Source organism: Emys orbicularis, chromosome 1 (assembly GCF_028017835.1).
Source record: "Emys orbicularis isolate rEmyOrb1 chromosome 1, rEmyOrb1.hap1, whole genome shotgun sequence".
Taxonomy (NCBI): domain Eukaryota; kingdom Metazoa; phylum Chordata; order Testudines; family Emydidae; genus Emys; species Emys orbicularis.
In genome coordinates this window covers 364,580,903-364,651,046 of record NC_088683.1, presented here as the reverse complement: position 1 = coordinate 364,651,046, position 70,144 = coordinate 364,580,903, and the positions used below count along the sequence as shown (strand labels likewise).

At 52.8% G+C, this 70,144-nt stretch overlaps 5 protein-coding genes across 5 annotated transcripts; 3 read left to right on the top strand and 2 right to left on the bottom strand.

Annotated features, from left to right (window-relative positions):
- Positions 1 to 19,113: 19,113 nt before the first annotated feature.
- On the bottom strand, positions 19,114 to 20,073 carry LOC135873429 (olfactory receptor 52P1-like). Its single transcript, XM_065397923.1, has one exon. The coding sequence runs from the start codon at positions 20,071 to 20,073 to the stop codon at positions 19,114 to 19,116; it is 960 nt and encodes a 319-aa protein (XP_065253995.1).
- A 13,556-nt stretch (positions 20,074 to 33,629) lies between these two features.
- LOC135893035 (olfactory receptor 52K1-like) lies at positions 33,630 to 34,580 on the top strand. The gene has a single exon (XM_065420826.1). The coding sequence runs from the start codon at positions 33,630 to 33,632 to the stop codon at positions 34,578 to 34,580; it is 951 nt and encodes a 316-aa protein (XP_065276898.1).
- Positions 34,581 to 41,355: 6,775 nt separating this feature from the next.
- LOC135892813 (olfactory receptor 52K1-like) lies at positions 41,356 to 42,318 on the top strand. Its single transcript, XM_065420612.1, has one exon. It carries the CDS (start codon positions 41,356 to 41,358, stop codon positions 42,316 to 42,318), a length of 963 nt encoding a protein of 320 aa, XP_065276684.1.
- Positions 42,319 to 49,588: 7,270 nt separating this feature from the next.
- LOC135887107 (olfactory receptor 52K1-like) lies at positions 49,589 to 50,551 on the bottom strand. Its single transcript, XM_065414895.1, has one exon. The coding sequence runs from the start codon at positions 50,549 to 50,551 to the stop codon at positions 49,589 to 49,591; it is 963 nt and encodes a 320-aa protein (XP_065270967.1).
- Positions 50,552 to 63,997: 13,446 nt separating this feature from the next.
- LOC135873427 (olfactory receptor 52P1-like) lies at positions 63,998 to 64,957 on the top strand. The gene has a single exon (XM_065397907.1). It carries the CDS (start codon positions 63,998 to 64,000, stop codon positions 64,955 to 64,957), a length of 960 nt encoding a protein of 319 aa, XP_065253979.1.
- Positions 64,958 to 70,144: the final 5,187 nt, after the last annotated feature.

Below are 70,144 nucleotides of genomic sequence, written 5' to 3'. Positions count from 1 at the left end.
ACTTTAAGGGAACTGCGTTGTTTGGATTTCTAAGTGACCAGTGAGGTACCAGAGAAGCTGTTTTGGGCTGGTTGGTAAATCTAAGGATTGGAATATCCACCAGCGTTTGGCTGCAGTTCACCCTGATTGAGTAACCTCAGCTGGCTCCCCCGGGCAGCACCGTCACACCCTCTAAGAGGGGGATGGAACCTGAGCCCCCCCCAGCCTGGGGGAGGGCTCTGCCGGCTGGGCTAGCAGTCATAGGGGTGTCACTGCTTCCTCCAGCTCTGCCACTTCCACGACTGACTCAGCCCCCCGAAGTTGCCCCGCTCCAGGCCAGGGGGCCAGTTCGTGGCTTGTTAGCCGAGCGAGGGGCCTCCATGGGATGCGGGGGGGGGTTAGCACCCAGCCCGCTGGTCAGCATCTCCCCCTGGCTGGCGTACGTGGCTCCCCACCAGGTGTGCTGGCTTTGTGGGTCCCCTTTCCCGGCGCCCGTCTCTCCCAGTCACTGTGCAGGGAGCCCAGGCGCCGAGCTCCGCTTCGTGGAGCCCAGGGATCGAGGGGACTGACAGCGCCACGTTGCATCGCTCTACCCCAAAGGCTTTGTGGGTCCAGCTGCAGGGACTTGCTCAGGATCGCCCAGGATGGACCTGTCTGAAGCAGGAATTGAACCCAGGCCTCCAGTGTCAGGCTTGTGCCGCATCACTAGGTCCCCCAGGCTCCCTTCCTTCCTAAGGGGGCTCCTATCTTATAAGCCTTGTTCCCATCTGTTAACAATACCCCTGAGGCCATCTCCCAATCACACCCAGCTCCTCTGCACACCCACGGCCGGCCGGGCAGCCGCCCCGCACCCACCCGTCCCGTCTTGTCCCAGGTTAGCCCCACTCCTGCGAGGCGCTGCATGTAGGGACACAGCTGTGCCCATAGGGAGCGCACCACAGGATCAGGGCCTAAGCCTGAGAGCTCTGTGGGGCAGGGGATGGCTTGTAGGCCACGTCTGCCCAGCACAGGGCACCCTGCTCCGGGATGGGGCTGATGGGCCTGAATGCAGTTCGAAGGATGCTAATTATAGCTCAGCTTCTGCTCATTTTGATTAGTTATCTCACAGCAGCACCCAGAGGCTGCAGATGAGATCAGAGCCCCTTTGTGCCAGGCGCTGCACAGACACGGCGTGAGAGACAGGCCCTGCCCCAGCTGGGATCAGAGCCCTGTTGTGCCGGGCGCTGCACAGACACGGCGTGAGAGACAGGCCCTGCCCCAGCTGGGATCAGAGCCCTGTTGTGCCAGGCGCTGCACAGACACGGCGTGAGAGACAGGCCCTGCCCCAGCTGGGATCAGAGCCCCCTTGTGCCGGGCGCTGCACAGACATGGCGCGAGAGACAGGCCCTGCCCCAGCTGGGATCAGAGCCCTGTTGTGCCAGGCGCTGCACAGATAGGGTTGCCGACGTTCTACTTGCACAAAACCAAACACCCTTGCCCTGCCCCCTGCCCTGCCCCTTCTCCGAGGCCCCGCCCCCTCTCACTCCATCCCCCCTCCCTCCGTCGCTCACTCTCCCCACCCTCACTCACTCACTCATTTTCACTGGGCTGGCTCTGGAGGTTGGCGTACGGGAGGGGGTGAGGGCTCTGGTAGGGAGTGCCGGCTCTGGGGTGGGGCCAGAAATGAGGAGTTCAGGGTGAGGCAGTGGGTTGGGGTGCCGGGGGTGAGGACTTCAGCTGGGGGTGCAGGCTCTGGGGTGAGGCTGGGCCTGATGGGTTTGTGGTGCAGGACGGGGCTCCAGGTTGGGGCTGAGGGGCTTGGGGGGTGTGAGGGGGTCAGGGCTGGGGCAGGGGTTGCGGCGAAGGAGGGGGTCGGGGTGCAGGATCTAGGCGGCACTTACTTCAGACAGCTCCCGAAAGCAGTGGCATGTTCCCCTTCGACTCCTACGCAGAGGCACGGCCAGAGGGCTCTGCGCGCTGCCCTGTCCGCAGACACTGCCCCACAGCTCCTATTGGCCAGAAACTGCGGTCAATGGGAGCTGTGAAGCTGGCTGGGGGTGGGGGCAGCGTGCGGAGCCTCCTGGCTGCCCCTATGCGTAGGAACCAGAAGGGAGACATACCGCTACTTCTGGGCGCCGTGCGAAGCCAGGGCAGGCAGGGAACCTGCCTTAGCCCCGCTGCGCTGCCAAGTGGACGTTTAACGGCCTGGTCAACGGTGCGGACCGGAGCCACCAGTGTCCCTGTCGAAAACTGGACACCTGGCAACAGTAGTGCCAGCCACTAGACCCTGCCTTCCCCCCTACTGCTGTGTCGGGCCCCAGATCACTCCTGCGGATTGCACACAAAATAGAGATTTATTAGCCAACCAACCCTAACTCTCGTCCAAGGCCCGGAGGCGGCTCTCCTCTTCGGAGGCGGCGCTGTTGAGTGACGGGGACAGCTTCCTCCGCCGGGCCTGCATCCTCTCCCGCAGGGCACACAAGTTCTCTCCGTGCAGCGCTGGCGTTCTGCCGTGTACCTGGCGAAGGTGGGCATGAGCATGATGCTGATGGAACCAGCACACGTGGCCTGCGCACTTGCCAGGACGTGACCCTGGCTGCGGACGCTCAGTTTCCACCCCAGCCTGGTGCCCACGGCGCTCCAGGTTAGACGCTCCGACTGTCCCGGATGTGTCCTCGGTGGCATTTCCTCTGTTGACTGATGGGGACAGCTTCACGCTCTTGGGGGACGGGGCGAGTTTCCGAGGGGGTGGCGGGGCTCCGCGTGGTGCAGCCACCGACCTCTCGACCTGTCCTCTCTTCCCCACTGATGCCCTGGAAGTGACACGTTCGAGGAAGCCCAGCATGATTCCCCTGAAGGTGGGGCCCTTCCCCTTGCAGGGGACGGACGGTGACTCGGCCCCTCTCCCTGGAGGAGCACGAGGCGACTGTTCAGCCCTGGGCGGTGCCTCAGTCAGCCCCAGGGCCTCTGTCTGCCTCACGTTGGTTCCAGCTGTCAGGAATCCCGGCTCTGCTGTGCCCGCGGGGCGGGCTCTTTCTCCCACGGCTTCCTGACGGGGCCCTCCCAGCCGGCTTTTCCGGCTCCTCCTCCGCTGCAGCCGGATGTTCATTTCCCGCCGGTGTTCCTGGGCAGCGGAGGAGCAAGATGCTCCCGTGCCAGCGAGGGCCCCTCGGGCGCTGGGCGAGAGGCTGCGTGAGCGCTTTCTCCCGCAGACCAGTCGGAGGCCCTGGACTCGCTGCCCCCCAGACACGACGGAGAGGAGGAAGGTGGTTCATCTTTCACCACGCTGGGAGCGCCCTGTCCCTGCCATCCGGGCTCGGCATGCAGAGGGCTTGGAGCTGCCGCGTCTCCTAGGAGAGTTGCTGACCCCCTTACACGGATACGCTGTGTCTGCCACACCGGAGAGCTGGTCCCCGGAGAGCGGGCGCCGTCCCGCCCCTCTAGCTTGCAGCACGGGCAGTCCAAGCATGTGCAATGGTCCATTTCCAGGTGGCCCACGATTTCCAGAGACAGAGGCTGCTTCCCCCCTGGGCCATAGCGGCTGCAGCTCCGGGCCATTCTCCTGAAGCTGGATTCCAGCTCCCGTGAGATCCTTTTCTCACTCCAAACGGCTGTCTCCACGGACGAGCTCCGGGAGCGCCTGCCGGTCCCCGCCAGCCGCGGAGCTCTTTCGCCATCGTGGGTCCTCCACTGCCCGGGACTTTCCTCAGAGCTCTGCTCTCTCTGCTGTGGGTGAGGCTCATGGGCCGCCGGGCGCAAGGCCAGTCTCTGGGACTCCTGGGCCTGGTGGGAAATTCCCAGCACCTTCTTCCCGGGAAAGTCCAGGGTGGATTTCAGCTCTGCCTTGTCCTCCGGGAAGCGGCGTGGGGAGCCGGGGGGCCCTTCCCCATCACTTGTCTGGGAGGTCTCCTGGCTTCTCCTGCTGCTGCTCCCCAGGGCGTGTTGGGGCACTGCTTCGCGGCAGCTGGCTTTGCCCTCCTTTACCCCCATTTCATGCCAGTGCTGGGACCGGTGGGTGAGGGGCTCCCCGGGGCCTGGCTGGAGCTCTCCCGATTGCCCCGTGGAGAGGGCTGTAGGACCTTGGCGGTGTGTATGGCAGACGTGGAGCAGGGGCTGGGTTTGGCCTCTGGGCTCTGCTCCTGGTGAGACAGGTGGCAGGAACAGCCGCAAGGACTCCTGGATCCTCTGGGGAAGCCCCCACCTCCGCTGCAGCGTCATCTTACGGAGGTGGCGCTCCAGGCGGCCTCTCGTGTCCCCGTCCATAAGCAAAGGCTGCTGCCCCAGGACGAGGACGTGCAGCTCGGCGCGCTGGCGGGCTGCAGTCGGCCCCGGCAGCGGGGGCTCCGGCACAAAGGCTCCAAGCGACCGTTGGATGAGTGCGGGGAAGCCCCATTCGTGCTGCAGCCTTTTCTTCCTGACGTGCAGCTCCAGGGCCTCTCTGGCCTCCGGGCCCAGGAACAGAGCCTCCCGCGCCCGGAACTCGACTTCAGCCTCACGGGGTGGAACCGGCGCACGGGGCGCCCTGGGAACCATCCTGCTGAGGGACTGGGTGTAGAGAGTGCCCAGGCCCCACAGGGCCGTGAGATGTTTGTGCTGCACATTCAGTTCTAGGTGGCAGACGTCCTCCGGGTGCACGAAGGGCAGCAGGGGGCTCCTGGCTTTCGGGGCCCTGTCCCCAGCAGGGATCAGCTTGGGGAGGGGCAGCCGGGACACGAGATGCAGCCTTTGCCAAGAGCGTCTCACTGCAGCGGGGATGGCCCCCAGCCGGGTCTCCACACATTTCTTTGCCACGTGGAGCTGCAGCCGCTCCTGAGCGTCACGTCCCAGGCTGAGCCGCGGGCGGGGAGCAGCGACCACTCTCCTGGCTTTCCCCACACCCCGCTCCAGGTGCACGGTGCTCTTGTGCCAGGGCAGGAGGAAAGGCCCCTCTGCATCCTTTTCCGCGGGGCCGTGGGGCTCAAGCTCCGCGCGCGCTGAGGCAGGTCGGAGCAACCGCACCGACTCCTGGATCCTCCTGGGCAGCCCCCAGCGCCGGTGCATGAGTCTCTTGCGGAGGCTGAGCTCCAGCTCTTGTCTGCTGCCCTCGCTGAGGAAGGACAGCTCGGCCTGGAGAACGGCCACGTCCCCGTCGGCCGGCAGAGGGGCCTTGGGCTGGCCGGGGCGGGGGGGAGCCGCCATCAGGCCCCGCATGGATTTCTGGACGATGAGAGGCAGCCCCCACTCGTGCTGCAGCCTCTTCTTCCTGACGTGCAGCTCCAGGGCCTCTCTGGCCTCCGGGCCCAGGAACAGAGCCTCCCGCGCCCGGAACTCGACTTCAGCCTCACGGGGTGGAACCGGCGCACGGGGCGCCCTGGGAACCATCCTGCTGAGGGACTGGGTGTAGAGAGTGCCCAGGCCCCACAGGGCCGTGAGATGTTTGTGCTGCACATTCAGCTCTAGGTGGCAGACGTCCTCCGGGTGCACGAAGGGCAGCAGGGGGCTCCTGGCTTTCGGGGCCCTGTCCCCAGCAGGGATCAGCTTGGGGAGGGGCAGCCGGGACACGAGATGCAGCCTTTGCCAAGAGCGTCTCACTGCAGCGGGGATGGCCCCCAGCCGGGTCTCCACACATTTCTTTGCCACGTGGAGCTGCAGCCGCTCCTGAGCGTCATGTCCCAGGCTGAGCCGCGGGCGGGGAGCAGCGACCACTCTCCCGGCTTTCCCCACGCCCCGCTCCAGGTGCACGGTGCTCTTGTGCCAGGGCAGCAGGAAAGGCCCCTCTGCATCCTTTTCTGTACGGCTGCGAGGCCCGAACTCCGCGGGGGCTGAGGCAGGTCGGAGCAGCCGCACCGACTCCTGGATCCTCCTGGGCAGCCCCCAGCGCCGGTGCATGAGTCTCTTGCGGAGGCTGAGCTCCAGCTCTCGTCTGCTGCCCTCGCTGAGGAAGGACAGCTCGGCCTGGAGAACAGCCACGTCCCCGTCGGCCGGCGGAGGGGCCTTGGGCTGGCCGGGGCGGGGGGGAGCCGCCATCAGGCCCCGCATGGATTTCTGGACGATGAGAGGCAGCCCCCACTCGTGCTGCAGCCTCTTCTTCCTGACGTGCAGCTCCAGCTCCTCCCGGGCTCCCGGTGGGAGGAAGGGCAGCTCCTGCTCCGTGAACTCGGTCCCAGCTGCGCGGGAGCTGGAGGGCGGCGGGGCGGGCGAGGGGCCTGCGTGGAACAGCTTGGCCAGGGACTGTCGGTAGAGCGTGGGCAGCCCCCACCTGAAGCTCAGGTGCTTGTGGAGAAGGTTGAGCTCCAGGTGATCTGAGGTCGCCTGCTCCAGGAAGAACAGCTCCCGGGGCCGCTGCTCCAGGGATCTCTGGCCCGGCGGAATCAGCCGGGGCAAGGGGAGCTTTCCCGCCTGGCGGGCGGCTTCCTGCGAGTGTTGGGCCCTGCAGGGGATCAGGCCCAGGCGGATCTCTATGTTTTTCCTGGCCACATGTCTCTCCAGCAGCTGGTGGCACGTGGCCCGGCTGAGCTGCTGGCTCCATGCAGTTCCCAGGGGCCCGGCTAAGGAGACAGCCACCGCTGCGGGGCCCACGGGTGCCCCCCTGGAGGGTGATTCCCTTGGAGCCCTTCTCGCTGACAGCCCCCTGAGAGGCCGGCTGGCCCTTCTGCCTCGCGTGTCTGGCTGTGTCCCCAGAGCTGCGGTCGTGGGGGGCATGAAGCCCCGCAGGGACTCTCGCACCCTCCTGGGGAGCCCCCACCTCCTCTCAGCCACCCTCCGCCGGATGTGGGCTTCCAGCTCCCTCTTGGTGGTCAGAGGGATGGGAGGGGCCCCGCTGCTGACACGGAGCTCCATGGCTGCCGGCCGGACTCTCCCCTTGGGCCTGGGGCGCGTGGGCGGGGGTGGCATGAAACACCTCAGCGATCGCCGCACCAGGCCTGGCAGGCCCCATTCGTGCTGCAGCCGCTTCCTCAGGACATGCCTCTCCAGCAGCTCCCGGCCCTCGGGGGCCACGAAGGGAGTCTCCAGGGGGCAGAACTCGATGGCCGTGCCCAGGGGCAGCAGCGGGGCGTGTGGCACGGGCGGGCAGGGCACCACCTTGGCCAGGGACTCCACGTACAGGGTGGGGAGAGCCCAGAAGTAGTGGATGTGCTTGTGCCTCACGTTGAGCTCCACGCTGCCCGCCTTGCGGCTGAGCAGGGGGCAGAGCCGGTGACGGGCCAGGGGGGCCTTGTGGCCTGGGGGGATCACTTTAGGCAGGAGCAGGTCTCTGCGCCCCAGGGTAGCCATTTTCTGAGAGCTCCTCAGCACGGCGGGCAGCGCACCCAGTCTGATTTCCAAGCCCTTCCTGGCAATGTGCCCCTGCAGCTCCCGGGTGTCTCTGCAGCGGCGCGAGCCGGGCGCGGATTCGGACGCTCTGGTGGGGCCCTGGGAGGCCTGGGCTGAGGCTCTAGCTCTGAGGCCGGGCGTCTGGGCTGCCCTCGTCACTGGGCCTGGCCCCTTTGGAGCCCATCTCCCGGATGGCCGGGGGCCGAGCCGGGGGTGTGGAGGTGTGGCTGGCATCAGCAGCCTCAAGGACTCCTGGATCCTTCTGGGCATCCCCCATCTCTTCAGATGCACCATCCTTTGCAGATGCCGCTCCAGCTCCGTCCTGGAGCCGACGCTCAGGAAGGGCAGGGCCTGCGGTATCATCCCCACGCTGCCTGCCCCCGAGGGTCTGCGTGCGGTGGGTTTCGGTGCTGGGGGCATGAAGATCTTCAAAGTGGTCTGCAGGGTGCAGGGCAGCCCCAGGGCGTGCTGCAGCCTCTTCACCTGGACGTGCCGCTCGAGACTCGCCCTGACGTCGCTCTGGAGGAAGGGGGTCTCTGCTTCGGCCAATTCGATCCTGCTGGGGACACGCAGGGATCCAGGACTGACCCGCACCGGGGGTCTCCCAGCCAGAGACGTCAGAGCTTTCCCCGCGGCCCTGGGTGCCGCGCTCTCTCGGTCTCGCTGCTCTTTGGCCTCCTGCCCTGACATCCTGGCCCCACCTGGGGACTTGGCCAGAAACGGCACCCAGTCGGGGCGATGCGCCTGCCTCTGGGGAGCGGCCTGGGGGCTCCTTGCTCTGCCTCTGCGCAGGAAACTCCCTCCCCAGCCACGTTCCCCTTGGCTTGGAGGGAAGGGCTCGTGCTGGGCAGGAGAGGGGCCGGGGTACTCCTCATGCCTGGGAAGAAATGTCTCGTGCTGGCTCGATCCAGTTCTCAGCTCCCAAGCGAGTAGGGGCGGCTCGTGCTGGAGAGACGAGGAGCTCTGAGCTAGCCCCGAGCTGTGCAGGAACGGCTCCTGCTGGCTCCGTGCGACGTTCTGCTCCGGCTCCCAGCTGACGCAGGACGGTGTGTAGTGGCCGGACAAGGAGGTGGGAGGGGGAGGTGACCCTGGCCCGGCAAGGACCCACGCGCGGGTCCTGTTGGCGTACGCCAGCTGCTCGGCTTCCCGGGCCGCCTCGTTGCACAGGGCGCAGTCTGCGTCGTCACACAGCAGCTGGCGGATGGAGCGGCGCCTGGCGGCTCGGCGAGCACGGCTGGGGGGTTCCCGACACAGCTGGTCACGCGGCTGCGTCACCCGCTGCTTCTTTGCACCTAAAACAGAACAGCAGAGAGGGCTTCTGAGGAGAGACGGGAACGTGGAGCTGCTGCGTGCCCCGGGCCAGGAGCCACGGAAGCTCCCTGAACGTAGCGGGGACCAAGGGCTCCCGAACCGTGACCCTGCCCACTCGTACCGCCCCAACCCCGAATCCCCGCTCCCACCCTGCTCCTAACCCTGAGGCCCTGCCCCTGTGCCACTGCTTCTCCAGGCGCCCCTGCCTCATGTGACCCATTCCCCACAAGGCCCTGCCCCCACGCCGCCACTTCACCCCAAGCCCCACTCCTCCGCCACTGCTTCCCTCCAAGACCCTGCCCCGCGCTTGCCCTTTCTTCTCTGCATGCCCTGCCAACTGTTCCTCGCCCTTACAGCCAGTCAAAAGTCAGAGGGCATGGCCCCCCCGGCCCCCTCATTCCAGTGCCCTGGCCCCAGGCCGCTCTGCGCTGCTGCTCCAGAACCTGGTATGCTGAGCTTGTGAGAGCATGGGGCCGATGAAACGCTCCGCCGGCACCACACCAGGCCCCTCTCAAACACTGCCAGTGCTGTGAACCCAGCCAGGGCATCGTGCCAGGGCTGTGAACTCGGCCAGGGCACTGTCCCAGTACCAGAAACCCAGACAGCGCATCGTCCTAGTGCAAATAACCCAGCCGGTGCCCCATCCTGCAGAAATGGATCTTGCCGGAGTGCGGGATCCCAGGAAAACTCTCTAGCAAATGCCAGGGCTGGCAGCACCTAGCAGCCTTGGTCTTGCAAGCCCTGGTACGATGCACACCCCTATCCAAGACAGAGCAGACGGGGTGAAATAAAGAGACAAGATCTGCTGGGCAGGGGGCAGTGCCTCCTGCTGGCAAAGCTGCCCTGTTCTGGAGGCTCCTGGGAAGGGCAGGGAGCCCCGAAGGACATGGGGACAACCAGCCGGGGGGACAGACAATCGGGGTTTGCCTCCAGACGACGGTTCATTAGCACCATGTCAGCTTATCCCAGCTCCAGTCAGCACCTTGGCTCCCGCTCTCATCCCCAGGGGCAGGCCAAGCCTGGGGGGCCTTGTGTGGGACCCCTGGGCCAGCGTGGAGGGCTTGGGAGAGACCCTGGGATTCTGAGCCCGGGAGCCGGCAGGGAGCGCGAGGCAGAGCCTTACCTTCTCCCTCGTCCTCCGTCCCCCTCCGCCGGAGCCTGCTGACCAGAAGAGCCTGCGGGACCCAAGGAAGTGGCAGAGTTACATGGTACCCAGACTGAGGCCATGAAGTGCCAGCCTCCCGCCCAGCCCAGCCCGGTGCCAAGGGTTCCCATGCTTCCCTCCACCTCCTGCACCTGGAGAACTCCAGGCTCCTTCGGCCACGCCCCGGGCTCCCCACCCGAGTGTAATTGGAACAATCCTAGATCCCCTCCTCCCCCCAGGACATCGGGGCATCGCCACACCTTGGGCCCTGGGTCTGACCCTTGCCGGGGGTGATTTCTGTCCCTGGTGTTCTGAGTGGAATGGGGACCAGGCCCTTGGGCTTCCCAATGTGCTCTGGTTTCCTCTTCTCTCCCCGTCTCCCCTGGTTCCCACCTGCGAGCCCAGTTCCCCAACTGATCTGGGATGGAGGCAGGACTCTGACTTCCCGATGCAGGATCCCCAACTGACCACACCCAACGGCTGTCCAAAGATCTGTCCCGGCTTCCCCCTTTCCCCCAGGGACCCAGGAAAGCTTGTGGCTTTGGGAGGGTTTGTTGGTCAGCTTCCCCGAGCGTAGGGAAATAACTGGCCAGAACCGGCTCAGTGCCGGGGTGCCAGGGAACCACGAGGGAGAGCCCTGGCATTTCTAGCACTAGCTGGTGGTCGAGGCAGTAAGGAACAACCCATGAATGGAGCCACGAGCTTGGTCTGTGGCCCTGTCTCTCTCTGCAGATGTGCCATGCCAGCCCAATGGGGCCTGGTCAGAACAGGGGGCCTCAGGCGCTCCCACCCACCCTCCCTTCCATGGAGCTGTGTCCAGGCAAGCTCTGCTGAGAGCGCAGGATGGCTGCAGGGGGACTGTGGGGGAGGGGGTCCTCCTACCATCCTGCTTCTCCAGGAGAAGCTGTGCTGGGTCGCCATGGCCACCCAGATGACCAGGACCAGAAGGACGCAGGTGTACAACACCCAGGAGCTGTCCCAGCAGGCACAGAACCAGCTCTGCGTGATCCCCATCCCCGTGCCAAACATGCTGGGGAGGACAGTCTGGACGTGCACTGGGGTGGAGATGCTGCACTCCCTGCTGTTGCTGCCACTGGATCTCTCCTGAGGGGCTTTGTTCCAATGAGCATCATAAAGGGCCAGGACCAGCTGGGTCCTGACATCACAAAGGGACTGCAGGCATCAGAGGTGGGCAAGATGCTCAACTCCCTGCAGCCCCTCCCCAGCACCCCATGTAGATACTTAGAGACTGTGACTGAGTCACCCCGTAATCTTCTCTTCGTTAAGCGAAAGAGATTGAGCTCCGTGAGTCTCTCACTAGTCTCTGTGGTGGGAAGAACATCTCAACAGCCCAACATTGTGGCATTTAATTTCAAAAAGGGGAACTATGCAAAAATGAGGGGGTTAGTTAAACAGAAATTAAAAGGTACAGTGACTAAAATGAAATCCCTGCAAGCTGCATGGGCGCTTTTTAAAGACACCATAATAGAGGCCCAACTTCAATGTACACCCCAAATTAAGAAACACAGTAAAAGAACTAAAAAAGAGCCACCGTGACTTAACAACCATGTAAAAGAAGCAGTGAGAATAAAAAGACTTCCTTTAAAAAGTGGAAGTCAAATCCTAGTGAGGTAAATAGAAAGGAGCATCAACATTGCCAAATTAAGTGTAAAAATGTAATAAGAAAAGCCAAAAAGGAATTTGAAGAACGGCTAGCCAAAAACTCAAAGGGTAATAACAAAATGTTTTTAAGTACATCAGAAGCAGGAAGCCTGCTAAACAACCAGTGGGATGGAGGCAGGACTCTGCCTGCCCGAGGCAGGATCCCCAACTGACCACACCCAACGGCTGTCCAACGATCTGTCCCGGCTTCCCCCTTTCCCCAAGGGACCCAGGAAAGCTTGTGGTTTTGGGAGGGTTTGTTGGTCAGCTTCCCCGAGCGTAGGGAAATAACTGGCCAGAACCGGCTCAGTGCCGGGGTGCCAGGGAACCATGAGGGAGAGCCCTGGCATTTCTAGCACTAGCTGGTGGTCGAGGCAGTAAGGAACAACCCATGAATGGAGCCACAAGCTCGGTCTGTGGCCCTGTCTCTCTCTGCGGATGTGCCATGTCAGCCCAACAGGGCCTGGTCAGAACAGGGGGCCTCGGGCGCTCCCACCCACCCTCCCTTCCATGGGGTGTGTCCAGGCAAGCTCTGCTGAGAGCGCAGGACGGCTGCAGGGGGATTGTGGGGGGATCCTCCTACCATCCTGCTTCTCCAGGAGAAGCTGTGCTGGGTCGCCATGGCCACCGAGATGACCAGGTCCAGAAGGACACAGGTGTACAACACCCAGGAGCTGTCCCAGCAGGCACAGAACCAGCTCTGCGTGATCCCCATCCCCGTGCCAAACATGCTGGGGAGGACGGTCTGGACGCGCACTGGGGTGGAGATGCTGCACTCCCTGCTGTTGCTGCCACTGGATCTCTCCTGAGGGGCTTTGTTCCAATGAGCATCATAAAGGGCCAGGACCAGCTGGGTCCTGACATCACAAAGGGACTGCAGGCATCAGAGGTGGGCAAGATGCTCAACTCCCTGCAGCCCCTCCCCAGCACCCCATGTAGATACTTAGAGACTGTGACTGAGTCACCCCGTAACCTTCTCTTCGTTAAGCGAAAGAGATTGAGCTCCGTGAGTCTCTCACTAGTCTCTGTGGTGGGAAGAACATCTCAACAGCCCAACACTGTGGCATTTAATTTCAAAAAGGGGAACTATGCAAAAATGAGGGGGTTAGTTAAACAGAAATTAAAAGGTACAGTGACTAAAATGAAATCCCTGCAAGCTGCAGGGCGCTTTTTAAAGACACCATAATAGAGGCCCAACTTCAATGTACACCCCAAATTAAGAAACACAGTAAAAGAACTAAAAAAAAGCCACCGTGGCTTAACAACCATGTAAAAGAAGCAGTGAGAATAAAAAGACTTCCTTTAAAAAGTGGAAGTCAAATCCTAGTGAGGTAAATAGAAAGGAGCATCAACACTGCCAAATTAAGTGTAAAAATGTAATAAGAAAAGCCAAAAAGGAGTTTGAAGAACGGCTAGCCAAAAACTCAAAGAGTAATTGTCACGGAGTATGGGGGACTCAGGGCCCTGCACCCCCGCCTTCCTGCGATCCACCATGACTCTCAGCCAGCCAGTAAAGCAGAAGGATTATTTAGACGACAGGAATACAGTCCAAGACAGGTCTTGCAGGCGCAGACAACAGGATACCCCTCAGTTAGGTCCCTCTTGGGGTCCCCGGGCACCCTAGCTCCCCTGGGAGGTCAGAGCCCTCTCTGCCTCCCAGCCATGGTCACTAGCTACCTCCGGAAACTCTGTCTTCAGCGACCCCTCCCACAGCCTTTGTTCAGTTTCCCGGGCAAAGGTGTCACCTGGCCCCAGCCCCCTCCTGGGTTTTCATGTTACATGCTCAGGTATTCTCCGTTGGTCAGTCTCCCATCCCCCAATGCAGACTATCCTAGCCACACTCCCCTGTCAGCATTCAAAGACCACATTAAGAACAGTCCCAGTTCGTCACAGTAATAACAAAATGTTTTTTAAGTACATCAGAAGCAGGAAGCCTGCTAAACAACCAGTGGGGCCCCTCCATGATCGAGATAGAAAAGGAGCGCTTAAAGACGATAAAGTTATAGCGGAGAAACTAAACAAATTCTTTGCTTCAGTCTTCACGGCTGAGGATGTTAGGGAGATTCCCAAACCTGAGCCAGCTTTTGTAGGTGACAAATCTGAGGAACTGTCACAGATTGAAGTGTCACTAGAGGAGGTTTTGGAATTAATTGATAAACTCAACATTAACAAGTCACCGGGACCTAATGGCATTCACCCAAGAGTTCTGAAAGAACTCAAATGTGAAGTTGCGGAACTATTAACTAAGGTTTGTAACCTGTCCTTTAAATCGGCTTCGGTACCCAATGACTGGAAGATAGCTAATGTTACGCCAATATTTAAAAAGGGCTCTACAGGTGATCCCGTCAATTACAGACCGGTAAGTCTAAAGTAGGTGTGACGAAGTGGGGGATTTTCTTGTTTGTTTTCTTGTTTTCGGTAGGGTTTCAATGGTTTGCATGCGGAGGGGGTGGGACTCAGTTTCCCTGGGTGTTACTGGTTTAACGAGGTGAGGGGAGAGGGAGTTTGTTGTTACAGAAGACTGGAGAGGGAATGTGGGACCCCAGCCAATGGCCTGGAGGATGGATACCCCAGCGACCGGACCCGGAGACCCAGCTCAGGAATCGCAGCCGGTTCTGGCCAGTGGGAGAACAATGGCCTGCAGAGTGAGGAGCCAGTGACCTAACCAGCCGGTTCCAGCCAGAGGACAGAAGCGAGGAGAGGAGGCCTCGGTTTATGACCCTGTTTACCTGGAGAAAAGACAATGGACAGAGGCCGGGCTTGGGGCCGGGGATCTCAGATGCCCAGCTGGGAAGCAGGGGGGCTCTGGGCTGGAGAGGGGGAGCAGGCAGAACCCACCTGGATGCAGAGAGACTGGGATGTGCTGGGCTGAGGGAGGCCAGGCCTGAGGCCCTGAGAGTTTCCTGTGCTGTGTTCAACTCTCAATAAATCCTCCTGTTTTATGCTGGCTGAGAGTCACTCTGGTCTAGAGAACAGGGTTGCATCAACCCCTTCGGGGGTGGAGGCCCCGGGGGTCCAGAACGAGTGGACTCCCTGAGGGGGCCCACGGCAGAGACAGACGTGCTAAGGCTCAGAGAGGTGCGGCTCCAGGAGGCGGAGGGGCCTGACCCCGAGAGAGAGTGGACCCACAAGAAGGGCTGTCGCACTGAAAGGGGCACCCCCCACGGACCGCACGGGGCCAAGAGTGGGCACAATCTGTGAGTCCGTGACAGTAGGTACCGGGCAAATTAGTCGAAATAATAGTAAAGAATAAAATTGTCAGACACATAGAAGAACATAAATTGTTGGGCAAAAGTCAACATGGTTTCTGTATAGGGAAATCATGTCTTACTAATCTATTAGAGTTCTTTGAAGAGGTCAACAAACATGTGGACAAGGGGGATCCAGTGGACATAGTGTACTTAGATTTCCAGAAAGCCTTTGACAAGGTCCCTCACCAAAGGTTCTTACGTAAATTAAGTTGTCATGGGATGAAAGGGAAGGTCCTTTCATGGATTGAGAACTGGTTAAAAGACAGGGAACAAAGGGTAGGAATTAATGGTAAATTCTCAGAATGGAGAGGGGTAACTAGTGGTGTTCTCCAAGGGTCAGTCCTAGGACCAATCCTATTCAACTTATTCATAAATGATCTGGAGAAAGGGGTAAAAAGTGAGGTGGCAAAGTTTGCAGATGATACTAAACTGCTCAAGATAGTTAAGACCAAAGCAGACTGTGAAGAACTTCAAAAAGATCTCACAAAACTAAGTGATTGGGCAACAAAATGGCAAAGGAAATTTAATGTGGATAAATGTAAAGTATTGGAAAATTGGAAAAAATAACCCCAACTATACATACAATATGATGGGGGCTAATTTAGCTACAACAAATCAGGAAAAAGATCTTGGAGTCATCGTGGATAGTTCTCTGAAGTTGTCCACGCAGTGTGCAGAGGCGGTCAAAAAAGGAAACAGGATGTTAGGAATCATTAAAAAGGGGATAGAGAATAAGACGGAGAATATATTATTGCCCTTATATAAATCAATGGTACACCCACATCTGGAATGCTGCGTACAGATGTGGTCTCCTCATCTCAAAAAAGATATACTGGCACTAGAAAAGGTTCAGAGAAGGGCGACTAAAATTATTAGGGGGTTGGAAAGGGTCCCATATGGGGAGAGATTAAAGAGGCTAGGACTTTTCAGCTTGGAAAAGAGGAGACTAAGGGGGGATATGATAGAGGTATATAAAATCATGAGTGATGTGGAGAAAGTAGATAAGGAAAAGTTATTTATTTCTTCCCATAATACAAAAACTAGGGGTCACCAAATGAAATTAATAAGCAGCAGGTTTAAAACAAATAAAAGGAAGTTCTTCTTCACACAGCGCACAGTCAACTTGTGGAACTCCTTACCTGAGGAGGTTGTGAAGGCTAGGACTATAACAGCGTTTAAAAAAGAACTGGATAAATTCATGGAGGTTAAGTCCATTAATGGCTATTAGCCAGGATGGGTAAGGAATGGTGTCCCTAGACTCTGTTTGTCAGAGATCACTTGATCATTACCTGTTAGGTTCACTCCCTCTGGGGCACCTGGCATTGGCCACTGTCGGTAGACAGGATACTGGGTTGGATGGACCTTTGGTCTGACCCAGTACGGCCGTTCTTATGTTCTTATGTTCTAGGCGGCAGGGTTTCTAACCTTTGAATCATTCTTGAGGCTTTTTTCTGACTTCTCTTTCATTGATAACATCCTTCTGGAATGGCGTTCACCAGCATAACCCCTTGGAGAATGGCATTAAATTGGAGTCACACCACAGTGAATCAGGCAGGTGCTGTGAGGCTCCGGATGGGACTGGTCCCCAGACCGGGTGTCCGTCTGTCAACATCCGCTGGCCACGGTCGGAAGACATGATACTGGGCTAGATGGACCTTTGGTCTGACCCAGTACGGCCGTTCTTATGTTCTTATGTGTCACCATCTTCCACCCTGGCACTGTTCAATTCAGAGACAGGGAGAGGAGAATGTTCAGAAGAAAATCTGATTAAGCCATTCTCTGCTCAGTATGACTAAGGATACCTCCATTTACTGTACACATTCACACAGCATTGCTCATGCTTGCATTTCATCAGGAGATTCACTATATTTAATGCAAAGCCTCAACTGCTGGAGTCACGTGATTATATGAGACTCTCAGTTTCCATGACAACAATAAGTAAGTTTCTGGCATTCATGGTTGTTGAGAAAAGAAAAAATGTGACCCAAGTGCATCCTAAAGACTGAAAACCCAGAAGGTGAATAAACAGAATCCAAATTTATTATTATTATTTTTACAAATCATGGTTTTGGAACCAATCTCTCGATTTTTGGGGGTCCTGACTCAAGATTTTTGCACTCTGGAGGTTCATAATACTGAAATTAAAACTGTTCTCTTTGCAACACATCTGTGACCTCTTGATAACCCTCTTATTTTTCATGTAGAGTTTAAATAAATAAAAGTAAACTGAGTTGTGGAGTTTTATTTTTGATAAATCTGGGAATTAAAGCAGCAGCCATTTCTGTATTATTATTAGAGCTGGTCCAGATTTTCCAAAGGAATATTTTTGCTGATTTTCTTTTTTCAAAACAAATACATTTGTACAACAAATTATTGATATTGTCAAAATTCTTCATTTCCCCCCCTAAAAATATGGTTGTATTTGATTTTATTTTCAAAAATTGTATCCAAAAATGTGTTGACATCTTTTCTTTCATGAACAATCATTTTGATTGTGTTTTTATAACAATTTTTTGGGAGAAAACACAAATGGACCAGTTAAAAAATGTTTGTTGGGGTGTGATTTTTTTTCAATCTCCCTCCCAAACAACACTTCCTTATCTACTTTCTTTACACCAGTCATGATTTTATAGACCTCAATCATATCTCCCCTTAGCCGTCTCTTTTCCAAGCTGAAAAGTCCCAGTCCTATTAATCTCTCTTCATATGGAAGCCATTCCATACCCCTAATCATTTTGGTTGCCCTTTTCTGAACCTTTTCCAAGTCCAAGATATCTTTTTTGAGATGGGGCGATCACATCTGCATGCAGTATTCAAGGTGTGGGTGTCCCCTGGATTTCTAGAGAGGCAACATGATATTTTCTGTCCTATTATCTATCCCTTTCTTAATGATTCCCAGCACTCTGTTTGCTTTTCTGACTGCCGCTGCACATTGAGTGGATGTTTTCAGAGAACTATCCACAATGACTCCAGGATCTCTTTGCACTCTTTGATCACATGCACTTCAGTAGCCCCTCCCTTCCGAGGACAACGTTGTGGTGGACTCTGCTTCCCTGTGACCCTGTGTGTGCTGTGATGTATAAAGATGGTCTGATGGTTAGGGGGCTAGGCTGGGAACTGGGGGATCTAGGTTCTGTCCTCAACTTGGGAGCTCATTTGTGATACAAGCTTGGCAGGTGGGGTGGGGTGATAGCCAAGAAAACCACATTTGGGCCTTAGGTTTATGGTCTGGAGTGGGGAAGGGAAGATGTCAGGAACCTGGCTGTGTCCTAACAAACTCCCCCAAGTAACAGCCAATCCGCTGGGACAGCCCTGCAGAATTCCCTGGATCTTTATGGGGCACGAGGCAGCTGATCCAGGGAGCCACGCCCCACTAGAAGGGGTTTGCTGATTGGACTCTTCTCCGACGAATAATTCCCAGAATCCTCTGACGGATCTGCTTGGTTTTCAAGCTGTCGATAATGAGGTTCAGGACGCGATGGGGGAGGAGGGCAACAGCAGGTAGGCATCGGCCAGGAGCGTGTGCGTGAGGTGGGACAGGTGCCTCCCAAACCTGTGTAGGACGGACAACCCAATGAGTGGGATGTAGATGGCGCAGCAGGTGTGAGAGATGCAGGTGCTGAATGCCTTGACGTGCTCTTCCCAGGAGGCAGTGCTCAGGACGGCCTTCAGGATCATGACACACGACGGGTGGATGGACAAGGAATCCAATTCCTTGGTCAGTACCATGGCAGTCAGACCGTACAAGCTGTTGACCTGTTTGTCCCCACGGGCCAAGCTCTGCACATCTGAATGCAGGCAGAATGAGTGGGCGAGCACATTGGCACCGCAGAAGGGGGCATTTCAGTGATGGTTTTTAGCCTTCCTCTCACAACACAGCCGAGTTAAGTTTTTCTGTAACTGCTCAAGTAAAGTCGCAAGCTATGGTGGAAAGATACAATATACATCCAGGGGGAAATTCTGCGCTAGAACACACACAGAGGTGCTAGTTGGAGTCAGCAGCAGCCACCCTTGGGCAGCCGTTCAAGGCTAACAGATAGGTAGATATGCAGATTGATGCTAGATGGTTGGAAGGAGGGATGGGTGGAGGAATGGAGGGATAGATTCATGTGTAGAACTTGGCCTCTGAGGTGGGAACAGTCTTGTACCAGGTGCTGTTGGGAAAAGGAGCATTGGTGATATTCAGTGTTAAAGATGAGGCAATGGTATGGTTAAAATAAGCAATGATCTGAACTTTCATCCCCCAGCTGAGGTCAGAATTAACTTCTGCTAAAAATAATTACTTGTGTTCATGGCGATTCTGTTCTTCCAGGTCTTGGCCAGGATTGTCAACCTAGCTGGAAGGAAGGAAGCACCAGAACTTTCATGAGAGAACATCTTCTTGTGGGATTTCCAGCCCGAGAGTCTCCAAGGTTCCTTTTAGATCAGAATCGGAAGCTCTGGGTGCCTCTCTGAACCTTCTGCGTCTCACAAATCACGGTTCAGCATCCGACACTAGTGGGGGTCAAAGCCCAGCCTGGATCTCTCTGGATAGAATGGCCTCAGCACCCGGCCCCTGATCTGCTTGGTCTTCATGCCGTATATGATGGGGTTCAGCATGGGCGGCACCAAGAGGTAGAGGTCTGCCAGCAGGATGTGGATGTGCGCAGGGATGTTCTGGCCCCAGCGCTGCGTGTAGAAGGAGAACAGCGCCGGGGTGTAGAAGACCAGGATGATGCACACGTGGAAGCCGCAGGTGCTGAAGGATTTCAGGCACGCGTCCCTGGAGGACAGGCTCAGGACGGCCCGGAGGATCAGGATGTAGGAGATGGCGATGAAGATGGAGTCTGAGCCCACCACAAAGGTCGCGGTCGTTATCCCGTAGACATAGTTGGGCGTGGTGTCCCCGCAGGCCAGCTTCACCACAGCCATGTGCTCGCAGTAGGAGTGGGAGATGACCCTGGGCCCACAGTAGGGCAGGCGAGTGACCATGCACGTCAAGGGGGTCAACTGACTGATGCCCCGCACAAAGACGGCCAACCCGATCTTGGCGATGACAGCATTGGTGAGCATGGCAGTGTAGCGCAATGGCTTGCAGATGGCGACGTAGCAGTCGAAGGCCATGGCCAGCAGCACCACCGACTCAATGGCAGAGAAGCTGTGGATGAAGAACATCTGGACCACGCAACACTCAAAGACGATTTCATAGGAGTGGAACCAGAAGATGCTCAGGATCTTGGGCACGGTGGAAGTGGTGAGCACTAGGTCAATGCCTGCGATCATGCAGAGGAAGTAGTACATGGGCAGGTGCAGGCTCGGCTCCGTCGTGATCACAAAGAAGAGGGTGAAGTTCCCCAGCAGGGCCACAACGTACATGGCACAGAACGGGAAGGCGATCCAGAAGTGGGTGGCCTCCAGCCCCGGAATGCCCATTAGGAGGAAGGTGGAGGGGTTGGAGTGATTGTAGCAGGACATGGCGCACGGATGGTTTCCAGGACCATTTCAGAGGCTGGAATTGAAACCACACGGCGGGTTAGTGTCGGCAATAAAAACGCTTTGTTGCTGCAGGTTGGTCCCCTCTGGACCCCAGCGCAGGCAGAATGCCCCTGTCTGCTTCTCCCCTATGGAGAATTGCAGCCACGTCACCCCGCCCTCCACCAGCTCCTGGGCCTCCCCAGCTTCATTCACCGCAGGATCCAGTTCAAAATGGCCGTCTTTTCTACATCTCTCCCGGGATTTGCTCAAGCTGCGCACATGGATCTTTTCTCTATGCTCTTCTCACTGCTGCTTCCCCTCAGAGCTGGACCACAGCTGTACCCCCAGTTCCAGTTTTGGGGACCTGAAACAACAACTAGCCCAATGTCTGAATGGCTTTCGTCGACAGCCCAGAAGGGTTTAAACGCAAGAGAAATGGAAGGTTCGGTAGAACCCTGAGATGGGGTCACAAATGGGGTCACCCCATGCCTTAGAAGGGTGTAAAGAGCATCTCCTTCTGTGGAGGGGCAGGTGATGGCTGAGCCTTGTGGGAGCACTGAATCAGCACTCTCCCCAGGCCTCATCCCTCACTTTCGGGGCAGCGTTAGTCAGTTGTGGGGCTGCCCCATGGAGGAGGTAGGATTGCGCGCACCCTGGGCTGTAGCAGCCATATGGACTTCCTATTTGTAGGGGCCTTTGGTCCTGCATTATGCCATGGAAACCTGCGTCACCTGGGAGTTAACTGAGGTCAGTGTGTGTAGATGACAACTGTAATAAGAACATAAGAACGGCCTTACTGGGTCAGACCAATGGTCCATCTAGCCCAGTATCCTGTCTTCCAACAGCGGCCAGTGCCAGGTGCTATAGAGGGAATGAACAAAACAGGGCAATTTTGAGTGATCCATCCCTTGAGTGTTGTCCAGTCCCAGCTTCTGGCAGTCAGAGCTACAGGGAGACCCAGAGCATGGGGTTGCATCCCTGAGCATCTTAGCTAATAGCCACTGACGGACCTATCCTCCATGGACTTATCTAATTCTTTTTTTTAAACCCAGTTAGACTGTTGGCCTTCACAACATCCCCTGCCAACATGTTCCACAGGTTGACTATGAGTTGGGTGAAGAAATACTGCCTTTTTTTTTAAACCCAGTTAGACTGTTGGCCTTCACAACATCCCCTGCCAACATGTTCCACAGGTTGACTATGAGTTGGGTGAAGAAATACTGCCTTTTGTTTGTTTTAATTTCATTGGGTGCCCCCTGGTTCTTGTGTCATATGAAGGGGTAAATAACACTCCTGATTCACTTTCTCCACACCAGTCCTGGTTTTATAGACCCCTATTATATCCCCCCTTTGCCATATCTTTTCTGGGCTGAACAGTCCCAGTCTTTTTAATCTCTCCTCATATGGAAGCTGTTCCATACCCCTCATCATTTTTGTTGCCCTTAAATATACTTTTTCCATTTTTAGTATATCTTTTTTGAGATGTGGCGACCAGAACTACACGCAGTATTCACGGTGCAGGCATACCATGGATTTATATAGAGGCAATATGATATTTTCTGTCTTATTATCTATCCCTTTCCTAATGGTTCCTAACATTCTATTCTAGCTTCTCCGCAGTGGCCTTCTCGTCCTTGAGTGCTCCTTTGGCACCTCAATCATCCAGTGGCCTCACTGATTGTTTGGCTTCCGATGTACTTCACACTTTTTTTGCTGTTAGTTTTGAGTCTTTGGCTAGTTGCTCTTTAGATTCGTTGCTGACCTGACTAATTATACTTTTACACTTGACTTTCCAGCATTTATGCTCCTTTCTATTTTCCTCAGTAGGCTTTGCCTTTCAATTTTAAAGGATGCCTTTTTGCCTCCAACAGCATCTTCTACTCTGTTTTTAAATAACTTCCATGCAGCTTGCAGGCATTTCATCTTTGTGACTATTCCTTTTAATTGAAGTTTAACAAGCTTCCTCATTTTTATGTAGCTCCTTTTTTGACGTTAAATGCTACTGTGGTGGTTTTCTTTGGTATTTCCCTCCCACAAGGATGTAAAATTTAATCACATTATGGTCGCTATTACTGAGCAGTTCAGTTGTATTCACCTCTTGGACCTGATCCTATGCGCCACTTAGGATTAAATCAAGAATTGCCTCTCCCCTTGTGGGTTCCAAGACTAGCTGCTCCAAGGAGCAGTCATTAATTGTGCCTAGAAATTTTATCCCTGCATCCCATCCTGAAATGACATGTACCCAGTCAATGGAGGGTGGGGTAGTAGAAATCCCCCATTATTATTGAGATTTCTGTATGTGTAGCCTCTCTATTCTCCTGGAGCATTTCACAATCCCCGTCACCAACCTGCTCAGGTGGTCGGTAGTATATTCCTACTGCTATACTCTTATTATTCAAACATGGAATTTCCATCCATAGAGATTCTGTGGTACAGTTTGATTCATTTAAAATTTTTACTATATTTGACTCTCTGCTTTCTTTCACACTCCACCAGCACAACCTGCTCTGTCATTCCAATATATTTTGTTCCCTAGTGTTACCGTGTGCCATTGATTATTATTCCACCAAATTCCTATGATGCCTATTCTAGCAATATCCTCATTTAATACCAGGCACTTAAGTTCACACCTAGTATTTAGACTTCTACCATTTGTATACCGGCACTTATAAAATCTGTCAATATTTATCTGTCTGCCTAATAAAGTTGCAATGATCGTAATACTTTAATAACTGCTCTTGTACAGTCCTTTTTAGGCATAAATCTCAAAATCTTTCACAAAGGAGGGGAAGTATTGTTCTCCTTAACTGTACAGGTGGGGAAACTGAGGCACAGAGCAGGGACTCAGTCAGCTACAGAATGGGAAATAGAACACAGGTCTCCGAATTCCCAGTCTACGGACTTGAACTCATTAAACAACGAGGGAAGCAAAGTCCTGCAGTGCTTAAGCGTCATATAGACTTTGTGCTCTAGGCCCAAGGATAAATCCTCTATCCCTAAAATGCTCTGAGAATTCCAGTCTCACAGGCCAAGAAACATTTCAAAGCTCGGTTACCAGGGTTCACTTTGTGTGGTTTGCAGTTTAAGGCAACCTATTTCAACGTCACTACTGGGGAAATGTTGTCCAGGTATTTTTCTCTCTGAGAGTTGATTGTAGAAAGAATGGAGCCCGCAGGGTAATAAACTAGGTGAGCTTTGAGTTCCTTGAGCCGCATCCGTAGCTGGTGTACGCAAGCACAGCTCCCCCTGACTGCAACAGGACAGTGCGTGTGCAGATGCCAGAGCTAGCTGGCTGGGACGGCCATGAACGTCCTTCATCCTGTATCCCTGTGTCTGCAAAACCACTTCATTTCTCTGCCTCTCTGTTCCTGGCATTACGTTATCCCTTGGGCAGCGCTGATACACCCACTGGTTCCTGGCATTGTACCACATCTTGCTGTGTATAATAAAGCACCTTCAGCTGCATGTTCCACACAAGATGGTGTGTACCCGGCGTGCTGTCCTAGAGCCAGTTTCTCCTTGTGTCCACTGCTTCACTCTCTCCTTACGAATGCACATCCCCCTCCCCCATGGGACTCCAGTCACAGCCCCTTCCCCGCACCCGCTGTATTAGACCCTCACAATTGGGAGAAGCAGTTCCTGCCCTTGGACAGCAGGAAGTTCAGAACTAGCCCATCCCTTTGGCCTGTTTGGGCTCACTCCCCACACAAGACTATCCCCTTGGCCTGGGCAGAAAATTCCTTCCCTAACTCTGCCTCTCTCCCGCCTGCCCCTTGTGCCTCAAAGGCAGGGAGTCTTATCTCTGGTGTCCTGTCGGTCATGTTTGCCCTTGTCATGTGCCCTGCAACTACAGCTCCCAGCTGTAAAGGGCCAGAGCCTTTCTGGCCTGCCCTGGGGCATGAACGCACGTCTGCCCAAGGCCCAGTGCTTTGCTATAGGTTCCCAAACATTTACACGGCATCTGAGACAGAGCCGTTGTTGGATGGGCTCTTCCACTCTCCTCCAGGATCGCATGGACCACGTCCCCGTCCCTGGCAAGCACATAATAGCCCTGTGGTAACTAGTTGCCTGCCGTTGCTTACATGGAAATGTAATAAGAAAAGATTTATGTATCATTAGCTACTGAGAGCCGGAACCAAAGAGAAGAGCCAGTAGCAGCGAGTCACCAGTCAGTGCCGCATGGACACAGCTTAGGAACGAGGCCTGTTGATAAACGTACGCAGTTTATGCGGTGTTGTCATAGCCGGATTGGTCCCAGGCTATTAGAGAGGTCAGGTGGGGGAGGGAATCTCTTTACTGGACCAACTTCCGTCGGTGAGAGAGAGACACAGAGCTCAGTGTGGCCCAGAACCTGGCCTCTCTCACCCACAGAAGTTGGTCCAATAAAAGAGATTCCCGCCCCCACCTTGTCTCTCTGCGCACAGTTTAGACAGGTTTGACTGTGGGTTCCAATAGCTCCCCACAGACAACTCTTTGCACCCGCACGTAGCTAACTGCATCTCATTCACTTTGTGTGCAAAATAATTGCAATTTTTTTTAAAACGCAAAACCGGTGGGAGATTTTAAAAAGTCCCCGGAAATGGAAACCCACTGGGTAATACATGAATTGCGGTAGAGCCCGGTGCAGATGAGGCTGCAGCATTCGATTCCCAGCCATTTACCTGGGGAAAGCTTCCCTGTATTGGTAAAAAACAGAACAGGAGCGGAGGGGCGGTAACTGTGAATTTTTAACCCTTTCCTCTCTAGTTCTTGTCTGCACCGTCTGTGCCGCCGATGTTGACCATTACTGATGGGCTGGAATGTGTCTCCTCCCTGGATGTGCTTAGTAGACGCAGAAGCAGGAGCTTAGCCATGGCAGATACATTCTGCAGCACAGCAAGTGTGTTCTCTCGGGGGCTCCCTGGTGTCTTTAGTAGCAGCGTTCTGTCTGGCTGTCCCTGCTGCTATCAGCAGTACTGCACCGGAGGGCCGGAGTTTGAAGAGAGCTTGGACCCAGTTTGTCAGGCGCTCTGCACCCAGGATTAGCCTGCATTTCCCCATGAAGCTCCCGGCATGGGAAGCAGCATGTACCCGGCACATTCAGCGGCACAGCTTGGGCATTCTGCCTGCACGTACATAGTCCCTCTGGCCACATGCGTGAGTACCGCTAATCTGCTTCCAGAGCTGGGGACAGTGAGACAAAGAAGCCGTGGGTCTGATCCTGCTTCCACTGAAGGCAGTGGCAAAACTCCCACTGACTTCCAAGGTGCAGGATTGGGCTGTTACTTACTAGCAAGTAACCTCAAAGCTAGCGAGAGTCCTGGTTAAAATTCCTACCTCCCAGTGCTACGCTCCATGCACTGCCCTGGGATCCAGCCGAGCTGTGAGAAAAGCTGGGCTCATTGATGGTATTTCTGGTTTGGGGAAAGCCGGAGTTGTCACACGCCCCATGCCCCTCATGTTATGGGGATCTTCCTACGTTTCACCCCAGTGAGAGGCCGATAATTACACCTCTACCCCGATATAACGCTGTCCTCGGGAGCCAAAAAATCTTACCACAGTATAGGTGAAACCGTGTGATATCGAACTTGCTTTGATCCGCCGGAGTGCGCAGCCCTGCCCCCCCGGAGCACTGTTTTACCGCGTTATATCCGAATTCGTGTTATATCGGGTCGTGTTATGTCGAGGTAGAGGTGTACTTTACTGCCGATCAATATTACAGCAGGAAGGCCGTGCTGCTGGTTGAAAAGAAATCAGAGACCATGGCTGCTGCTGCTGAAATTTATTTAAACCAGACCTTGCAGAGAAGTGAATTTATACAAAAAAGTCTGAGTCACCAAAGAGATGCAGACTGGACTGGTGTGATGCCAAAAGTAGTGCAAGTAAACACGGGAGAAAAGAGGATTACAAGGTGTTACCACACGTGTGTGTGTCTAAGGTTGTAGAAAAGAACATTTGAGGTTGTGTTCATTGAAGAATAATTTGCAATCACATCATTAAAGACTAAGAAATTCATACAAAGGGGGCAGAATTCAGGTTGCGTTATCGTTGGCATTTCTTGAATTCTGAGTACTTCCCATTCTCACAATGTCTTTTCCCCATGTTATTAAATAGTTCATTCATATAGAGCCAAATTCTGCTCAGTTACACTGCTGTAAATCCAGAGTAGCTCTGCGTTAATCAGTGGGACCATTTTATATTTACACCAGCGTGACTGAGAACAGGATTTAGCCCAAAGTTTTCCAGTGCATTTAAAAATGATGCATTAACAGAGCCCCTGATTAAATCCGTACTGCCCCAACTCACCTGGATCCGGCTGTATCTTCTTCACCTTCAGTGAATGCTACAGTCACACACAATCTGCGTGATTCTCCAGTCTGCCGGGACAATCCGCGTGGGGGTATTTATACCTCTTAAAGAATCCTCTTTACTCCCCCAGCTGGGAATTCAGAGCCTTTCTTCATCACAGGAAAATCTGCTATCAGGCGTAGGGAATAGCCACAAATAGTAACAGTAAATTAACCCATTCCTATTTTACAGGAGCTTAATAGCTACATCTCTGTTCAATAGTATGGGATTGATCTTCAAGAGAGGACGTGCTAGGGTATGTGTGTGTGTGTGTGCGCGTGCGTGTGCGTGTGTGTGTGTGCACGTGCCTAGTTTAATTGTGCAAATACCCCCTAAGGAATGTCTGCATGAGGGGATCTGCACAACTGAGGGCTGCATGTGCAAAAGTGTCTATGACGTTTGAAGACTTGTCCCTGCATGTTCAGGGCTCTGTTTAGGTTCGACTATGAAGTCATCAGTGCCCTGTCTGGTTAAGAGGGTGTTACCCAGGGGAATTCAGAACCCAAAGCCCTGGTGACTTAACTGCTTCACTCCAGGCGGGGTCAGGAATAAATCAGTGGGAACACAGCGCTTCTGGCTGATGAAAGATTGATACAAATAAACGTGCTTTATTTACAACGACAATTTATTAAAGCTCCCACAGACACTAGCGATAGGTTTAGAACATCCCATATCATTACCTAGAATCCGAGATGGCATCGAGTAGTTGACAGTAGGTCAGCGATGGCCGGTGGCTTCCCCACCGGGGAGCATGGTGTCAAGAAAAAATCTCTCAGGACAGCTTCCGAGAACTGCTCCAAAGTACACGCTATTATCTAGTCTTTTTTAACTCACTTTTACCAAACACACAACTCATAGGGGGTGCGTCATCACCTCTCCTAACTTCAATCAACTACTTATCAACAAACATTCCCAACAACCTTAGTAATAATACGCTTCTATATCAAAGGTGCCCAAACTCATGGGCTCTATCCACTTATTTTCTTTCAGTCTCAATTTGTTGATTCTTTTTGCCCCTCTTCCCATTCTGATTAGCAGAAATTCCAAGTCTGCAGCTAGTTTTCACCTTGCGTTCAGAAGCCCTGCCTGTTCAAATAAACACTTAACGATGTGGTGTTCTATTTCATTAATTCGTGATGGCTGAATGCACATAATATGGTTGTAATTACCTTGATCAACATGTGGTGTTACTACATCCATCCAATCCAGGGCAACAAGGGGGCAGAGTTAGGGTGGATGGATAAATAGCACCTTTCCTCTAAGGATCTCAAAGCACTTTATAAACTTCAGTGACAACACGCCTGTAATGTAAGTCAGTATAATCACCATTTTACAGGTGGGGAAACGAAGGCACAGAAAGGGTAAATGACTTTCCTGTGAGGACCTATAGTCTGGTCTCAATAGCTGGGATTAGAATCTGGCCCAGAAAGTCTTTGGGATTGCTGGAAACAGAGTCCACATCTCCTAACTCCCCTTGGTCTGCCTTAGCCACAAGAACGTCCTTCCCAGTTCCCCAAAAGGCATACTGGAGAGGAGTGAGAGGTTGCATTTATTCTGGGAACATGGGCCAAAGAACAGTGCACTGATTTTCCCCTGCTCAAATTGCTTACAAGTCGGCACTGGAGGCAGGACACTGATTAATGCATATACACATCAGCAGAGCACACTGTGCCACACTCAATCCAAAAAGGTCCCACAAATTGCTGGACCCCCCAGTGCCCTACATCAGGAGATCCATTCAGAGACGGGTTCCCAAAAGCTCAGAACTGCTTGTTCTGTGCGGTATGAGGAGATCATGGCCAGAGGTGGTTTGGCTGCAGCTGTTGGGTCCTTTCCATATTAGGAATCAAACGTGGGTCAGATATTCAGATGAAGTGTCATGCAGGAACGGGCCAGGGACCTGCGTGCAGTGAAGCACTGCCCTTTCCGTCTGGCTGTGAGGCTGCCCCAGCATGCAGGAAACAAAGGCCTCACAGGTCCTACAGAAAAACAAAGAGACATGGGAACTTCTGTTGAGCTCTCGCATGCGTGCCACTAACTGAAGGGGAGAACGAGAGACGTCTTCTGTGGGCAAGTCATTCCAACACTGTCCTCTGCAAGGTATCGTGAACCTTCCTCTGCAGCATCGGGTACTGGCCAGCGATGAGGGCAACACACTGGACTAGATGGATCTGGTCTGGTTCCTGCCTGCCATGTAAACCGCTGTGCTCTAGTGGCAGGAAAAGGGCATTTCTACTCGGGCCCACCTCTAGACCAGGGGAAAGCAGACAATTCTGCAACTCCGTTGCTGTCCCCTCTGTGGAATGGTGGATGGTGGGTGCAAGGCAGAGCTCTAGGGTTCCATTAGCCGCCTTCCACTCTACCCTCTGGAACACAGAGCCCGCTATCTCAGCTGGCACCTTGGTGACATTCCCAGCTGAGGACAAGCACAGTAGCCGTAGAGAGAAAGGCCCAGTGGTTAGGGCAGTAATTTAGGAGTCCGGCGTTCTAGTCTTCGCTCGGCCACAGGTGCCCTTGGGCAAGTCCCTCGGTCTCTCCGTTCCCAAGCTGTAAAATGGGAAGAATAGCCCTGCCCTATCTCGTTATCACAGCTGTGCAGTATCTACAGCAGCTCACGCTCAGCGTGACCGGGGCTGGGGGAAGCCTGGTACCTTGAGTGAATTCCAACTGGGATCCTTCCACTCCAGCAGCCTCCATTTCCCCCGGTAGGCGATGTGACAGCGGATGTGACAATCTCCTACACTTTCTGTGCTAATCAGGCGTGCTGTGTAGCTGGGGCCCAGTGACTGTCACAGTCAAACCGAGACACGGCTGCATTCCAGTGCTGGCTACGTATACACAGTCCAGGAGTGCAGGAATCTCTAGTGGAAATTCCTGTTGCAAATTTTCACCTCGTTCCAAGTGGCAGACTAAGATTTGTAACAGATCTACTGGTTCCTTCAGCTACGGATCCTCCAGTGGAAACCAAGGGAGACCAGTAAAAATCTACACAGACCAGAAGACATCAAGAGAGAGGAGGAGAAAGACCAGTTCAAGGATTCCTATGGAGTCTACTGGAATTTCCACTAGGGAGAAGAAATCCCCCAAATCTTGGTCCCAAGTTTAAAATCAACCAAGTCTTTTTGAAGGTTTTGAAAAGCCGAGGGAACTCCACCCCACTGAATTGCTTTTTGTTTTCACTGCACCTCATCCCTTCTGGGGTCTAGCTAGAAATGGAAATGGAAGAGCTGAAATCTCACAAGAATGGCTGCCTCGCCATATTGGCAGGTGGACTGCGGTCAGGAAGTGCCAGCACTGCCATGAAACTGCCTCTTCTTAGGGTACATCTACACCGCAAACCCCCCTCCCCCGGGGAGCAAGTCTTAGAGTCTGGGTGAACTTACTCGGGCTCACGGTACAGGGCTACAGATAGCAGTGTAGCCATTTCTGCTCGGGCTGGAACCGAGGCTCTGAAAACCGGTGAAGGGGGAAGGCCCGGAGCCCGGACTTCACCCTGAGCGGGAACATCTTCACTGCTCTTTTGTGTGCCGCAGCCTGAACCCCGCGAGCCGGAGTCAATTGACCTGGGCTCTGAGATGCTGCCATGGTTTGGGGTGTTTTTTCAGTGTAGACATATTTATAGTTAAGAGGATCCACTCATTACACTGAATGTCTCCCCATTGGTCTGCGTTGTTCACAGGGTTACTGAATGCCTCAGGGGAGTGTGGGGCTGAAATGAGGTGAGATTTCTTCTCCTTGGGAAGTTTACTGCACTCGGGAACTGAAACACCAACACAGATGGGAAACTCTGTAGGGCACCTTTTCCTTACACCTGTGTACAGCACCTGGCATAATGGGGCTCGGTTTCCAGGCTGAGGCCTCTAAGCACTATCCCAATGCAAATTAAAAATAATAACATAAGGCGGCCGGCTGCGGAGTAAATATCTGTGAGGCTGTATTGCCTTTTCGCACTCCTAAGGCCTCTCCCCAAGAGTGGCGTTCAGTAGCTAGCTTGTATTCGTAGTGACTGCGGACTGTTCGATATTCAACCAGAAAGCAGGTGAAGTTGACTTGTCTGGCCAGGGTGACCCTCTTGTGTAACCAGTGAAGGTACTCTGGGCACTAATGGACTCCCTGGGGTGGATACAGCCTCCTAAGGGAGGAGGTGGAGGGTTCATTGCTTAGGTTGTTTAAAACGAGACTGGGCCGAGCAGTGGGGAATGTACCGTAGTGATCAGTTCTGCAGTGGCTGAGGGATCATGGTCTAGGAGGGACCGAAAATGGCTTTTCTATCTCTCATTCCCATGACGCAGGAACAGTTTCTTTTCTCCCAAGTCTGACGAGAAAGAGTTAACTCTGTCTGCCAGCGATGGGTGGGAGGAGAAAGTGGAAGCAGACATTCCCAGCTGAACTGCGAGACCCCCCTGAGGGGAGGAGGCGAGTTCTTTCACCATGGCTATAAATCCACCAAAGGCAGGCAGCTGCTGGTGAGCGTGAGGGAGAGCGAGGCCCGAGGAAAGGAAGGGAGCACTGCAGGATTCTGGTGAGTTCGCCCACGGAATCCGATTCGTGTGGGCAAAGGAATTGTGCAGTTCTGTAGCCAGAGACGGGTCTGAAGCAGAACCTCAGATCCAAACACACCCACATTCTGGGCAAGTTCAAAACCTGATCCAAATTCTGCTGCTGTATATTTTAATTTCCTGTTTCATCTGCGGATTCGTACTGTGCCCCACCTGATCACACTTGGGTGCCTATCGCTAGGCAGCTATGGTCTATATTTAGAATGAATGATCTGGTTTTCACCTAAACAAGTGTTCTGGTTTTCAATGGGAGCTGATGGGTGTTCAGCACCTCCAAAAAATCAAGCTCTGTGCCCAAGCGTGGATGAAGGCAAATACTTTCAACAGCCAAGACTGAGGCTATGGTGCTGAGTGGCTCTTTAGACGTTTCACGGGCAGATGACCTCTCTTGACTTCAATGTTGGTCTTAGTTCCTTTCTGTTAAGGTGCCTGGATTCTGAAAGGGGTTGTGGAATGCAGTTTATGTGCAAGAGACTATGCGGATTACATTTGAGGCTTGCTTTTTTAAAAATCCTGGCCTTCCTTTCTGAAGGCATAATTTGCACCTGGAAATAGCTGCCCCCACAAATCAGATGTGTAGCGGCCTCAGTGCCCACACTCCTGTTGGCAGATCCTTGTGGGTGCAAACAAAGGCGGAAAGCCCTAAAAGCTAATGATGGGAGGGAGCCAGGAGCCACGTGTTAAAATTCCTCCACAAAATGATTGGGAAGTATAGGGGGATTTTGTACATTCTCTAGATATTGAGAATTATTGACCTTCAGATAGCACTCACAATGTGCAAGGCACTGTACCCACACAGACACACACTCTCTCTCTCACACACACACACACACACACACACACGCACACATGCACACACACACACAGATACTTTTCTTCATCAACAATAAGCCCTCTGTAACATACGGAGGGGGAGATAAAAGAATACAAACCAAAATATGGACCATTTTTTCCTATCATTATATGCATCTGTTATGTTAAATACATGCATATTAGCTCTACCCAATGGTCCATTGTTCCTTGGCTGAGTGGGTGTTGAGGATGGGTGTGAAGCAGGAATGGGAGCGGGCTGGTTCAGGGGGGCTGTTCTGTACTTCGGAGGCAGTGTGGGAGATGCAGATAGGTGGGTGGTCCGTCCCTGGCAGAGTGGAGGGGAGAGGGGACAACACAAGAAGAGAACTGAGTGGATCAGTAAGGAGGTGGAGCTGTGAAGGGCCTTGAGGATGAGGACAAGGAGCCTGTGGAGGGATTTCGTGCTTTGGGTGTGCGAGAAGAGGCATGTGGACCCGAGTGGAGGAGGTTGCCGGAACCAAGACTGGAGATGACAAGGGGCTGGAGATGGAGGAGAGTTTTTGTTGTGTAGATAGAAGGGTCGGATCTTAGGAACATGATGGAGAGTGACGTGACAGGACTTGGCCACGCCCTGCACACGCAGGTCAGAGGGGTCAAAGACGTCTGCCAGATTGTAGCCCTGAGTGACTGCGAGGCTGGAGGTGTTGTCAGCAGTGATAGAGATCGGGCAGAGGAGAGGGCTTGGCAACAAAGGCAATGAGTTCGCCCCCCTCCCCTGCCTACTCCCCAGCGTAAGAGAGGGGAGGCTGGAGTCAGGGGGCTTCCCTTGGAATTCAGTCCCTACTCAACCTTGGTCAGAAATACCCTAACCATGCTGCAAAGCCCATATCTACCGTCCCAACTTCTCACTTGGCCAAGTGTAGGAGTCATGGGGCGGTCGCTGTCTGAGGGAGGGAAGGGCTTTGCTAATTTCTAGACTATCTGCTTTCGGCTGATTTGCTTGATATGTTTTGTGGGCTGGGGCCAATCCGGGTTGATCTTGCACAAGTGCCTAACGCTCCAAAATAGCAAAATAGAATTTGAAATCTGAAAGCTGCAGATGAAAATGGAGTACGAAGTTCATTGTGTCTCCCCCAAGCACTCAGGTACCATGGTGATGGCACTGAAAGAAACGCTCATGATAACATAAAAGCTAATGCAAAGGCATGCAGAGAAAATTGGAAAGGGTTGGCGTCACAGATCTGATGTGTAGAGCCAACTCCAGATGTGACAGAAGTGGACACAGTGCCTGTTGAAATAATAGACTGGTAGATTTTTAAGGCAAGAAGGGTCCATTATGGCCATCTAGCCTGACCTCCTGCATATCACAGGCCAAAGAACCCACCCAGTGATTCCTGCATGCAGCCCAGTAACGTGCAGTTGAGCTAGAACATCTCTCTGAGAACATCCAATCTCTATTGAAAGACTCCGAGCCCTGGAGAACTTACTACAGCCACTGATGGTTCTCTTGAACTGGTTAATTCCAGCTTAGTTCCAGTAGCACAGTTGCATCTTATTCACAGTTTGCACTCCGAATTCTTCAACTTCCAGCCACTAGAACTTGTTACGCCTTTGCCTGCCAGATTCAAAAGCCCTCCGGTAGCTGATATCTTATCACTTTGTACTGACACCCCTGGATCCAGGCTTTCCTTAATTTGAGCTCCTCGATATTTACCACCCAACCAATGTTTCTATCAGCTCCAGACCTTGTCATCCATTCCCAAAGGAGTTGCACCCCATGAGCCAGAGTGGAGTGCGGCATCTCCTGTGTGTAGTGTCTGTTCACCCATCTCATATGTTTTATTGACAGGACAAACGTTGTTGTGAAACTTTCGGAGGATGCTCCTGCAGGGCAACCTGTCAGCTTCCAACGGCACAGGCTCTGATCCGTCCGTGTTCTTCCTGACGGGCATCCCGGGGCTGGAAGCTCTGCACCCCTGGATCTCCATCCCCTTCTGCTCAATGTTCACCGTGGCCCTTCTAGGAAACTGCACCCTCTTGTATGTTATCAAGACAGAGCCCTCCCTACACAAGCCCATGTTCTATTTCCTCGCCATGCTGGCCGTCATCGACCTGGTTTTATCCACAACCACTGTGCCAAAAATACTGAGCATCTTCTGGTTTAATTCCAGGGAGATCAGCTTTAATGGCTGCCTGGTGCAGATGTTTTTCCTTCACTCGTTCTGCACCCTGGAGTCTGGTCTGCTGCTGGCCATGGCCTTCGACAGGTACGTGGCCATCTGCAACCCCCTGAGGTACGCCACCATCCTGACCAATTCAGTGATAGCAAAGATCGGGCTGGCGGCTTTGGCCCGGGCTGTTCTGCTAGTGCTCCCTCTGCCCTTCCTCCTCAGGAGGCTGCCCTACTGCGGGTCCCACGTCATCTCCCATTGCTACTGTGAGCACATGGCCATGGTGAAGCTGGCCTGTGCTGACACCAGCTTCAGTAACATCTATGGGATCTTCATCGTGGGGCTGGATCTGATGTTCATCTCCCTATCGTATGTCAAGATCCTAAGGGCTGTCTTAAGACTGGCATTCAAGGAAGAGCAGCTCAAGGCTTTGGGAACCTGTGGCTCCCACCTTTGCGCCATCTTAGTAGTCTACACACCAGTGGTCCTCACCTCAACAATACACAGGTTCGGGCGCCATGTCGCCCCATACGTACACATCCTGCTGGCCAATTTTAACCTCCTCTTTCCTCACATGATGAACCCCATCGTGTACGGTGTGAAAACCAAACAGATTCGTGACCGGGTGCGTCTCCTGTTCCGAGGGAAAAGCTTCTAGGCTGAGCAGGAGGGGGCTGCTGAGCAATCAGGAAGCAGAGGATGCAGGAGAGGTTTTCTGAGTAGCTTAGACAGCATGTTTGTGAGGGCTTTGTGTACGTTGGGATGGGAACTCCACCTCCGACTCACAGGGAGCAATACACCATCCCCTACACAAGCTTAGGGCTGCTGGCCAGAAGGTGATCTTGGCCATGACCTTTTTCTCACTTGGCCCTGTGTGTGGAGTGTGAAGGAGTGTGAAGAGGAGTGTGAAAGCTCCTTGTACCTTCTCATGCTTTGCAGGAACATCTGGCCTTTATTACTGACTCACCCAGCCACAGCCACGGAGGTACATGCTGCAGGAACAAATGCTGTATCTGCCCCTGACGTTCCATCAGCTCTGAGATGCAGCAACACATCCTGGGCCATTTAGGCACCAGAATAAGTGCTGAGTGCTGGGCTCTTCTGTCCCAAACGTGCCACCATGGAAGCTGTTGGTGCCAACCTTTTCTATGGGAAATCTGGCCTTAGTTGTGGTGTCTGAACATTTGAGAGTCTGTCCCCAGTAGTTTAACCCTACCACACAGCAGCACAATGCACCAGGTCGAGAGAGGGGGGCGAGGAAAGGTGTATCTGCCTCAAAGAGCACTTCGAAACTCCCCAAATCCTTACCAGAGTGATCTCAGGCACAAAGTATTTAAAGTTCACTTTCTGATACTGACAATAAATTAATGAAACAGAGTATTGTGTGTGTGTGTGTGTTAATGAAATACTTGGGAAAAAGTCTTGCTCTATTTTGCTATCACCTTTGTTCCTGTTGTCTAATATATGCTGGATAGTATATAGATATATATCACATTCATAATATGTATTATCTGCACAATATATATACTAGTAGTACGCATTAACTACCAATAACATTAACTACAAATATTGTAGCAAAAGAACTAGATAAGTTCATGGAGGATAGCTTCATCAATGGCTATTAGCCAGGATAGGCAGGGATGCTGTCCCTAGCCTCTGTTTGCCAGAAGCTGGGAATGGGCGACAGGAGATGGATCACTTGATGATGACCTGTTCTGTTCATTCCCTCTGGGACACCTGGCATTGGCCACTGTCGGAAAACAGGATACTGGGCTAGCTGGACCTTTGGTCTGACCCACTATGGCCATTCTTATGTTCATAACAGTGATATAGCTGAAATAGCCTATACCATAATCCTGTTCATTCACTTAAGCTTAGTATCCCATAATACCTTGCATTTACTTATCTAAACATTTGGCACAAGCAGACATGAAACTTGTCAAAATGTGTAACTTGTAAAATCATATATAATAGCAGCTGAAATTTGTAACAGGGGGAGCGCACCGTCAGTGTAAGGTGAATGCCACATAGCCCCACGGGCCGACTTTTTGGAGACTGGTATCATATTGAACCTTGTTCCTGCGCCATATTAATCAACCTGCCTGACATTGGTTATTTGGGCTCTTGAGTATATTTCATAACAAAATAATGATCCAAAGTGTGGTCAAACGATGCAATTTATCAACAATTCCAGATAGTTTGAATCACCACCCATAGATATCACTGCAGAGATCCTATGGCCCATTTTCCCTGGAAAACTTCTGATTTCTGGCACCCTGTGGGGTAGCATAAAAAGAAATGGTCCCTCGGCCTCAACGACATAGCTCCTGCCTGAGGCCCTTTCCCCATAATGCCAGGGGGCATGGGTGGAGTTTGTAGGATTATGGGGGGCGCTGCCCCCAAACTGCACATGTTGCTAGTGGGGGGGCACAATTTAAAGGTTCAGCCCCCCCCCCAGCCGCAAGGCACCCGGTACTGCCATGTACACCTGGGAAGGGGACAGCGATGAGGAGTCCTGTGCCAGGAGCTGGCCCCAGACCCCCTGCTGGTGGGGTGGTGTCCGGCGATGGTCCCTGCCCAGGGCCAGAGGAGCCCAGCGTCCCTGGCGGGTGGCAGAGGGCAAAGCGGAGCTGCCGGGGGTGGGCGAGGAGAAGGGGCCGGCCCCGAGAGGAGGTGGTTGCCAGGTGCTTGCCAGGGACTGGGGCTGGGCAGTGACACTCTGTTTCCATCTGGACAATGCCATGATCTGGACCAACATAGGTAACATCCGGGCCCGGCACGAGTGTGTCCCTCTGCCCAGCACTGGTGGCCCCTGCGTCCTTCCCTCGTTCCCGGGCAGGGGGTGCCTGTGAGGTGCACCAGGTTACTGGGGGGTGCCTGCGGCAGGGCTGCCAGGTGATGACGGGATTGTTGCTGGGTGTCCGGTTTTTGACCAGAATGTCCGGTCGAAAAGGGAAACCGCCAGTATTCGGTTAGGGGGCAGGGCCTCAGAGGAAGAGGAGTGGGGCAGTCCCGGTCCTGCCCCGAGCTCCTGGAGTCTGGGTGGTTTCCAGCCATGGCTTCCAAGGCCCCCACCCCGTTTGTGGACACCTGCACGTTAGCCACACTATGGCCATGGTTAAATTCCACCCCCCAGTCCCCGCATCCCTATGGAAGACTTGAACAAACACCAGGGCAGGTGCCCGGCCTCACGGGATGAGCAGTGTCCCCACAGTGGGCCCAGCACTGCAACCCTGGGGTAGGCGTGGAATTTGTCCCTGAAGCGTGGCCCCATTGTCCTGGCTGGAGCTGCCCCCCAAATATTGACGTCAAACTATGCCTATGCAGGGGGCCCTTCTTCCTACACAAAGAGGAAGTGGTAGCAGCTGCAATTGTGTAGTGTTGCTGCTTATGTTCCACCCCAGAGCTGGCTGCATGTCTGCAATGGGTGAGTGGGTCTGTCTAGAATTAGGTTTGGGGGGTTGTTCTGGATAAAAGAGGCCATGTACATGTAAGATGTCATTATCCATCTCTTTCCCAAACCAGTTTTCATTTGTCTTCATAGTCAAGTCCAAGCAGAGCCCTAACACACAGGGTGAAGTCCTGCACACTGTGTACGCATTTATTCACCTGCCCAATTTAGGTATGTAAATCCCCTGGTGCACACATCGGTTGAGGGGATTTGCACACTTTTTGTGGATGAATACAATATGGCCTACACTTCCATGCACTCTGCTGAGGGTTTGGCCCACACTTTTTCATGTAGATGTCGATATGAACAGCCACCCAGGAGGAAAGACCTGGGTTATTCTACATTCCCCACTTGCTGTGACTCCCTAGGCTCCAAAACAAATGTGCCACTATAATGACTCAAGTCTCTCACCTCCCACCTGGGGAGTAAAGCCAGCAGGGGGTCATTAGGAGGTATAAATACTCTCACCCAGTTGATCCCGGCTGAGTGCAGAGTCCTGCAGTTTGTGTGTGACTTCAGCATGTGCTGAGAGGGAAGAAGACGCAGCCAGGGTTCAGGTGAGCTGGGGCAGTTTATATTAAAGCTAATCCAGGATCTTTCTAAATATGAGATTTTTAAAGTAAATGTAAAACTTGGGGCAAAATCTGCTGTCAGTCATCCTGGTGTAAAACTGGAATGATTCCGGATTTACCCCCGTATCAGTGAGAGCAGAGTGAGGTTGGTCATTTTGAAGGGAACTATTGAATTTAATCAAAAAACAAAGAGCCAAAAAAACGATGGTAAGAAACCATTGAATGTTCCAAAACATCAGGGATATTCGGTTTACACACACACAGCCATAGTTCTCGCCCCATGCACAATTGGATTGTGAGAGACTCTTTACTGTGTAACAAATTTATTTTGAGCTTATTTTGAGCTTATGCTGAAATAAATTTGTTAGTCTCTAAGGTGCCACAAGTACTCCTGTTCTTTTTGCAGATACAGACTAACACGGCTGCTACGCTGAAACCAGTCTTTACTGTGTGTCTGTGTTATCATGGGAGATTTCAGTCTGGGGGACATATGTTTTGGAAGAGAAAAGTAGTGATTAGGACAGGGCAGTCCTATAAAACGAGCTCAATCACTTGCCAAACTGGGCTCACTTGAACAACGTGCAGTTGATTACAACTAAATGCGAGGTCCTGCATTGAGGAATCAAGACCGTAGATCACACTTACAGGACGGGGGACTATGTTTTAGAAAGCACTGACTCAAATAAGAACTTGGAGTGATGATGTATAACGAACTGTACATGAGGTCCCAGTGCAGTGTGGTGATGGAGAGAACAAATGCCCTCCTTGAAAGTATAAGCAGGGAAATATCAAGTGGATATAGAGAGATGTGAGGCTTGGAGACACTGTTTCTACGTCCGGTGTCCACACTTCAAAAAGGTTGTTGACAGATTGAAAAGGGTTCAGAAAAGAGCTACAAGAATGATTTCAGAGCTGGAGAACGTGGCCAGAGACTGAACAAGCTCGATCTATTTAGTTTATCCGAGAGAAGGTTAAGAGGTGACTTGATCACAGTCTCTAAGTCCATAGAAGGGAAGAGATTTCTGACTGTAGAAGGTTCTTTAATCTAGCAGACAAAGGCAGAATGAGATCCAGTGGCTGGGAACTGAGACTAGACAAATTGAGACTAGAAACAAGGTGCACGTTCCTAGAGCAAGGCAAACTAACATTTGAAACAACTTAGCTAGGGATGTGGTTGGATCGCCTTCACCTGAAGTCTTTAAATCAAGACTTTACGCCTTTCTCAGCGATACGCTCTAACTCCAAGAGACGTTATGGGCTTGAGGCAGAACTCACCTGGTGAAATTCTGTGGCCTGTGTTATTCAGGAGGTCAGAGCAGGTGCTCAGAATGGTCCCTTCTTGCCTTAAAATCTATGACTCCATAATTATTTGATCACAATTTTTTCTCAGTTAATGAAATGATTAATAATTTTTCTACAACCTTTGATAAATATGGGCTGTAGCAGCTTGTAATATTATTCCCCTTTGTCAAAATGGTCTCTCCATCTCTGTTGATTTGGATTTTTATAGCATAAGATTTCTTCTCTCCATAGTCTGTTTTGACTACATGTGTGGGGCAGGGATAGCTCAGTGGTTTGAGCCTTGGCCTGCTAAATCCAGTGTTGTGAGCTCAATCGTTGAGGGGGCCATTTAGGGAACTGGGGTTAAAAAAAAACAAAAAACCAAACCATCTGGGGGTTTGTCCTCCTGAGGTCCCTTCCAACCCTGTGATTCTATGAATTTCATCTGTTATTTTGTTGCCCAGTCACGCAGTTTTGTGAGATCCCTTTGCAACTCTTCACAGTCTTCTTTGGAGTAATGTCTTGAGTAATTTTGTATCATCTGCAAATGTCACCACCTCACTGTTTACCCCCTTTTCCAGATCATTTATGACTATGTTGAACAGCACTGGTCTCAGTACAGATCCCTGGGGGACACCACTATTTACCTCTCTCCATTCTGAAAACTGACCATTCATTCCTACCTTTTATTTCCCCAGTTACTGACCCATGAGAGAACCTTCCCTCTTAGGCCATGACAACTTACTTTGCTTAAGAGCCTTTGGTGAGGAAACTTGTCAAAAGCTTTCTGAAAGTCCAAGTACACTATAGCCACTGGATCACCCTTGTCCACATTTGTTGACCGCCTCAAAGAATTCTACTAGATTGGTGAGGGATGATTTCCTTTTACAGAAGCCAGGTTGACTCTTCCCCAACAAATCTTGTTCATGTCCGGTAATTCTGTTCTTTACTATCGTTTTAACCAATTTGCCTGGTTCTGGAGTTAGGCTCACTGGGCTGTAATTACAAGGATCACCTCTGGAACCTTCTTTAAAAATTGGCATCACATTAGCTATCTGCCAGTCATCTGGTACAGAGGCTGATTTAAGTGATAGGTCACATACCACAGTTAGTAGTTCTGCAATTTGATATTTGAGTTCCTTCAGAATTCCTCGGTGAATCCCATCTGGTCCTGGTGACTTATTACTGTTTAATTTATCAGTTTGTTCCAAAATCTCTTCTTCTGACGCCTGGGACAGTTCCTCAGATTTGTCACCTAAAAAGAACAGCTCAGTTATCCCAGAAGTCGGTGGGGAGTTCTCCCCCTGACTTCAATGGGAGCGGGATCAGACTCATAGTCTTTTTGGATATGTCTACGCAGCGAGCAGCAGTCAGTCTCACAGATCGGGTCGACAGATGCAGGCTCGTGCTTCTCGGGGTACCGTGCTAAGAATAGCTGTGTAGATGTTGAGGCTCGGGCTCTGAAGCAGGTGGGCTGGAGCCCCAACTCGAGCTACAGCATCTACACAGCTTGTTTTAGCGAGGTGCCCCGAGTCTGTCGATCCGAGCTCTGAGACTTGCTACCGTGGGCTGACACTTCCTGTGTAGATGTACCCTTGGTCATCGCTGAGATCAAAATAGCACTACTCATGCATGTTCCACGACGTACTACGTACATCCTGGCTGAATATCCAGCGTGTGCTGCTGAATGTACCAGGTACATCTTCCTACATGCAGCTTAACATGCCAGGTATTTCTGAAAGCGTGTGCTGTGTGGCCATATATACTAGGTACTTATTTGTTAGTCTCTAAGGTGCCACAAGTACTCCTGTTCTTTTTGCAGATACAGAACACGGCTATTACTCTGAAACTAAATAATGTGCATCTCCTAGTAGCAAGGTACACCAGGTATGTTCATTACTCGAGACTTGTAATGACATTCTAAAAACTCTAAATGATTTTGCACAGAAAAATATAAGGGTTTGTGTGATTAGTGTTATTGCAACATGACTGATGAGCTCAACAAAAGGTCAGTCCACTTCTTCCAGAGCTGAGACTGGTCCCTAGTATGTATTTCATTTACAGGGTCTGTTCATTCCATGTGTTATGTTTTATTGAAAGGAAAGACATTGATGTGACACTTGCAAAAGATGCCACAACAAGACAACCTGTCAGGTTCCAACGGCACAGGCTCTGATCCATCAATGTTCTTCCTGACAGGCATCCCGGGGCTGGAAACTCTGCACCTCTGGATCTCCATCCCCTTCTGCTCAGTGTTCACCCTGATCCTTCTAGGAAACTGCGCCCTCTTGTATGTTATCAAGACAGACACCTCCTTACACAAGCCCATGTTCTATTTCCTCGCCATGCTGGCCGTCATCAACCTGGTTTTATCCATAACCACCGTGCCGAAAATACTGAGCATCTTCTGGTTTAATTCCAGGGAGATCAGCTTTAATGCCTGCCTGGTGCAGATGTTTTTCATTCACTCGATGTCCATGATGGAGTCTGCTGTGCTGCTGGCCATGGCCTTCGACAGATACGTGGCCATCTGCAACCCCCTGAGATATGCCACCATCCTGACCAATTCAATGATAGCAAAGATCGGGCTGGCGGCTTTGGCCCGGGCTGTTCTGTTCATGGTGCCTCTGCCCTTCCTCGTCAGGAGGCTGCCCTTCTGCCAGTCCCACGTCATCTCCCATTGCTCCTGCGATCACATGGCTGTGGCAAAGCTGGCCTGTGCCAGCACTACGATCAATAACATCTATGGGATCATCGTAGCTATCTTCATTGTGGGGCTGGATCTGCTGTTCATCGTCCTGTCATACGTCAAGATCCTGAATACCGTCTTAAGCCTGGCATCCAAGGAAGAGCAGCTCAAGGCTTTCGGCACCTGTGTTGCCCACCTTTGCGCCATCCTAGTGGTCTACATACCAGGGGTTCTCTCCTCAGTAATTCACAGATTCAGCAACCAAATTGCCCCGTACGTACATGTCCTGATGGGCACTTTCTACCTCCTCTTTCCTCCCATGATGAACCCCATCGTGTACGGTGTAAAAACTAAACAGATTCGTGACAGATTTCGTCTCCTGTTCCGAAGGAAAAACTTCTAGGCTGCACCTTGTGTGGAGTCTAGTGCTGGGAAACCCATCCGCAAGTTCCCCACCCCCTTTGTTGTTGAAGTCTGGAAGCTATTGGAACTGCTGTGCCCCCTAACTGTTCAGCTGGGTTGGCCTCTTACACTTCTCTGCTGATGACCCACAGCCAGCCCCTTGTACGAAACGTATCATAATTCCTTCACCATGGGAAATGTGGGGTGCTTTGGGATGCAGTATCACAATTGTGTCTACACAGGGGTTTTCCTGACATGGCTTATGTCTGTCAGAGGTGTGTATTTTTCACACTCCTGAGTGGAATAACTGTGCCAACAAACCTGTGTAGTGTAGACAACTATTCCAGTCAGGAGTGTGAAAAATATACACCCCTGACAGACATAGCCATGCCAGGAAAAACCTCTGTGTAGACACAACCATGGTGATGGAATTATGATACGTTTTGTACAAAGCATGCCTTGTGAGGTATCATTCTAGAAGTCTTGATCTGCTAAACAAAGATATCTCGCTGGCTCGTATGTTTGATCATGTTATGTGACGCTATGAAATCTTGTTATGTGAGTTACTAAAATGTGATGTGAGCCTGTAAACACCCAAAACCAGCCTTTCAGGTACAACAATGGAGTAGCCAGACAGAATCCCCTGCTTATACATTCAAGGAGGGCATTTGTCCTTTCCATCACCACACTGCACTGGGACCTCATGTACAGCTCGTTATACATTATCACTCCGAGTCCTTTTTGGAGTCAGTGCTTTCTAAAACAGAGCCCCCCATCCTGTAAGTATGATCTACGGACCTGGTTCCTCAATGCAGGACCTCACATTTAGTTGTAATCATCTGCAGGTTGTTCAAGTCAGCCCAGTTTGGCAAGTGATTGAGATCGTTTTATAGGACTGCCCTGTCCTAATCATTACTTGTCTCTCTGACAAAACATATGTTCCCCAGACTGAAATCTCCCATGATAACGCAGACACACAGTAAAGAGTCTCTCACAGTGAAATTGTACAAGGGGAGAGAAGTGTGGCTCTGTGTGTGTAACCCGAACATCCCGGATGTTTTGGAACACTCAGTGGAATCTTCCCATCGTTTTTTTGGCTCTTTGTTTTTTGATGGAATTAAATAGTTTCCTTCTGAATGACCAACTTCACTCTGCTCTCACTAATACGGGTGTAAATCCAGAATCATTCCAGGTTTACACCAGGGTGACTGACAGCAGTTTTGGCCCAAAGCTTTCCATTTGCTTTAAAAATCTCCTACTTAGAAAGATCCTGGATTAGCTTTAATATAAACTGCCCCAGCTCACCTGAACCCTGGCTGCGTCTTCTTCCCTCTCAGCACATGCTGAAGTCACACACAAACTGCAGGACTCTCCACTCGGCCAGGATCAACTCGGTGAGAGTATTTATACCTCCTAATGACCCCCTGCTGGCTTTACTCCCCAGGTGGGAGGTGAGAGACTTGGGTCATTGCAGTGGTATATTCGCTTTGGAGCCTAGAGAGTCACAGCAAGTGAGTGTTAGGGCTTTGCTTGGACTATGAAGACAAGTGAAGACAACTGAACACTGGTTTGGGAAAGAGATGGATAATGACATCTTACATATACGCGGCCTCTTTTATCCAGAAGAATCCCCCAAACCTCATTCTAGACCAGGGGTGTCCAACCTGTGGCTCCGGAGACACATGCGGCTCTTCAGAAGTTAATATGCGGCTCCTTGTACAGGCACCGACTCCGGGGCTGGAGCTACAGGCGCTAACTTTCCAATGTGCTGGGGGGTGCTCACTGCTCAACCCCTGGCTCTGCCACAGGCCCTGCCCCCACTCCACCCGTTCCGCTCCCTCCCCTGAGCCTGCCGTGTCCTCGTTCCTCCCCGCTCCCCTCCAGAGCCTCCTGCAGGCCAGGATACAGCTGATTGGGAGGTGCGGGGAGGGAGGGGGAGGCGCTGATCGGCGGGGCTGCCGGTGGCCGGGAGGCGCTGGGAGGAGGGGCGGGTAGCTGAAGGGGGGGCTGCTGACGTATTTCTGTGGCTCTTTGGCAACGTACATTGGTAAATTCTGGCTCCTTCTCAGGCTCAGGTTGGCCACCCCTGTTCTAGACAGACCCACTCACCCATTGCAGACATGCAGCCAGCTCTGGGGTGGAACATAAGCAGCAACACTACACAATTGCAGCTGCTACCACTTCCTCTTTGTGTAGGAAGAAGGGCCTCCCTGCATAGGCATAGTTTGACTTCAATATTTGGGGGCAGCTCCAGCCAGGACAAGGGGGCCACCGTTGGGGGACAAATTCTGCCCCTACCCCAGGCTTGCAGTGCTGGGCCCGTTGTGGGGTTGTTGCTGTCCCGTGGTGCCAGGCACCTGCCCTGGTGTCTGTTCAGGTCTTGCATAGGGACCCTAGGGGTGGGGGATTTAACCATGGCCACACGGTGGCTAATGTTCAGTGTCCAGAGCCGGGGGGGGGGGGGTGCTTGGAAGCCATGGCTGGAAAGCACCCAGCCTCCAGGAGCTCGGGGTGGGGCTGGCTCTGCCCCACTCCTGCGTGTGGGTTTCCTGCTGACTCAGAACCAGCCCCATGGTCGGTCACATGGTGCCGCCAGGCCCCTTCCCTGTGAGGCGGCTGGCCGGAGCCAGGCCAGTCAAGTGAGCTCGGAGGCCAGGTGAACTGCAAGCTGCACCCTGTGGGGAGAGGCAGGAGCTACAGCTGGGCACGGCAGGGCGAGGGCCGCTTCTTTCCGGGGGGGAGAGGGAGGGTAAGGGAGGGGCCTGCCTGGGGCGGGGACGTGACTCCACTTGTTTGGGGGTGGCCGAACCTTTATGTAAGGGGACTGTTGCCCCCTTACTAACATTCAGTGGGGGTGTTTTGGTTGGCTAGCTCCCAGTACTAAAAGGGGAAGGGTCGATGGCAAATCAGGAGCCTGAGACTGACAGTCCCCAGGAACAATGGGGAGAGGCCAATGCTCCAGATCAGCCTGATTGACAGGGCGGGCAGGCTAATCAGAGGGTCAGGAGGCGAGGGAGGTCCCGTCCTCCGTGTGAGCTGGAATTGCCTGGGTCAGACTGAGTGGGGCCGAGCTAAGGAGAAAGCAGGGGCCCAAGCTGAGCTGGAGAGCAGAACCGGGCCAGATCCAGAGGGGCCAGAGCTGCAGCCCCAAAGCCAGAGCACAGCCAGGACAGAGAGGGGCCTGAGCTAAGTTGCTGGGAGCAGAGCTGCAGCCCCAAAGCAGAGTTACAAAAGCAGCCTGCAGAGCAGAGCTGCCCTGGGAGGAGAGCTGCAGCAACCAGAGCCAGAGAGGCCAGAGAAGCAGCCCAGGGAGCTGGAGGCAGAGCAGCAGCAGCAGCCGTGCTGAGGCAGAGTGGAGCTGGAGCTGGGGCTGGAGCTGGGGCTGGAGCAGTCCGGAGCCGGGTGCGGTGAGCAGCTGGGGAGAGTGAGGGGGACCCTGGCAGTGGGCCCAGCGCAGGGAGATGCCCCCAGCCAAGAGGCCTTGCAGGCCAGACTTGGAGGGGGATCGTAACCCTGACAGGGCGGGGGCGACGCTGGGAAGAAGGGTCCTGCCACCTAGAGCCTGAGAGCGTGTGGCCACCGCCAGAGCAAGTGTCCAACCCACAGCGTCTCTGCAGCACAGCCAGGGCCTGAGAAGGAGGCCCGGGACCTACAAGGAACAGACTGTGAACTGCCCTGACGTTCCAGAGACACTGCTTGTGATGTTCCCTGCCTCAGAGCAGGGTGATGTGTTTCCTTTAACCTTTTCCATTTTTCCTTATTCTTTTTTAAAAGTAATTGTTAATTAAATAACTTGTATTTGCTTTAAATTGTATAAAATGATCAGTGGGTCAGGGAGGTGCCCAGTGCAAAGAGAGTACCCCGGAGTGGGGACACCCTAGCCCCTGTCCTAGGTGACCACAGCAGGGTTGGGGGTCAAGCCCCCCAGGAATCCTGGGCCCAGCCTTGTCGGGGTTTACGAGGACTCTGCCAGACAGGAGAGTGGAAGGGGAGTCCTCAAGGGCAGGGAGGCCTCTGGGTAAAGGAAGTGGGAGCGAGGACTCAGATGCTTTCGCAAGCCCACTTCACCGGGGTAGTGCAGAAGCCAGGAAAGTTCCCCACAATAGCAGGACCATTCCCCCGCTTACATTTACATTGTGCCCCCCCACTACAAATATATGCAGGTTGATAGTGCCCCCTCCTGCCTCGCCCACCAGGCCGGCAACCCATCCCCCCCTCAGACGGACCAAATGGGAAGGGGCTGTGAGCACCAGCCTGGCCTCCCTGGGCTGCAGGGCGTGTGCAGCCCCTCGGGCGATGGGACCAGGCAGGTGTCACAGCCAGACCCTGCCAACACCCCGCGCCTCAGCAGCCCGCTGTGTCCCTGGAGCTCATCACCGGGGGTTGGCAACTTTCTAATGCCTGAGAACCGAACGTCTCTGCCACGCCCCTTCCCCTGAGGCCCCGCCCCTCCCCACCTCTTCCCTGAGGCTCCGCCCCCCACCTCTTCCCCTGAGGCTCCGCCCACTGCCCCGCCTGCATCTCCCCCCGTCGCTCATTCCCCCAGCCCCCGGGACTCACGTGCCGCCTGCAGAGCCGGGCTGGGAGGAGCTGACAAGGAGTCTGCCCAATCGGGGCACAGCGGGCGGGGGGGGGGGGGGGTCTGACAGGTTCCCTCCCCGGCCAGCGCCGGTACCTACTTTGTGCCGGGAGCAGCCCGGTCTCTCCAGGCTCCACCCGTATCTGCTGCTCTTCCCGCCCCCCGGTGGCGGAGGCGGGTTACTGCAGCGGTGCTGTCCGGTCGCTGACAGCTTCCCCTTTCCGACCGGACATTCCGGTCAAAACCGGACACCCAGCAGTAACCCTGTCATCACCCGGCAGCCCTGCTGCAGGCACCTCCCAGTAACCTGGTGCACCTCACAGGCACCCCCCGCCCGGGAACGACGCAGGGGCCACCAGTGCTGGGCAGAGGGACACACTCATGCCAGGCCCGGCTGTTACCTATGTTGGTCCAGATCACGGCATTGTCCAGCTGGGAACAGAGCGTCACTGCCCAGCCCCAACCCCTGGGGGGCAGCAGGGCCAATACTCCAGGGGACCCAACAGCCACGGATCATGGGGTGCGGCGGCTCGGAGCAGGAACAGCCATGAACCCTCCAGCCACCTGGGAACCACCTCCTCTCGGGGCCGGCCCCTTCTCCTCGCCCACCCCCGGCAGCTCCGCTTTGCCCTCTGCCACCCGCCGGAGACGCTGGGCTCCTCTGGCCCTGGGCGGGGACCATCACTGGACACCACCCCACCAGCAGGGGGGCTGGGGCCAGCTCCTGGCACAGGAATATTCTATTCTATGATAGGACTCCTCGTCACTGTTCCCTTCCCAGGTGTACATGGCGGTGCCGGGTGCCTTGCCCAGGGTGGGGCTGTGACTCGAACTGTTCAGGGGGGGGCTGAACCTTTAAACTGTGCCCCCCCACTAGCAACATATGCAGTTTGGGGGCAGCGCCCCCCATAATCCTACAAACTCCACCCATGCCCCCCTGGCACTATGGGGAAAGGGCAGGCAGGAGCTATGTCGTTGAGGCCAAGGGACCATTTCTCTTTGTGCTACCCCACAGGGTGCCAGAAATCAGAAGTTTTCCAGGGAAAATGGGCCATAGGATCTCTGCAGCAATATCTATGGGTGGTTATTCAAACTATCAGGAATTGTTGATAAATTGTATCGTTTGACCACACTTTGGTTCATTATTTTGTTATGAAATATACTCAAGAGCCCAAATAACCAATGTCAGGCAGGTTTATTAATGTGGCGCAGGAACAAGGTACAATACGATACCAGTCTCCAAAAAGTCGGCCCGTGGGGCTATGTTGCATTCACCTTACACTGACGGTGCGCTCCCCCTGTTACAAATTTCAGCTGCTATTATATATGATTTTACAAGTTACACATTTTGACAAGTTTCATGTCTGCTTGTGCCAAATGTTTAGTTAAGTAAATGCAAGGTATTATGGGATACTAAGCTTAAGTGAATGAACAGGATTATGGTATAGGCTGTTTCAGCTATATCACTGTTAAGAACATAAGAATGGCCATAGTGGGTGAGACCAAAGGTCCATCTAGCCCAGTATCCTGTTTTCCGACAGTGGCCAATGCCAGGTGTCCCAGAGGGAATGAACAGAACAGGTCATCATCAAGTGATCCATCCCCTGTCGCCCATTCCCAGCTTCTGGCAAACAGAAGCTAGGGATAGCATCCCTGCCTATCCGGGCTAATAGCCATTGATGAAGCTATCCTCCATGAACTTATCTAGTTCTTTTTTTAACTTATCTGGTTCTTTTGCTACAATATTTGTAGTTAATGTTATTGGTAGTTAATGCGTACTACTAGTATATATATTGTGTAGATAATACATATTATGAATGTGATATATATCTATATGCTATCCAGCATATATTAGGCAACAGGAACAAAGATGATAGCAAAATAGAGCAAGACTTTTTCCCAAGTATTTCATTAACACACACACACACACACACACACACACACACACACACACACACACACACACTCAATACTCTGTTTCATTAATTTATTGTCAGTATCAGAAAGTGAACTTTAAATACTTTGTGCCTGAGATCACTCTGGTAAGGATTTGGGGAGTTTCGAAGTGCTCTTTGAGGCAGATACACCTTTCCTCGCCCCCCTCTCTCGACCTGGTGCATTGTGCTGCTGTGTGGTAGGGTTAAACTACTGGGGACAGACTCTCAAATGTTCAGACACCACAACTAAGGCCAGATTTCCCATAGAAAAGGTTGGCACCAACAGCTTCCATGGTGGCACGTTTGGGACAGAAGAGCCCAGCACTCAGCACTTATTCTGGTGCCTAAATGGCCCAGGATGTGTTGCTGCATCTCAGAGCTGATGGAACGTCAGGGGCAGATACAGCATTTGTTCCTGCAGCATGTACCTCCGTGGCTGTGGCTGGGTGAGTCAGTAATAAAGGCCAGATGTTCCTGCAAAGTACGAGAAGATGCAAGGAGCTTTCACACTCCTCTTCACACTCCTTCACACTCCACACACAGGGCCAAGTGAGAAAAAGGTCATGGCCAAGATCACCTTCTGGCCAACAGCGCTAAGCTTGTGTAGGGGATGGTGTATTGCTCCCTGTGAATCGGAGGTAGAGTTCCCATCCCAGCGTACAGAAAGCCCCCACAAACATGCTGTCTAAGTTACTCAGAAAACCTCTCCTGCATCCTCTGCTTCCTGATTGCTCAGCAGTCCCCTCCTGCTCAGCCTAGAAGCTTTTCCCTCGGAACAGGAGACGCACCCGGTCACGAATCTGTTTGGTTTTCACACCGTACACGATGGGGTTCATCATGGGAGGAAAGAGGAGGTTAAAATTGGCCAGCAGGATGTGTACGTACGGGGTGACATGGCGCCCGAACCTGTGTATTGTTGAGGTGAGGACCACTGGTGTGTAGACTACTAAGATGGCGCAAAGGTGGGAGCCACAGGTTCCCAAAGCCTTGAGCTGCTCTTCCTTGAATGCCAGTCTTAAGACAGCCCTTAGGATCTTGACATACGATAGGGAGATGAACATCAGATCCAGCCCCATGATGAAGACAGTTACGATGATCCCATAGACGTTATTGAAGCTGGTGTCAGCACAAGCCAGCTTCACCATGGCCATGTGCTCACAGTAGCAATGGGAGATGACGTGGGACCCGCAGTACGGCAGCCTCCTGAGGAGGAAGGGCAGAGGGAGCACTAGCAGAACAGCCCGGGCCAAAGCCGCCAGCCCGATCTTTGCTATCACTGAATTGGTCAGGATGGTGGCGTACCTCAGGGGGTTGCAGATGGCCACGTACCTGTCAAAGGCCATGGCCAGCAGCAGACCAGACTCCAGGGTGGAGAATGAGTGAAGGAAAAACATCTGCACCAGGCAGCCGTTAAAGCTGATCTCCCTGGAATTAAACCAGAAGATGCTCAGTATTTTTGGCACAGTGGTTGTGGATAAAACCAGGTCGATGACGGCCAGCATGGCGAGGAAATAGAACATGGGCTTGTGTAGGGAGGGCTCTGTCTTGATAACATACAAGAGGGTGCAGTTTCCTAGAAGGGCCACGGTGAACATTGAGCAGAAGGGGATGGAGATCCAGGGGTGCAGAGCTTCCAGCCCCGGGATGCCCGTCAGGAAGAACACGGACGGATCAGAGCCTGTGCTGTTGGAAGCTGACAGGTTGCCCTGCAGGAGCATCCTCCGAAAGTTTCACAACAACGTTTGTCCTGTCAATAAAACATATGAGATGGGTGAACAGACACTACACACAGGAGATGCCTCACTCCACTCTGGCTCACGGGGTGCAACTCCTTTGGGAATGGATGACAAGGTCTGGAGCTGATAGAAACATTGGTTGGGTGGTAAATATCGAGGAGCTCAAATTAAGGAAAGCCTGGATCCAGGGGTGTCAGTACAAAGTGATAAGATATCAGCTACCGGAGGGCTTTTGAATCTGGCAGGCAAAGGCAGAACAAGTTCTAGTGGCTGGAAGTTGAAGAATTCGGAGTGCAAACTGTGAATAAGATGCAACTGTGCTACTGGAACTAAGCTGGAATTAACCAGTTCAAGAGAAACATCAGTGGCTGTAGTAAGTTCTCCAGGGCTCGGAGTCTTTCAATAGAGATTGGATGTTCTCAGAGAGATGTTCTAGCTCAACTGCACGTTACTGGGCTGCATGCAGGAATCATTGGGTGGGTTTTTTGGCCTGTGATATGCAGGAGGTCAGGCTAGATGGCCATAATGGACCCTTCTTGCCTTAAAAATCTACCAGTCTATTATTTCAACAGGCACTGTGTCCACTTCTGTCACATCTGGAGTTGGCTCTACACATCAGATCTGTGACGCCAACCCTTTCCAATTTTCTCTGCATGCCTTTGCATTAGCTTTTATGTTATCATGAGCGTTTCTCTCAGTGCCATCACCATGGTACCTGAGTGCTTGGGGGAGACACAATGAACTTCGTACTCCATTTTCATCTGCAGCTTTCAGATTTCAAATTCTATTTTGCTATTTTGGAGCGTTAGGCACTTGTGCAAGATCAACCCGGATTGGCCCCAGCCCACAAAACATATCAAGCAAATCAGCCGAAAGCAGATAGTCTAGAAATTAGCAAAGCCCTTCCCTCCCTCAGACAGCGACCGCCCCATGACTCCTACACTTGGCCAGGTGAGAAGTTGGGACGGTAGATATGGGCTTTGCAGCATGGTTAGGGTATTTCTGACCAAGGTTGAGTAGGGACTGAATTCCAAGGGAAGCCCCCTGACTCCAGCCTCCCCTCTCTTACGCTGGGGAGTAGGCAGGGGAGGGGGGCGAACTCATTGCCTTTGTTGCCAAGCCCTCTCCTCTGCCCGATCTCTATCACTGCTGACAACACCTCCAGCCTCGCAGTCACTCAGGGCTACAACCTGGCAGACGTCTTTGACCCCTCTGACCTGCGTGTGCAGGGCGTGGCCAAGTCCTGTCACGTCACTCTCCATCATGTTCCTAAGATCCGACCCTTCTATCTACACAACAAAAACTCTCCTCCATCTCCAGCCCCTCGTCATCTCCAGTCTTGGTTCCGGCAACCTCCTCCACTCGGGTCCACATGCCTCTTCTCGCACACCCAAAGCACGAAATCCCTCCACAGGCTCCTTGTCCTCATCCTCAAGGCCCTTCACAGCTCCACCTCCTTACTGATCCACTCAGTTCTCTTCTTGTGTTGTCCCCTCTCCCCTCCACTCTGCCAGGGACGGACCACCCACCTATCTGCATCTCCCACACTGCCTCCGAAGTACAGAACAGCCCCCCTGAACCAGCCCGATCCCATTCCTGCTTCACACCCATCCTCAACACCCACTCAGCCAAGGAACAATGGACCATTGGGTAGAGCTAATATGCATGTATTTAACATAACAGATGCATATAATGATAGGAAAAAATGGTCCATATTTTGGTTTGTATTCTTTTATCTCCCCCTCCGTATGTTACAGAGGGCTTATTGTTGATGAAGAAAAGTATCTGTGTGTGTGTGTGCATGTGTGCGTGTGTGTGTGTGTGTGTGAGAGAGAGAGTGTGTGTCTGTGTGGGTACAGTGCCTTGCACATTGTGAGTGCTATCTGAAGGTCAATAATTCTCAATATCTAGAGAATGTACAAAATCCCCCTATACTTCCCAATCATTTTGTGGAGGAATTTTAACACGTGGCTCCTGGCTCCATCCCATCATTAGCTTTTAGGGCTTTCCGCCTTTGTTTGCACCCACAAGGATCTGCCAACAGGAATGTGGGCACTGAGGCCGCTACACATCTGATTTGTGGGGGCAGCTATTTCCAGGTGCAAATTATGCCTTCAGAAAGGAAGGCCAGGATTTTTAAAAAAGCAAGCCTCAAATGTAATCCGCATAGTCTCTTGCACATAAACTGCATTCCACAACCCCTTTCAGAATCCAGGCACCTTAACAGAAAGGAACTAAGACCAACATTGAAGTCAAGAGAGGTCATCTGCCCGTGAAACGTCTAAAGAGCCACTCAGCACCATAGCCTCAGTCTTGGCTGTTGAAAGTATTTGCCTTCATCCACGCTTGGGCACAGAGCTTGATTTTTTGGAGGTGCTGAACACCCATCAGCTCCCATTGAAAACCAGATCACTTGTTTAGGTGAAAACCAGATCATTCATTCTAAATATAGACCATAGCTGCCTAGCGATAGGCACCCAAGTGTGATCAGGTGGGGCACAATACGAATCCGCAGATGAAACAGGAAATTAAAATATACAGCAGCAGAATTTGGATCAGGTTTTGAACTTGCCCAGAATGTGGGTGTGTTTGGATTTGAGGTTCTGCTTCAGACCAGTCTCTGGCTACAGAACTGCACAATTCCTTTGCCCACACGAATCGGATTCCGTGGGCGAACTCACCAGAATCCTGCAGTGCTCCCTTCCTTTCCTCAGGCCTCGCTCTCCCTCACGCTCACCAGCAGCTGCCTGCCTTTGGTGGATTTATAGCCACGGTGAGAGAACTCGCCTCCTCCCCTCAGGGGGGTCTCGCAGTTCAGCTGGGAATGTCTGCTTCCACTTTCTCCTCCCCACCCATCGCTGGCAGACAGAGTTAACTCTTTCTCTTCAGACTTGGGAGAAAAGAAACTGTTCCTGCATCGTGGGAATGAGAGATAGAAAAGCCATTTTCGGTCCCTCCTAGACCATGATCCCTCAGCCACTGCAGAACTGATCACTACGGTACATTTCCCACTGCTCGGCCCAGTCTCGTTTTAAACAACCTAAGCAATGAACCCTCCACCTCTTCCCTTAGGAGGCTGTATCCACCCCGGGGAGTCCATTAGTGCCGGAGTACCTTCACTGGTTACACAAGAGGGTCATCCTGGCCAGACAAGTCAACTTCACCTGCTTTCTGGTTGAATATTGAACAGTCCGCAGTCACTATGAATACAAGCTAGCTACTGAACGCCACTCATGGGGAGAGGCCTTAGGAGTGTGAAAAGGCAATACAGCCTCACAGATATTTACTCCGCAGCCGGCTGCCTTAGGTTATTATTTTTAGTTTGCACTGGGATAGTGCTTAGAGGCCTCAGCCTGGAAACCGAGCCCCATTGTGCCAGGTGCTGTACACACGTGTAAGGAAAAGGTGCCCTACAGAGTTTCCCATCTGTGTTGGTGTTTCAGTTCCTGGGTGCGGTAAACTTCCTGAGGAGAAGAAATCTCACCTCATTTCAGCCCCACACTCCCCTGAGGCATTCAGTAACCCTGTGAACAACGCAGACCAATGGGGAGACATTTGGTGTAATGAGTGGATCCTCTTAACTATAAATATGTCTACACTGAAAAAACACCCCAAACCATGGCAGCATCTCAGAGCCCAGGTCAATTGACTCCGGCTCGCGGGGTTCAGGCTGTGGTGCTCAAAAGAGCAGTGAAGATTTTCCTACTCAGGGTGAAGTCCGGGCTCCGGGCCTTCCCCCTTCACCGGTTTTCAGAGCCTCGGTTCCAGCCCGAGCAGAAGTGGCTACACTGCTATCTGTAGCCCTGTACCGTGAGCCCGAGTAAGTTCACCCAGACTCTAAGACTTGCTCCCCGGGGGAGGGGGGTTGCGGTGTAGACGTACCCTAAGAAGAGGCAGTTTCACGGCAGTGCTGGCACTTCCTGACCGCAGTCCACCTGCCAATGTGGCGAGGCAGCCATTCTTGCGAGATTTCAGCTCTTCCGCTTCCATTTCTAGCTAGACCCCAGAAGGGATGAGGTGCAGTGAAAACAAAAAACAATTCAGTGGGTGGAGTTCCCTCGGCTTTTCAAAACCTTCAAAAAGACTTGGTTGATTTTAAACTTGGGACCAAGATTTGGGGGATTTCTTCTCCCTAGTGGAAATTCCAGTAGACTCCATAGGAATCCTTGAACTGGTCTTTCTCCTCCTCTCTCTTGATGTCTTCTGGTCTGTGTAGATTTTTACTGGTCTCCCTTGGTTTCCACTGGAGGATCCGTAGCTGAAGGAACCAGTAGATCTGTTACAAATCTTAGTCTGCCACTTGGAATGAGGTGAAAATTTGCAACAGGAATTTCCACTAGAGATTCCTGCACTCCTGGACTGTGTATAGGTAGCCAGCACTGGAATGCAGCCGTGTCTCGGTTTGACTGTGACAGTCACTGGGCCCCAGCTACACAGCACGCCTGATTAGCACAGAAAGTGTAGGAGATTGTCACATCCGCTGTCACATCGCCTACCGGGGGAAATGGAGGCTGCTGGAGTGGAAGGATCCCAGTTGGAATTCACTCAAGGTACCAGGCTTCCCCCAGCCCCAGTCACGCTGAGCGTGAGCTGCTGTAGATACTGCACAGCTGTGATAACGCAGTAGGGCAGGGCTATTCTTCCCATTTTACAGCTCGGGAATGGAGAGACGGAGGGACTTGCCCAAGGGCACCTGTGGCCGAGCGAAGACTAGAACGCCGGCCTCCTAAATTACTGCCCTAACCACTGGGCCTTTCTCTCTCTACGGCTACTGTGCTTGTCCTCAGCTGGGAATGTCACCAAGGTGCCAGCTGAGATAGCGGGGTCTGTGTTCCAGAGGGTAGAGTGGAAGGCGGCTAATGGAACCCTAGAGCTCTGCCTTGCACCCACCATCCACCATTCCACAGAGGGGACAGCAACGGAGTTGCAGAATTGTCTGCTTTCCCCTGGTCTAGAGGTGGGCCTGAGTAGAAATGCCCTTTTCCTGCCCCTAGAGCACAGCGGTTTACATGCCAGGCAGGAACCAGACCAGATCCATCTAGTCCAGTGTGTTGCCCTCATCGCTGGCCAGTACCCGATGCTGCAGAGGAAGGTTCACGATACCTTGCAGAGGACAGTGTTGGAATGACTTGCCCACAGAAGACGTCTCTCGTTCTCCCCTTCAGTTAGTGGCACGCATGCGAGAACTCAACAGAAGTTCCCATGTCTCTTTGTTTTTCTGTAGGACCTGTGAGGCCTTTGTGTCCTGCATGCTGGGGCAGCCTCACAGCCAGACGGAAAGGGCAGTGCTTCACTGCATGCAGGTCCCTGGCCCGTTCCTGCATGACACTTCATCTGAATATCTGACCCACGTTTGATTCCTAATATGGAAAGGACCCAACAGCTGCAGCCAAACCACCTCTGGCCATGATCTCCTCATACCGCACAGAACAAGCAGTTCTGAGCTTTTGGGAACCCGTCTCTGAATGGATCTCCTGATGTAGGGCACTGGGGGGTCCAGCAATTTGTGGGACCTTTTTGGATTGAGTGTGGCACAGTGTGCTCTGCTGATGTGTATATGCATTAATCAGTGTCCTGCCTCCAGTGCCGACTTGTAAGCAATTTGAGCAGGGGAAAATCAGTGCACTGTTCTTTGGCCCATGTTCCCAGAATAAATGCAACCTCTCACTCCTCTCCAGTATGCCTTTTGGGGAACTGGGAAGGACGTTCTTGTGGCTAAGGCAGACCAAGGGGAGTTAGGAGATGTGGACTCTGTTTCCAGCAATCCCAAAGACTTTCTGGGCCAGATTCTAATCCCAGCTATTGAGACCAGAATATAGGTCCTCACAGGAAAGTCATTTACCCTTTCTGTGCCTTCGTTTCCCCACCTGTAAAATGGTGATTATACTGACTTACATTACAGGCGTGTTGTCACTGAAGTTTATAAAGTGCTTTGAGATCCTTAGAGGAAAGGTGCTATTTATCCATCCACCCTAACTCTGCCCCCTTGTTGCCCTGGATTGGATGGATGTAGTAACCCCAGATGCTGATCAAGGTAATTACAACCATATTTTGTGCATTCAGCCATCACGAATTAATGAACTAGAACACCACATAGTTAAGTGTTTATTTGAACAAGCAGGGCTTCTGAACGCAAGGTGAAAACTAGCTGCAGACTTGGAATTTCTGCTAATCAGAATGGGAAGAGGGGCAAAAAGAATCAACAAATTGAGACTGAAAGAAAATAAGTGGATAGAGCCCATGAGTTTGGGCACCTTTGATATAGAAGCGTATTATGACTAAGGTTGTTGGGAATGTTTGTTGATAAGTAGTTGATTGAAGTTAGGAGAGGTGATGACGCACCCCCTATGAGTTGTGTGTTCGGTAAAAGTAAGTTAAAAAAGACTAGATAATAGCGTGTACTTTGGAGCAGTTCTCGGAAGCTGTCCTGAGAGATTTTTTCTTGACACCATGCTCCCCGGTGGGGAAGCCACCGGCCATCGCTGAACTACTGTCAACTACTCGATGCCATCTCGGATTCTAGGTAATGATATGGGATGTTCTAAACCTATCGCTAGTGTCTGTGGGAGCTTTAATAAATTGTCGTTGTAAATAAAGCACGTTTATTTGTATCAATCTTTCATCAGCCAGAAGCGCTGTGTTCCCACTGATTTATTCCTGACCCCACCTGGAGTGAAGCAGTAAAGTCACCAGGGCTTTGGGTTCTGAAACCCCCTGGGTAACACCCTCTTAACCAGACAGGGCACTGATGACTTCATAGTCGAACCTAAACAGAGCCCTGAACATGCAGGGACAAGTCTTCAAACGTCATAGACACTTTTGCACATGCAGCCCTCAGTTGTGCAGATCCCCTCATGCAGACATGCCTTAGGGGGTATTTGCACAATTAAACTAGGCACATGCACACACACACGCGCACGCACACACACACACACACACCCTAGCACATCCTCTCTTGAAGATCAATCCCATATTATTGAATAAACATGTAGCTATTAAGCTCCTGTAAAATAGGAATGGGTTAATTTACTGTTACTATTTGTGGCTATTCCCTACGCCTGATAGCAGATTTTCCTCTGTGATGAAGAAAGGCTCTGAATTCCCAGCTGGGGGAGTAAAGAGGATTCTTTAAGAGGTATAAATACCCCCATGCGGGTTGTCCCGGCAGAGTGGAGAATCACGCAGATTGTGTAGGACTGTAGCATTCACTGAAGGTGAAGAAGATACAGACGGATCCAGGTGAGTTGGGGCAGTACGGATTTAATCAGGGGCTCTGTTAATGCATCATTTTTAAATACACTGGAAAACTTTGGACCAAATCCTGTTCTCAGTCACGCTGGTGTAAATATAAAATGGTCCCACTGATTAACGCAGAGCTACTCTGGATTTACAGCAGTGTAACTGAGCAGAATTTGGCTCTATATGAATGAACTATTTAATAACATGGGGAAAAGACATTGTGAGAATGGGAAGTACTCAGAATTCAAGAAATGCCAACGATAACGCAACCTGAATTCTGCCCCCTTTGTATGAATTTCTTAGTCTTTAATGATGTGATTGCAAATTATTCTTCAATGAACACAACCTCAAATGTTCTTTTCTACAACCTTAGACACACACACGTGTGGTAACACCTTGTAATCCTCTTTTCTCCCGTGTTTACTTGCACTACTTTTGGCATCACACCAGTCCAGTCTGCATCTCTTTGGTGACTCAGACTTTTTTGTATAAATTCACTTCTCTGCAAGGTCTGGTTTAAATAAATTTCAGCAGCAGCAGCCATGGTCTCTGATTTTTTTCAACCAGCAGCACGGCCTTCCTGCTCTAATATTGATCGGCAGTAAAGTACACCTCTACCTCGACATAACACGACCCGATATAACACGAATTCGGATATAACGCGGTAAAACAGTGCTCCGGGGGGGCAGGGCTGCGCACTCCGGCGGATCAAAGCAAGTTCGATATCACACGGTTTCACCTATACTGTGGTAAGATTTTTTGGCTCCCGAGGACAGCGTTATATCGGGGTAGAGGTGTAATTATCAGCCTCTCACTGGGGTGAAACGTAGGAAGATCCCCATAACATGAGGGGCATGGGGCGTGTGACAACTCCGGCTTTCCCCAAACCAGAAATACCATCAATGGGCCCAGCTTTTCTCACAGCTCGGCTGGATCCCAGGGCAGTGCATGGAGCGTAGCACTGGGAGGTAGGAATTTTAACCAGGACTCTCGCTAGCTTTGAGGTTACTTGCTAGTAAGTAACAGCCCAATCCTGCACCTTGGAAGTCAGTGGGAGTTTTGGCACTGCCTTCAGTGGAAGCAGGATCAGACCCACGGCTTCTTTGTCTCACTGTCCCCAGCTCTGGAAGCAGATTAGCAGTACTCACGCATGTGGCCAGAGGGACTATGTACGTCCAGGCAGAATGCCCAAGCTGTGCCGCTGAATGTGCCGGGTACATGCTGCTTCCCATGCCGGGAGCTTCATGGGGAAATGCAGGCTAATCCTGGGTGCAGAGCGCCTGATAAACTGGGTCCAAGCTCTCTTCAAACTCCGGCCCTCCGGTGCAGTACTGCTGATAGCAGCAGGGACAGCCAGACAGAACGCTGCTACTAAAGGCACCAGGGAGCCCCCGAGAGAACACACTTGCTGTGCTGCAGAATGTATCTGCCATGGCTAAGCTCCTGCTTCTGCGTCTACTAAGCACATCCAGGGAGGAGACACATTCCAGCCCATCACTAATGGACAACATTGGCGTCACAGACGGTGCAGACAAGAACTAGAGAGGAAAGGGTTAAAAATTCACAGTTACCGCCCCTCCGCTCCTGTTCTGTTTTTTACCAATACAGGGAAGCTTTCCCCACGCAAATGACTGGGAATCGAATGCTGCAGCCTCGTCTGCACCGGGCTCTACCGCAATTCATGTATTACCAAGTGGGTTTCCATTTCCGGGGACTTTTTAAAATCTCCCACCGGTTTTGCATTTTAAACAAAATTGCAATTATTTTGCACACAAAGTGAATGAGATGCAATTAGCTACGTGCGGGTGCAAAGAGTTGTCTGTGGGGAGCTATTGGAACCCACAGTCAAACCTGTCTAAACTGTGCACAGAGAGACAAGGTGGGGGCGGGAATCTCTTTTATTGGACCAACTTCTGTGGGTGAGAGAGGCCAGGTTCTGGGCCACACTGAGCTCTGTGTCTCTCTCTCACCGACAGAAGTTGGTCCAGTAAAGAGATTCCCTCCCCCACCTGACCTCTCTAATAGCCTGGGACCAATCCGGCTATGACAACACCGCATAAACTGCGTACGTTTATCAACAGGCCTCGTTCCTAAGCTGTGTCCATGCGGCACTGACTGGTGACTCGCTGCTACTGGCTCTTCTCTTTGGTTCCGGCTCTCAGTAGCTAATGATACATAAATATTTTCTTATTACATTTCCTTGTAAGCAACGGCAGGCAACTAGTTGCCACAGGGCTATTATGTGCTTGCCAGGCGCAGGGACGTGGTCCATGCGATCCTGGATGAGAGTGGAGGAGCCCATCCAACAACGGCTCTGTCTCAGATGCCGTGTAAATGTTTGGGAACCTATAGCAAAGCACTGGGCCTTGGGCAGACGTGCGTTCATGCCCCAGGGCAGGCCAGAAAGGCCCTGGCCCTTTACAGCTGGGAGCTGTAGTTGCAGGGCACATGACAAGGGCAAACGTGACCGACAGGACACCAGAGATAAGACTCCCTGCCTTTGAGGCACAAGGGGCAGGCGGGAGAGAGGCAGAGTTAGGGAAGGAATTTTCTGCCCAGGCCAAGGGGACAGTCTGTGTGGGGAGTGAGCCCAAACAGGCCAAAGGGATGGGCTAGTTCTGAACTTCCTGCTGTCCAAGGGCAGGAACTGCTTCTCCCAATTGTGAGGGTCTAATACAGTGGGTGCAGGAAAGGGGCTGTGACTGGAGTCCCATGGGGGAGGGGGATGTGCATTCATAAGGAGAGAGTGAAGCAGTGGACACAAGGAGAAACTGGCTCTAGGACAGCACCCCGGGTACACACCATCTTGTGTGGAACATGCAGCTGAAGGTGCTTTATTATACACTGCAAGATGTGGTACAATGCCAGGAACCAGTGGGTGTATCAGCGCTGCTCAGGGGATAACGTAATGCCAGGAACAGAGAGGCAGAGAAATGAAGTGGTTTTGCAGACACAGGGATACAGGATGAAGGACGTTCATGGCCGTCCCAGCCAGCTAGCTCTGGCATCTGCACACGCACTGGCCCGTTGCAGTCAGGGGGAGCTGTGCTTGCGTACACCAGCTATGGATGCGGCTCAAGGAACTCAAAGCTCACCTAGTTTATTACCCTGCGGGCTCCATTCTTTCTACAATCAACTCTCAGAGAGAAAAATACCTGGACAACATTTCCCCAGTAGTGACATTGAAATAGGTTGCCTTAAACTGTAAACCACACAAAGTGAACCCTGGTAACCGAGCTTTGAAATGTTTCTTGGCCTGTGAGACTGGAATTCTCAGAGCATTTTAGGGATAGAGGATTTATCCTTGGGCCTAGAGCACAAAGTCTATATGACGCTTAAGCACTGCAGGACTTTGCTTCCCTCGTTGTTTAATGAGTTCAAGTCCGTAGACTGGGAATTCGGAGACCTGTGTTCTATTTCCCATTCTGTAGCTGACTGAGTCCCTGCTCTGTGCCTCAGTTTCCCCACCTGTACAGTTAAGGAGAACAATACTTCCCCTCCTTTGTGAAAGATTTTGAGATTTATGCCTAAAAAGGACTGTACAAGAGCAGTTATTAAAGTATTACGATCATTGCAACTTTATTAGGCAGACAGATAAATATTGACAGATTTTATAAGTGCCGGTATACAAATGGTAGAAGTCTAAATACTAGGTGTGAACTTAAGTGCCTGGTATTAAATGAGGATATTGCTATAATAGGCATCGTAGAAATTTGGTGGAATAATAATCAATGGCACACGGTAACACTAGGGTACAAAATATATTGGAATGACAGAGCAGGTTGTGCTGGTGGAGTGTGAAAGAAAGCAGAGAGTCAAATATAGTAAAAATTTTAAATGAATCAAACTGTACCACAGAATCTCTATGGATAGAAATTCCATGTTTGAATAATAAGAGTATAGCAGTAGGAATATACTACCGACCACCTGAGCAGGTTGGTGACGGGGATTGTGAAATGCTCCAGGAGAATAGAGAGGCTACACATACAGAAATCTCAATAATAATGGGGGATTTCTACAACCCCACCCTCCATTGACTGGGTACATGTCATTTCAGGATGGGATGCAGGGATAAAATTTCTAGGCACCATTAATGACTGCTCCTTGGAGCAGCTAGTCTTGGAACCCACAAGGGAAGAGGCAATTCTTGATTTAATCCTAAGTGGCGCATAGGATCAGGTCCAAGAGGTGAATACAGCTGAACTGCTCGGTAATAGCGACCATAATGTGATTAAATTTTACATCCTTGTGGGAGGGAAATACCAAAGAAGCCCACCACAGTAGCATTTAACGTCAAAAAAGGAGCTACATAAAAATGAGGAAGCTTGTTAAACTTCAATTAAAAGGAATAGTCACAAAGATGAAATGCCTGCAAGCTGCATGGAAGTTATTTAAAAACAGAGTAGAAGATGCAGTTGGAGGCAAAAAGGCATCCTTTAAAATCGAAAGGCAAAGCCTACTGAGGAAAATAGAAAGGAGCATAAATGCTGGAAAGTCAAGTGTAAAAGTATAATTAGTCAGGTCAACAACGAATCTAAAGAGCAACTAGCCAAAGACTCAAAACTAACAGCAAAAAAAGTGTGAAGTACATCGGAAGCCAAACAATCAGTGAGGCCACTGGATGATTGAGGTGCCAAAGGAGCACTCAAGGACGAGAAGGCCACTGCGGAGAAGCTAGAATAGAATGTTAGGAACCATTAGGAAAGGGATAGATAATAAGACAGAAAATATCATATTGCCTCTATATAAATCCATGGTATGCCTGCACCGTGAATACTGCGTGTAGTTCTGGTCGCCACATCTCAAAAAAGATATACTAGAAATGGAAAAAATATATTTAAGGGCAATAAAAATGATGAGGGGTATGGAACAGCTTCCATATGAGGAGAGATTAAAAAGACTGGGACTGTTCAGCCCAGAAAAGAGATGGCAAAGGGGGGATATAATAGGGGTCTATAAAACCAGGACTGGTGTGGAGAAAGTGAATCAGGAGTGTTATTTATCCCTTCATATGACACAAGAACCAGGGGGCACCCAATGAAATTAAAACAAACAAAAGGCAGTATTTCTTCACCCAACTCATAGTCAACCTGTGGAACATGTTGGCAGGAGATGTTGTGAAGGCCAACAGTCTAACTGGGTTTAAAAAAAAGAATTAGATAAGTCCATGGAGGATAGGTCCGTCAGTGGCTATTAGCTAAGATGCTCAGGGATGCAACCCCATGCTCTGGGTCTCCCTGTAGCTCTGACTGCCAGAAGCTGGGACTGGACAACACTCAAGGGATGGATCACTCGAAATTGCCCTGTTTTGTTCATTCCCTCTATAGCACCTGGCACTGGCCACTGTTGGAAGACAGGATACTGGGCTAGATGGACCATTGGTCTGACCCAGTAAGGCCGTTCTTATGTTCTTATTACAGTTGTCATCTACACACACTGACCTCAGTTAACTCCCAGGTGACGCAGGTTTCCATGGCATAATGCAGGACCAAAGGCCCCTACAAATAGGAAGTCCATATGGCTGCTACAGCCCAGGGTGCGCGCAATCCTACCTCCTCCATGGGGCAGCCCCACAACTGACTAACGCTGCCCCGAAAGTGAGGGATGAGGCCTGGGGAGAGGCTGATTCAGTGCTCCCACAAGGCTCAGCCATCACCTGCCCCTCCCCAGAAGGAGATGCTCTTTACACCCTTCTAAGGCATAGGGGTGACCCCATTTGTGACCCCATCTCAGGGTTCTACCGAACCTTCCATTTCTCTTGCGTTTAAACCCTTCTGGGCTGTCGACGAAAGCCATTCAGACATTGGGCTAGTTGTTGTTTCAGGTCCCCAAAACTGGAACTGGGGGTACAGCTGTGGTCCAGCTCTGAGGGGAAGCAGCAGTGAGAAGAGCATAGAGAAAAGATCCATGTGCGCAGCTTGAGCAAATCCCGGGAGAGATGTAGAAAAGACGGCCATTTTGAACTGGATTCTGCGGTGAATGAAGCTGGGGAGGCCCAGGAGCTGGTGGAGGGTGGGGTGACGTGGCTGCAATTCTCCATAGGGGAGAAGGCAAACAGGGGCATTCTGCCTGCGCTGGGGTCCAGAGGGGACCACCCTGCAGCAACAAAGCGTTTTTATTGCCGACACTAACCCACCGTGTGGTTTCAATTCCAGCCTCCGAAATGGTCCTGGAAACCATCCGTGCGCCATGTCCTGCTACAATCACTCCAACCCCTCCACCTTCCTCCTAATGGGCATTCCGGGGCTGGAGGCCACCCACTTCTGGATCGCCTTCCCGTTCTGTGCCATGTACGTTGTGGCCCTGCTGGGGAACTTCACCCTCTTCTTTGTGATCACGACGGAGCCGAGCCTGCACCTGCCCATGTACTACTTCCTCTGCATGCTTGCAGGCATCGACCTGGTGCTTACCACCTCCACCGTGCCCAAGATCCTGAGCATCTTCTGGTTCCACTCCCATGAAATCGGCTTTGAGTGTTGCGTGGTCCAGATGTTCTTCATCCACAGCTTCTCTGCCCTGGAGTCGGGGGTGCTGCTGGCCATGGCCTTCGACCGCTACGTCGCCATCTGCAAGCCATTGCGCTACATCGCCATCCTCACCAATGCCGTCATCGCCAAGATCGGGTTGGCCGTCTTTGTGCGGGGCATCGGGCTGATGACCCCCCTGACGTGCATGATCAGTCGCCTGCCCTACTGTGGGCCCAGGGTCATCTCCCACTCCTACTGCGAGCACATGGCTGTGGTGAAGCTGGCCTGCGGGGACACCATGCCCAATTATGTCTACGGGATAACGGCCGCGACCTTTGTGGTGGGCTCAGACTCCATCTTCATCGCCATCTCCTACATCCTGATCCTCCGGGCCGTCCTGAGCCTGTCCTCCAGGGACGCACGCCTTAAATCCTTCAGCACCTGCGGCTCCCATGTGTGCGTCATCCTGGTCTTCTACACCCCAGCGCTGTTCTCCTTCTACACGCAGCGCTGGGGCCAGAACATCCCTGTGCACATCCACATCCTGCTGGCAGACCTCTACCTCTTGGTGCCGCCCATGCTGAACCCCATCATATACGGCATGAAGACCAAGCAGATCAGGGGCCGGGTGCTGAGGCCATTCTATCCAGAGAGATCCAGGCTGGGCTTTGGCCCCCACTAGTGTCGGATGCTGAACCGTGATTTGTGAGACGCAGAAGGTTCAGAGAGGCACCCAGAGCTTCCGATTCTGATCTAAAAGGAACCTTGGAAACTCTCGGGCTGGAAATCCCACAAGAAGATGTTCTCTCATGAAAGTTCTGTTGCTTCCTTCCTTCCAGCTAGGTTGACAATCCTGGCCAAGACCTGGAAGAACAGAATCGCCATGAACACAAGTAATTATTTTTAGCAGAAGTTAATTCTGACCTCAGCTGGGGGATGAAAGTTTAGATCATTGCTTATTTTAACCATACCATTGCCTCATCTTTAACACTGAATATCACCAATGCTCCTTTTCCCAACAGCACCTGGTACAAGACTGTTCCCACCTCAGAGGCCAAGTTCTACACATGAATCTATCCCTCCATCCCTCCACCCATCCCTCCTTCCAACCATCTAGCATCAATCTGCATATCTACCTATCTGTTAGCCTTGAACGGCTGCCCAAGGGTGGCTGCTGCTGACTCCAACTAGCACCTCTGTGTGTGTTCTAGCGCAGAATTTCCCCCTGGATGTATATTGTATCTTTCCACCATAGCTTGCGACTTTACGTGAGCAGTTAAAGAAAAACGTAACTCGGCTGTGTTGTGAGAGGAAGGCTAAAAACCATCACTGAAATGCTCCCTTCTGCGGTGGTCCCCTCCCCCACCGCGTCCTGAACCTCATCATCGACAGCTTGAAAACCAAGCAGATCCGCCGCAGGATTCTGGGAATTATTCATTGGAGAAGAGTCCAATCAGCAAACCCTTTTCTAGTGGGGCGTGGCACCCTGGATCAGCTGCCTCGTGCCCCATAAAGATTCAGGGAAATCTGCAGGGCTGTCCCAGCGGATTGGCTGTTACTTGGGGGAGTTTGTTAGGACACAGCCAGGTTCCTGACATCTTCCCTTCCCCACTCCAGACCATAAACCTAAGGCCCAAATGTGGTTTTCTTGGCTATCACCCCACCCCACCTGCCAAGCTTGTATCACAAATGAGCTCCCAAGTTGAGGACAGAACCTAGATCCCCCAGTTCCCAGCCTAGCCCCCTAACCATCAGACCATCTTTATACATCACAGCACACACAGGGTCACAGGGAAGCAGAGTCCACCACAACGTTGTCCTCGGAAGGGAGGGGCATGCTTTTAAACGTCCAAATGCACATTCTACCACCATTCTGCACTTGCTCAGCCTATAGTTGAACTGCTTCTTTTACATGGTTGTTAAGTCACGGTGGCTCTTTTTTAGTTCTTTTACTGTGTTTCTTAATTTGGGGTATACATTGAAGTTGGGCCTCTATTATGGTGTCTTTAAAAAGTGCCCTGCAGCTTGCAGGGATTTCATTTTAGTCACTGTACTTTTTAATTTCTGTTTAACTAACCCCCTCATTTTTGCATAGTTCCCCTTTTTGAAATTAAATGGCACAGTGTTGGGCTGTTGAGATGTTCTTCCCACCACAGAGACTAGTGAGAGACTCACGGAGCTCAATCTCTTTCGCTTAACGAAGAGAAGGTTACGGGGTGACTCAGTCACAGTCTCTAAGTATCTACATGGGGTGCTGGGGAGGGGCTGCAGGGAGCTAAGAAACTTGCCCACCTCTGATGCCTGCAGTCCCTTTGTGATGTCAGGACCCACCTGGTCCTGGCCCTTTATGATGCTCATTGGAACAAAGCCCCTCAGGAGAGATCCAGTGGCAGCAACAGCAGGGAGTGCAGCATCTCCACCCCAGTGCGCGTCCAGACCGTCCTCCCCAGCATGTTTGGCACGGGGATGGGGATCACGCAGAGCTGGTTCTGTGCCTGCTGGGACAGCTCCTGGGTGTTGTACACCTGCGTCCTTCTGGTCCTGGTCATCTGGGTGGCCATGGCGACCCAGCACAGCTTCTCCTGGAGAAGCAGGATGGTAGGAGGACCCCCTCCCCCACAGTCCCCCTGCAGCCGTCCTGCGCTCTCAGCAGAGCTTGCCTGGACACAGCCCCATGGAAGGGAGGGTGGGTGGGAGCGCCCGAGGCCCCCTGTTCTGACCAGGCCCCGTTGGGCTGGCAAAGCACATCCACAGAGAGAGACAGGGCCACAGACCGAGCTTGTGGCTCCATTCATGGGTTGTTCCTTACTGCCTCGACCACCAGCTAGTGCTAGAAATGCCAGGGCTCTCCCTCGTGGTTCCCTGGCACCCCGGCACTGAGCCGGTTCTGGCCAGTTATTTCCCTACGCTCGGGGAAGCTGACCAACAAACCCTCCCAAAGCCACAAGCTTTTCTGGGTCCCTGGGGGAAAGGGGGAAGCCGGGACAGATCTTTGGACAGCCGTTGGGTGTGGTCAGTTGGGGATCCTGCCTCGGGCAGGCAGAGTCCTGCCTCCATCCCAGAGCAGTTGGGGAGCTGGGCTCGCAGGTGGGAACCAGGGGAGACGGGGAGAGAAGAGGAAGCCAGAGCACATTGGGAAGCCCAAGGGCCTGGTCCCCATTCGACTCAGAACACCAGGGACAGAAATCACCCCCGGCAAGGGTCAGACCCAGGGCCCAAGGTGTGGCGATGCCCCGATGTTGCGGGGGGAGGAGAGGATCTAGGATTGTTCCAATTACACTCGGGTGGGGAGCCCGGGGTGTGGCTGAACGAGCCTGGAGTTCTCCAGCTGCAGGAGGTGGAGGGAAGCGTGGGCACCCTTGGCACCGGGCTGGGCTGGGCGGGAGGCTGGCACTTCACGGCCTCAGTCTGGGTACCATGTAACTCTGCCACTTCCTTGGGTCCCGCAGGCTCTTCTGGTCAGCAGGCTCCGGCGGAGGGGGACGGAGGACGAGGGAGAAGGTAAGGCTCTGCCTCGCGCTCCCTGCCGGCTCCCGGGCTCAGAATCCCAGGGTCTCTCCCAAGCCCTCCACGCTGGCCCAGGGGTCCCACACGAGGCCCCCCAGGCTTGGCCTGCCCCTGGGGATGAGAGCGGGAGCCAAGGTGCTGACTGGAGCTGGGATAAGCTGACATGGTTCTAATGAACCGTCGTCTGGAGGCAAACCTTGATTGTCTGTCCCCCCGGCTGGTTGTCCCCATGTCCTTCAGGGCTCCCTGCCCTTCCCAGGAGCCTCCAGAACAGGGCAGCTTTGCCAGCAGGAGGCACTGCCCCCTGCCCAGCAGATCTTGTCTCTTTAGTTCACCCCGTCTGCTCTGTCTTGGATAGGGGTGTGCATCATACCAGGGCTTGCAAGACCAAGGCTGCTAGGTGCTGCCAGCCCCGGCATTTGCCAGAGAGTTTTCCTGGGATCCCGCACACCGGCAAGATCCATTTCTGCAGAATGGGGCACCGGCTGGGTTATTTGCACTAGGACGATGCGCTGTCTGGGTTTCTGGTACTGGGACAGTGCCCTGGCCGGGTTCACAGCCCTGGCACGATGCCCTGGCTGGGTTCACAGCACTGGCAGTGTTTGAGAGGGGCCTGGCGTGGTGCCGGCGGAGCGCTTCATCGGCCCCGTGCTCTCACAAGCTCAGCATACCAGGTTCTGGAGCAGCAGCGCAGAGCGGCCTGGGGCCAGGGCACTGGAATGAGGGAGCCGGGGGGGCCATGCCCTCTGACTTTTGACTGGCTGTAAGGGCGAGGAACAGAAGGCAGAGGGTGCAGAGAAGAAAGGGCAAGCGCGGGGCAGGGTCTTGGAGGGAAGCAGTGGCGGAGGAGTGGGGCTTGGGGTGAAGTGGCGGCGTGGGGGCAGGGCCTTGTGGGGAATGGGTCACATGAGGCAGGGGCGCCTGGAGAAGCAGTGGCACAGGGGCAGGGCCTCAGGGTTAGGAGCAGGGTGGGAGTGGGGATTCGGGCTTGGGGCGGTACAAGTGGGCAGGGTCACGGTTCGGGAGCCCTTGGTCCCCGCTACGTTCAGGGAGCTTCCGTGGCTCCTGGCCCGGGGCACGCAGCAGCTCCACGCTCCCGTCTCTCCTCAGAAGCCCTCTTTGCTGTTCTGTTTTAGGTGCAAAGAAGCAGCGGGTGACGCAGCCGCGTGACCAGCTGTGTCGGGAACCCCCCAGCCGTGCTCGCCGAGCCGCCAGGCGCCGCTCCATCCGCCAGCTGCTGTGTGACAACGCAGACTGCGCCCTGTGCAACGAGGCGGCCCGGGAAGCCGAGCAGCTGGCGTACGCCAACAGGACCCGCGCGTGGGTCCTTGCCGGGCCAGGGTCACCTCCCCCTCCCACCTCCTTGTCCGGCCACTACACACCGTCCCGCGTCAGCTGGGAGCCGGAGCAGAACGTCGCACGGAGCCAGCAGGAGCCGTTCCTGCACAGCTGGGGGCTAGCTCAGAGCTCCTCGTCTCTCCAGCACGAACCGCCCCTACTCGCTTGGGAGCTGAGAACTGGATCGAGCCAGCACGAGACATTTCTTCCCAGGCATGAGGAGTACCCCGGCCCCTCTCCTGCCCAGCACGAGCCCTTCCCTCCAAGCCAAGGGGAACGTGGCTGGGGAGGGAGTTTCCTGCGCAGAGGCAGAGCAAGGAGCCCTCAGGCCACTCCCCAGAGGCAGGCGCATCGCCCCGACTGGGTGCCATTTCTGGCCAAGTCCCCAGGTGGGGCCAAGATGTCAGGGCAGGAGGCCAAAGGGCAGCGAGACCGAGAGAGCGCAGCACCCAGGGCCGCGGGGAAAGCTCTGACGTCTCTGGCTGGGAGACCCCCGGTGCGGGTCAGTCCTGGAGCCCTGCGTGTGCCCGGAAGGATCGAATTGGCCGAAGCGGAGACCCCCTTCCTCCAGAGCGACGTCAGGGCGAGTCTCGAGCGGCACGTCCAGGTGAAGAGGCTGCAGCACGCCCTGGGGCTGCCCTGCACCCTGCAGACCACTTTGAAGATCTTCATGCCCCCAGCACCGAAACCCACCGCACGCAGACCCTCGGGGGCAGGCAGCGTGGGGACGATACCGCAGGCCCTGCCTTTCCTGAGCGTCGGCTCCAGGACGGAGCTGGAGCGGCATCTGCAAAGGATGGTGCATCTGAAGAGATGGGGGATGCCCAGAAGGATCCAGGAGTCCTTGAGGCTGCTGATGCCAGCCACACCTCCACACCCCCGGCTCGGCCCCCGGCCATCCGGGAGATGGGCTCCAAAGGGGCCAGGCCCAGTGACGAGGGCAGCCCAGACGCCCGGCCTCAGAGCTAGAGCCTCAGCCCAGGCCTCCCAGGGCCCCACCAGAGCGTCCGAATCCGCGCCCGGC

What these genes read in the sequence shown, in the direction of transcription:
- LOC135873429 (XM_065397923.1), bottom strand. Translation starts at nt 20,073, where the DNA reads ATGTCCTGCTACAATCACTCCAACCCCTCCACCTTCCTCCTAATGGGC.
- LOC135893035 (XM_065420826.1), top strand. Translation starts at nt 33,630, where the DNA reads ATGCTCCTGCAGGGCAACCTGTCAGCTTCCAACGGCACAGGCTCTGAT.
- LOC135892813 (XM_065420612.1), top strand. Translation starts at nt 41,356, where the DNA reads ATGCCACAACAAGACAACCTGTCAGGTTCCAACGGCACAGGCTCTGAT.
- LOC135887107 (XM_065414895.1), bottom strand. Translation starts at nt 50,551, where the DNA reads ATGCTCCTGCAGGGCAACCTGTCAGCTTCCAACAGCACAGGCTCTGAT.
- LOC135873427 (XM_065397907.1), top strand. Translation starts at nt 63,998, where the DNA reads ATGTCCTGCTACAATCACTCCAACCCCTCCACCTTCCTCCTAATGGGC.